Source organism: Anabrus simplex, chromosome 1 (genome assembly GCF_040414725.1).
Source record: "Anabrus simplex isolate iqAnaSimp1 chromosome 1, ASM4041472v1, whole genome shotgun sequence".
NCBI lineage: Eukaryota > Metazoa > Arthropoda > Insecta > Orthoptera > Tettigoniidae > Anabrus > Anabrus simplex.
The window spans coordinates 184894324-184966412 of record NC_090265.1 but is presented as its reverse complement, the minus strand read 5'-3'; positions in this window follow the sequence as shown (position 1 = coordinate 184966412).

Genomic DNA, 72089 nt, shown 5'->3' with positions numbered 1-72089 from the left:
AAAAATCCCTGACCTGGCCGGGAATCGAATCCGGGACCTCCGGGTAGGAGGCAGGCACGCTACCCCTACACTACGGGGCCGGCACTCATGAAACTAAACGCACCGAAATTGTGGAGCGGTACTCGTCTAAGAGTAAGAAAATGAATATCACTGACATCAATATTTTAATCGATATTAGAATGGATGGAAAATACTTCTAATCCCTAGCAATATTATTCCTTCCAATGACGTGACTTCAGTTCCCCTTTAACGTCTGCTTTATCATTATATATATTTAAAATTTGCTTTACGGCGCAAACACAGATGGGTCATATGGCGACGAACGTGAGAAGGAGAGGGAAGGAAGCGACCGTCGCCTTAATTAATGTACAGCCCCAGCATTTTCCCGGTATGAAAATGAAAAACCACGGAGACCATCTTCAAGGCTGCCAACAGCGGGATTCGAACTCGCTATGTCCAAAATTCAAAGTGACAGCTACGTGACCCAAACCGAGCAGCTCGACGGGTCCGTAAATAAATCACAAAGCTAAACACTCCCTAGAGCTTACACATTCAGAATCGTTTCTGGCATTGCCATTTGTACGTTGCTTGCTCGCGAGTCAGTCCCTTTAATTCTCTGTGTATGCATGAGCCAAAACAGTAAAGAAATGCCTGAAAGTTACTCACTAGCACCCACAACGTATTTCACACCTTCTAAATTACTCTCACTTAAAGGAACCTGTCCTTGTACAGAGAGAACGCCATATTTACCTGGGTATATGCACTCCAGTCCGCCTCTGTGGTGTAGTGGTTAGTGTGATTAGCTCCCACCCCCGGAGGCCCGGGTTCGATTCCCGGCTCTGCCACGAAATTTGAAAAGTGGTACGAGAGCTGAAACGGGGTCCACTCAGCCTCGGGAGGTCAACTGAGTAGAGGTGGGTTCGATTCCCACCTTAGCCATCCTGGAAGTGGTTTTCCGTGGTTTCCCACTTCTCCTCCAGGCAAATGCCGGGATGGTACCTGACTTAAGGCCACGGCCGCATCCTTCCCTCTTCCTTGTCTATCCCTTGCACTCTTCCCATCCCCCACCAAAGCCCCTGTTCAGCACAGCAGGTGAGGCCGCCTGGGCGATGTACTGGTCATTCTCCCCAGTTGTATCCCCCGACCCAATGTCTCACGCTCCAGGACACTGCCCTTGGGGCGATAGAGGTGGGAAACCTCGCTGAGTCCGAGGGAAAAACCAAGCTGATTAAGAAGAAGAAGATATGCACTCCAGCCGCGAATCAATCAATCAATCAATCAATCAATCAATCAATCAATCAATCAATCAATCAATCAATCAATCAATCAATCAATCAATCAATCAATCAATCAATCAATCAATCAATCAATATCGATTGATTCAGATTGCCTTTTCCATTTCCTTGAACCCTGCCGACTTGTTGCAAACAGGTATGATAGGTACCGGTAGTACAAGATAGAGATAAAGAAAACATGCAGTACTCGTTAAGCATTATATTTAAAATGAAACTAAAGCCGTAATGGTGGTTATTATCATCATCATTGTGTTCTGCTAACGGACGTATGGAAGCTTTTGAAAACGTGCTAGTGTTTCTCTGAGAACGAACATGTCATCAGTAGCTCTTAGCGTAATGGATTATAATTCTAAATAAGCTCTTCATTATACCTTGGACTCCGCATTCTGTGATAGCTATGTCAGGTGCAAATAACATAGAAAACACGCGCAGAGCTGCAGACTATGCAAATGACAGTCTATTACCCAGGCCACACCCTCTAACAACTGCCCTGCAGGCCCCATGCTACAAATAGTATTGTGTTCCACGGTACACTCTACTTATCTAGCGCTATAGGCACTTTTGCAATCGCTAAATGACATCACATTGTTTCATCCAGGCATTACAACCCGAGGTTAGACATTGAACTGGGGAAATCTCTTTAATCTTTGGACAATGAACTGCTATGGGAGAGAAGTCGAACTTCCAGAGAAATAAAGCGTACGCAATTTATCTTCAACAGATATAAAGGGCGTGTACTAAATTCCTTGAAACCTGACATTACCAGCAATTCCTGCGGTGAATATTCAGAATAAAGGGGTTTCTGTCCGAAAGCGACTTCTCTGCAGCAGTAATCACCAGTACGTAGTAAACATAAGGCCGCAATCAGCCGTGGGCGACTAGTGGCGCAACTACTTCATCCTCTGGCAACTAGTTGCGCCACTAGTTGCCAGAGGATTTAAGTACCGGGCGAACAGTAGCGCAACTTGTGAATAATTACTCGGTTCATACCGGGAAATAGTCAGTTGAGAGAATGGCATCCTCCGAAGAACTTCTTCTTTTTGCTCTTCTATTAAAAAGGAAAAACCGAAGGGTTAGGAAAATGCGAAAACATCCTAGATTTGTTTCTCGACTGACTAGAAGATTATATTATACTGTACATTGTTTGACGATCTAAATGAGGATGACAGTAAATTTTTCAATTACCTGCGCATGTCAAAGTCGTCATTTTACGAATTGCTTGACTACAGAAAAGAAGAAATAACGGGAAACGACACAGGACTAAACAAGTGTTTCCCATCTGAGCTGTAATTCACTAATATAGCCATATAATGAATCAATGGTACTTGTAAATGTAAACGATTATAGACTTGTTATGGGTAGGCCTATTACATATTTCCATAGGCCTGAGAGTAGTAAACGTTTTACAATACTCACCTAGAGTATTCTTCTCGCCTACTGGTTTTGCTTGGAATTCCGGAATAAAGTTCTTTAACCTGTTCCAAGAATTCAGTGTTTCTATTTTGTCAGCGTAAGCCTCAGTTTTGGAATCCCAAGTGACCGGTTTTCGTTCTACCTCAAAAATGGTCTTCAGTATTTAATTGACTTTCAAATAATTTTGCCATCTCTTTAATTTGATGTTGTAGTTTATTTGATGTCTCCATGTTCAATAAATAAACTACCACAATATGCAAAATATTCACTCTACCACAGCACGAGACCAAACAAGGTAATGCAGAAAGATAATAGTTAGGCGGATCGCTGACTCAATTGCGTTTCATCTTCCGCATTACGTCAAGCTGGTTGAAACTAGTCGCCCACGGCTAATAGGCTAAATTTACTGCAATCACGCATTTGAGCAACTAAAAGTCGCCAGAGCAGTTGCCGGCTCAGACGACGGCCGGCAACTAGCTGCTCAGTTGCGCCACTAGTCGCCCGCGGCTAATAGGCTCCATTTGATCCAATGGTCCGTGACTCGCCAGAGGAACTAGTTGCGCCACTAGTCGCCCACGGCTAATAGGGGCCTAGCGGAGTCCGGACATTTCGTACCACGGATATTCCGTACCACTTGATTTTTAAGGACATTTCCTACCACCTAGGTCATTATCTACCTGCTAATGGTTTTTCCGTAATCCCCAAATATTTACGCAAGGATACTCTATACCAGGGTCAGCCAACTGCGTATACGTGTGATGTCAGGTAACACGTCACACATTCTCGGGCAGCGAAACGAAGTACTTAGTACTGTAACTAACTGAAGGCTAGAGGTAGGGGAAACAACGTCATGCGTAGGGGGAGGCCCAAGGGCTGCAGGTAGTACAATGCGGTATGTGTAGTACATATTTCTCTCCACGTACTTTTTTGTAACGTAACTGTTATGAAGTAGCTTAAGAGTTATTGAATTCTTCTCCACACTGTGTGCGCGGACAAGCTGGTAGCTTTGAACTCTTCAATGATATTTGAACAAAACTCCTCACCTGCTAGGATTAAACATTCCTTTACGAATTCACCATCACTGAACGGTTTAAGTTTCTTTGCAATTAAATGTGAAATTTTATAACTCAGTCGAACTGCTGACTCACAGATCGAATGCTCGACAGGCTTATTTAATTTACCTTTTAGTTCTGTAATTACATGTACCCTTTCCTCGCCTTGATACTGATCATAATCTGTAGCGTGACACAAACTGGAGTGGCGTTGTAAATTATATCATTTTACATACTGTAGCTCTTTTCTACAAACTAAACATTTAGTTGTAGCATTCCTATCATTTTCAACAAATAAATACAGATCTTCCCATAAAGATAAAAAGATCGCAGGCGTAGATAGCTTGTCGCACTGTGATGTACCCGGTTCGTCCATATTTATGTACTGTACTGTACTGTACTACTAACACCACCACTACGTACGGCACTGCACATGTTTATTACAAAGCGAGGCTGTCTCTTCGTCTCACTCTACGCCAGCGGCTCTCCACCTACTGCGCTCTTACGTCACATGGGCTCTACGACGTCAGACGGGCTCGCTTACATCACACGCCAGCCAGTTGGCTGACCATGCTCTATACCACTTGATGTAAATTTGGAATTCCATTTCCTCGCTAGCGGGCATAATGACCCTGACAGGCACACTTTAGAAATCAGAAACAAGAATAATTTACAACATTTGCTGAAGAAAACTTCTATATTATGTTAATAATTGCCCTTTAATCTATACTTATCGCATGTGTTTACGTAAATATTATAATAAGAAAGTCGATTTTTTGAAGTATAAACCCTGAAACAGAACAATACTATAGAAATATGCATCGTGTTCGGGAGCAATGTGCCTGATGAGCATAAGCATAAGGATGGATAATATTACTATTATCGTGAATATTTATAAGCTACTGCATTATTTCATTATCAAGTAAGTAACATAAAAGATTCTGATGAACTGGCCGATATGAGCTTGGAGTTCACACGGAAACAGGAAACTACTGAAACCTGGAAGTAGCTAGGTCCTCGCGAATAACGAATACGAGATAAGAATTAACACGTGTGCCAATGAGATCAGTTGCGCCCGACGGAAGGTTAACATCAGTAGTGGTCACACCGTTCGGAGGCTTCTGCGCCGGTAGTGGACAATAGATATACAAATTAATACATTATTTAGGATATCGTTTATACTCCGCAATACTTCCCACTCTTTCAAGTAGTGCGGATTGTACTTCCTTAAACATTTTAAAGTCATTAGCTGATACTTCGCAGACAATCAGTCGGCCAAGTGGTACGAAATGTCCTAGAACCATCTATAACAACGCATATGCAAAATTAGCCGCCAAGATATGGCTGACACTTGATTGGGTCCTGCGTAAACTACGTTTCAATTCACGTTCTAAAAGTCTGGGCTTCATAGCCGAGTGGGAATGTCAACAGTTTCTCAACAAGGTTATTCTATCCCCCACTGTGGATCAGTGCGAGAGTGCCGGCTTCCTTGTTCCAATATCGCGGGTTCAAACCCGGTAGAGGTAGTCAGGTATTAGAAGGGGCGGACGAAAGTCCAATCGACGCCCCAAGGCGTACGATGTCAGTATGTAAATGATCCCTGGCGACACATTAGTGTTAACCCGACAAGACTAAAACACAGTCATATCGCTCAAGAGAGATCCTATTTACTCCCTCATCTGGTGGAAAAAATCGGAACGCCAAAATCAACGCGCAGCGAGCATAAATGGTATCGAAATAAGACACCGTCGCACGTATGTTTATTATTATTATTATTATTGTTCTATATATTATTATTTTAAAAGAATAAAGATAAATGGGAAAATAATCTACAGCATTAGATTTGCTGATGACATTTCCCTAGTAGCAGACTCCAAGAAGGAATTAAATAGAATGTTAACTGTTCTCTGTGATACATTGAAACATTGCAAACTTAAAATCAGTAGGGCCGGGCTGAGTGGCTCAGACGGTTGAAGCATTGGCCTTCTGACCCCAACTTGGCAGGTTCGATCCTGGCTCATCCGGTGGTGTTTGAAGGTGCTCAAATACGTCAGCCTCGTGTCGGTAGATTTACTGGCAAGTAAAAAAACTCCTGCAGGACTAAATTCCGGCTCCTCGGCGTCTCCGAAAACCGTAAAAGAGTAGTTAGTGGGACGAAAATCCAATAACATTATAAAATCAATACCGTAGTTAGGAAACCTAAATTTTAGTTGTGCGCAAAGATGGTAGAGAACATAAGAACAAGAAATTCCAAAATATAACAAGTGCAACATTTCTGTTTCTTTGGAAGTATTATAAGTTAAGACATCAGCTGCACCAAGGAAATCAAAAAAGGAATAGCACTTACTAAATAGGCCTTTTAAAATAAAATATACATATAAGTTTAGAAACAAGAAAGGCTTTTTTAACATCCTTTACCGAGCTCGATAGCTGCAGTCACTTAAGTGCGGCCAGCATCCAGTATTCAGGAGATAGTAGGTGCGAACCCCATTGTCGGCAGCCCTGAAGATGATTTTCCGTGGTTTCCAATTTTCACACCAGGCAAACGCTGGGGCTGTACCTTAATTAAGGCCACGGCAGCCTCCTTCCCACTCCCAGCCCTTCCCTGTCCCATCGTCGTCATAAGACCTATCTGTGTCGGTGCAACGTAAAGAAACTAGAAAAAAAATCCTTTGTTGGAGTGTACTATTATCGTGCATATTTATAAACTACTGCATTATTTCAAAATAAATGTCTTTGATTGCTTTTGGTAATCTACCTCTAATTCCGTAGTTGCCCAGTACGGCGAACTTCTTTTCCCTCGGTACCCTGTCATATGCCATCTCCAGATGCATGAAACATAACCTTAAATATTTATTTCTCTCGTAGCATTTTTTTCCTATAGTGAAAACATGATCCTGTCAGCCCATGTGTGGTCTGAAACCACACTGGTTTCCATCCAACTAACTTTCAACCACAGATCGTGCCCTCCCTCCCAAAATGTCAGTGAACACCTTGCCCGGTATACTCATACAAAAAAATAAGGTTCCTAGAAGGAAACCATAATTTAATTTTACTGACTGCAAATGTTAAAAACATTAAAGCTCTTTAAGTCTTTAGGCTTTTTCAATCGTGCAAGTACCAGCGTTTCGCCCCAGTGTAGCAGTGGGCTCATCAGTTTGAATGCTACACCTTTCCAAGAACGCTGGCGTTAGTGCGCTGTTGAGACACCTGCAAGCCTCCTATGTAGCACAATGCAATGGGCTCATCACTTTGAATGCTGCACCTTTCTAAGAACGCTGGCCTTAGTGCGCTGTTGAGACACCTGCAAACCTCCTATGTAGCACAATGCAGTGGGCTCATCCGTTGGAATGCTGCACCTTTCCAAGAACGCTGGCTCTAGTGCGCTGTTGAGACACCTGCAAACCTCCTATGTAGCACAATGCAGTGGGCTCATCCGTTGGAATGCTGCACCTTTCTAAGAACGCTGGCTCTAGTGCGCTGTTGAGACACCTGCAAGCCTCCTATGTAGCACAATGCAGTGGGCTCATCCGTTGGAATGCTGCACCTTTCCAAGACGCTGGCTCTAGTGCGCTGTTGAGACACCTGCAAACCTCCTATGTAGCACAATGCAGTGGGCTCATCCGTTGGAATGCTGCACCTTTCTAAGAACGCTGGCGCTAGTGCGCTGTTGAGACACCTCCAAGCCTCTTATGTAGCACATTGCAGTGGGCTCATCAGATGGAATGCTAGACCTTTCCAAGACGCTGGTGTTAGTGCGCTGTTGTGACACCTGCAAGCCTCCTATGTAGGACAATGCAGTGGGAGCATCAGTTAGAATGCTACACTGGGGCGAAACGCTGGTAATTTCACGATCGTGAACGCCTAAAGATTTAAAGAGCTTTAATGTTTTTAACGTTTGCAATCTATGAAATTAAATTATGATTTCCTTCTAAGAAACTTTTTCATAAAGGCCAAAGCCAGGAATGAATACAAGTGGAGGCACATGCTTCCGCTGGTGTACCGTCACTGCATTGTCCAACATAGGAGGCTTGCAGTGGTGTCTCAACGGCGCACTAGGGCCAGCGTCTTGGAAAAGTGTAGCATTCCATCTGATGAGCCCACTGCATTGTCCAACATAGGAGGCTTGCAGTGGTGTCTCAACGGCGCACTAGCGCCAGCGTCTTGGAAAAGTGTAGCATTCCATCTGATGAGCCCACTGCTATACTGGGGCAAAAGGCTGGTAATTTCACGACTGAAAAAGACTAAACACTTATAGAGCTTTAATGTCTACAGTTGTTGCAATCTTTTCTCTTCCCTTGCTTACAGCTGTTTGCAATTACTGCTTTCGTCCAATCAGAAAGTACATTACTAACATTCCACGTTAATCTTATTACTCTCTGAAGCCATTTCGTCCCTGCCATCCCACTATATTTCACAATTTCAGGTCTGTTTTCATCCATTTCTGTTGCTTTATGACAATGCAGTTTATCTACTGCCCTTACCACTTCCTCAAGCGTAATTTCACCAATATCTTTGTCCCCCTCCGCATGAGCTCGTTTGTTCGCGACGTCACCAGAAATATTTCCTTTTATTTTGATAAGATTTTCAAGATATTCCTACAATTTGTCCAGTGATTCTCTGGAATCTATTGTGAGTTAACCTGATTTACCAAAAATATCTCCTTTCTCTGATTCTTTATTTCTGTCCAGGAATGTTTCCTTGTCGCTTGACCTAGCCTTTCCAGGCTATTAAATTGCCAAAATATTCACATGACTTCTTCTTGGATTCAAAAATTATTTGTTTCGCTCTGTTTCTTTCATCTACGTACTATTCCCTATCTGCATCAGTGCTTTTTTGTGCCTTTTCTGATACGGCTTCCTTTTACACTTACTAACCGTCCTCACTTCCAGCATGAGGTTCGCTTTTTCCCATCATTAAACACTGTTGTTCCTAGGCATTCCCCTGTTGTTTCTACTACATCATCTCTGTATACCACTCATTCTCTTTATATATCCTGAACCTGTTTAATATCTATTGTTTGGAACTTAACATTAATCATACCCACGAACTTCTGTCTAACTTCCTCGTCCGCTAGATTTTCTACCCTTATTCGCCTGCAGACAGATTTCACTTTCTCCATCCCAGGCCTAGAGATACCTCGTTCACTGAAAATCAGATAGTGGTCTGCTTCTTCTTCTTCTTCTTTATCTGGTTACCCTCAGACTCAGCGAGGGATCCCACCCCTATCGCCTCAAGGGCAATGTCCTGGAACTTCAGACTCTGGGTGGGGGTATACTAATGGGAAGGATGACCAGTACCTCGCCCAGGCCGCCTCACTTGCTATGCTGAGCAGGGGCCTTGGTGAGGGATGGGAAGATTGGAAGGAATAGACAAGAAAGAGGGAAGGAAGCAGCCGCGGCCTTAAGTTGGGTACCATCCCGGCATTTGCCTGGAGGAGAACTGGGAAACCACGGAAAAACCCTTCAAAGATGGCTAATGTTGGAATCGAACCCACCTCTACTCAGTTGACCTCCCGGGGCTGAGCGGATCCCGTTCCAGCCCTCGTACCACTTTTCAAATTTCGTGGCAGAGCCGGGAATCGAACCCGGGCCTCCGGGGGTGGCAGGTAATCACACTAACCACTAAACCACAGAGGTGGACGATAGTGGTCTGCATAATCAAAAATTCCTCGGAATGCTTGCACATTCCTAGCAGATTTCCTTAATTCATTGCCGGTTATGAAGTAGTCAATGAATTTGGTGCCCCTACCCTCCCATGCGTAGCGGTGAATAGCCTTATGCTTGAAGAATGTGTTTGTGACTGCTAATCCCATACTAGCACAGAATTCTCATAAAAGGCTATTAGCTTCCATATATTCCTCGTGTTTACCCATCATCCTTCCGTATAATTCGTTTCTATTTCCAACTCTCGCATTGACATCGCCCATTATCACTATCTTACCCTTCCTGTTGACTCTGACTACGATGTCACTCAGTACTTCATCAAACTTATCAACTTCATCTCCATCTGCACCCTCACGTGGTTAAATAGACTGAGATAATTCTCGTCCTAATCCCCTGAATTTCATATCTACCCACTTCATTCGCTTATTTACGTGCCTAGCAGAAACTACGTTACGCGCAATTGTATTCCTGATGAACAGCCTATCCTACAGCGTGACCTACCCTTTTTAACATTTGTTAACTTAAGAATACTTTACAATACTTTATAATCTTCTCTCTCTTCCTTGTTATCTCCCCTTACCCGAATATCATTAACTCCAACCATAACCAGACGCATCCTCTTCGCTGACTTAACCAGTTCTACATTCATTCTTTCTTTCACAAGTCCCATTCGTAATGATAACTCCCCATCGAATTCCACTTTAGTTGGCCAGGTTATATCTAAGGAGTCCCTCGCCTGTCAAATGAAAATGGGACTCCATTATTCCCATATGCCCGAGGCTTGTTTAAAATCGTTTTCTTCTCCTTCCTCTTCAGTCTGCAACCGCTTCTCATTATTATTATTATTATTATTATTATTATTATTATTATTATTATTATTATTATTATTATTATTCGTACTTGGATTTAGATGAGTCATTCATATTTCCACAGGCGAAAAAATAAAATTTACATTTACGTCTTGGAAATAAACCCACATCTTTCAGTGTTAGAGATTGAAATAACGACTGGTAAAAGTCTCTGTGGTGTAGTGGTTAGCGTGATTAGCTGCCACCCCCGGAGGTCCGGGTTCGATTCCCGGCTCTGCCACGAAATTTGAAAAGTGGTACGAGGAACGGGGTCCACTCAGCCTCGGGAGGTCAACTGAGTAGAGGTGGGTTCGATTCCCACCTCAGCCATCCTGGAAGTGGTTTTCCGTGGTTTCCCACTTCTCCTCCAGGCAAATGCCGGGATGGTACCTAACTTAAGGCCACGGCCGCTTCCTTCCCTCTTCCTTGTCTATCCCTTCCAATCTTCCCCATCCCTCGCAAGGCTCCTGTTCAGCATAGCAGGTGAGGCCGCCTGGGCGAGGTACTGGTCATTCTCCCCAGTTGTATCCCCCGACCAAGAGTCTAAAGCTCCAGGACACTGCCCTTGAGGTGGTAGCGGTGGGATCTGTCGCTGAGTCCGAGGGAAAAACCGAACCTGGAGGGTAAACAGATGGTGATGATGATGATGAAACGTATTTCATGTGTGGCAACACTGCTGCTAGAGAAATACATAAATTTCGATTTTTTATCCTTTTGACTGTGTAGGCTACTTTTGTTCGCCGGAGGCAAGTATGCGTTACACCACTTGAGTAAAGAAATACAGAACAACGTTTTTAGAATATGAGCTAGCCGTTGCTGCTTCAAGGCAACATGAAACCCCTCGACTACCACATTATTTACCGGACTGGACAGTAACTGAGCCGTACTGATGAAATATTCGTCGCCGCTGCTTCGAAGGTCTTAGCTTGGTGGACTACATGTATCTGTTTTCCTCTACCAGTACCATGAATTGTATTATGTAGACACCGGGCAATTCCCAGCGATGAGGTGTTCAGGGCGTGTTCTTCCGACACACTAGAACGTGAAATGTTGCTCTGCGTGGGTGGGACAATGTACTGATCTAAATTAATTCTGGGCGTGCCGCATGGATTATAAGACCAGCGAAGAGTATTCTGTCGCACTGAAAAGAACGAATTGACCTTACACCGTGACTTCTGAAGTCTTCTGCATTAGAAATTTACAAGTACCAAACCAAAAATAAAGCCATGACGCTACAGTCCTGACGGACTTTAGCCTACCAAGCAACCGCTGCTCTGTCCGAATACCTGCAGATTAAGAGGTGGTCAGCGCGATGAATCCTCTCTGCCGTTATTGGTTTTCTAGACCGGGTTATAAGGTATCAGGCGTTTCTTAAACGTTTTGAAAATAACAAATAATAGAAATACGTTGTTCCGGTGCATCACTGACATATTTTATTGCTTAACGAAATCATACTATATATTGACTCATCCGTCATTAGCAATAATACCTTAGCCAGAGGATCCTCTAATGACTTGCCTGTTTTGTAGGGTAGGTATTCTTCAATGATCTTACTCCATTCTCCGGGCTTGCGACTGGACAGGTTACCTCAAGGTAATGCATGTAGACCAGTAAAATTTCGGAAATATGGACACTTTTCAGGGAGGTTAATTCTGTTAATATAAATCGTTCCGTGAGAGACTAAATGTTGAATAATAATAATAATAATAATAATAATAATAATAATAATAATAATAATAATAATAATAATAATAATAATAATAATAATAATAATAATAATAATACATTACTATTATTTTAGATCCCACTCACTACTTTTGCGGTTTCAAGGACGCTGAGGTGCCAGAAGTTTGTTCCTCAAGACTATTTGAGCATCTTCAAATATCACCGGACTGAACCGGGATTGAACCGGTCCACTTGAACTGATTTGATTTTGATTTGATTTGTTTATTTATCATCAACAGAATGATTAGTCTACTTCTCCAATTACAGATTATATAATAAGTTCAAATAATAGCAATACTTACAGCAGTTACTGGTACTAATAATCACTAAGCAATATACAATATATAGGCCTACATATTTACGAAACACACACGGAAGAAGAGAACATGAAAACAGAAAAGTGTTCGTACATTTAAAATGACAGGTAGATAAAAGTAGAAAAAATAACTTTCAGTTACCAAACACGCAGAACATGAAGCCAGGAACTCTCTGTATACGAGGCGTCCACAGGAAGTCTACGAATTTCACTAGCTGACGGTCCGTCTCCGTAGCGTAGCGATTAGCACTATTAGTTGCCGTCCTCGGGGGTCCGGGCTCGATTCCCGACACTGTGATTAAAATGGTACATGCAGCTCACCTCCAATGGGGGTGAAAAGAGCTGCGCCACCTCTGGTTGAGGACACGAGAACAAACTAGCTGACGAGTGGAATATATCCATCATCCTGCTAATTTCATTCAGGGATCTTAGGCCCTGCATAAACCAAGAGTTCCTGTGTGATTCACTTCTGCTTCTGCACCTGGATAAGTGAAAGGTGACAGCCTGTCGGGTGTTACGGGAAAGAACATGAACTTTGAAGGCCAGAGCTACTGACGCTGGCTTCTTAATGTTAGATAATCCAAATATTTAGTGTTATTCCTCTCCGACAACCATGGGTTGGACCTGTTAATTCTCCTGTGAATTGTGTCAATAGGAAATGGTTGCTTAGCTGTACTTCTCCTTAAAGTAATAAAGGGCAGGACCTCTCAAACGCCCAAAATCTCACGCGTGCAAATCGAGGCGCAAGATCTCCGTGCACTGTGCATCGGTCCCGCTCGGCTAAGCTCGGCTCTACTCGGCTCAACTCAGCTCAGATGTGGAGCGCTACGGAGCAAGTGTGGAAGAGGGGGACAGGGGGAGCGGGCGAGGCAGACGTGAGGAAAGAGAGAGTAATCGCTATTGCTCCAAATCGAGGAGTGTGGGTCTGCACTCTGGTCAACCAAGCGAAGTCGTCTTTTAACCGTGCACAGTGCATGCACCAGGCGCATGCACCCTGAGAGGCCCTGTACTAAGGTATCTAATGTAAGGGAGTCCTTCCTTGTTTCATGATTCCCTCTTATCGTATTCTTCAAGCGAGTGCTCCCTTACGATTTTTCTCACTTCTTCTAATCATCTTCACAATTTTCCTTGTCGATATGGACCGATCACCGTACGTTTTGCAGCTTAAGAAAATTAAGAAGAAATCCATCGCCATTTAACGGGATTGAACAGATATTTCCATGTTAGCAATGCACACCGCTGGTATGGACTAGGCCCTACGCAACAAAAGTCTAAACTCAAGAATTCTGCTTTCATAGTATCATAGATAAATGATCGGAAATTGCATTCACTATTCACTTTCGTTATGTAGTACTTTTCGATAGGACCAATAGCATAGGTATTTATAAAAATTAATTTTAGGCGCCTTCCGCTAAATTACCATTTCGTTCAGCGTGAATAACATTGTTTATAGCCTAGACTGCATTGTCTTATTCCCCGACTTTACATACCTGTTATTATACAATTCTTTTCGCCAATTTTCTCGTGGTTTGGCGTTGATATCGATTTAGCAACAAAAGTTGAAATTCATGAATGTCTCTGTTATCATAGCCGGCACGATAAAAATGTATAAGACATAAATGATAGTAAATTTAATTCTATACAACTTAAGTTATGTAGTATTTATTGATAGGACCACCAATAACATAGTGTGCCCTATAATGCCTTTGTCAGCGTGAAGCAAATGCTGAGATCTGACCAAGTACATTATAGTGAAAAATACGCTCATCACCAGGTGAATCTTTTTGGCACATAGCTTACCTTGTTCGACTATCCTCCTCTTCATCAGCTCCGGCAGCAACAGCTGTAATAAGGGATCACGGGTACAAATGGGTCAACGTGACAAATAAAATAAATGTAGAGGAATAAAATGAGCAGGATGTGAACTAACTCAAGCCAAAAAAAGAGACTATAACTGAGCTGCACGTTCGCTTAAAGGATCTAATTTATTACAATAATATATAAATTTCTGTTATAAACCAAAATAGTCTGTGAAATTTACATAATGGGTAATGGTGTAATATTAAAAATAATTCTTGAAGTAAAGAGGCATCTCGCCGGGATTTCATGGCTCGGTGTAGGAGATTTATAGCATCGTGGAAAACACCTGATACTGCAACAGCCAGCATAATGACTCCGTCAAAAGAATATAAATTGAATTATAAGTCTGCTAATAACCAAATCATATTTACAAAGAACATAACATATTCCTAAAGTTAATCTATGCCACAGTACTCGTGGTAAATCTAAGCTCTAAACTAAGCATGCAGTACACACCTTACCGTCTGGGAATCGAACAAGTGACTATTCCAGCTCCTACGACAACATGATTTAGAGTATGATAAGAAACACGTAATTTACACCGTGCAGACACATTACGAATATTTGCATACACCTATAAATGGCCTACGTAATCGAGTATAGGATTTTATCTTCCAAACAGCAGTATTAAAAGGTTACTGCTCTCCTTTCCCCTTGACAGAAACCGTATTGTTCCCCAACTGCAGACTTTCGTGTTGTGACGTCAGAACGACCTACTTTTTGTCCTTCAACACGTCTTGGCTTTTGTATAAACTGAGCGGCCATGTTTCTACACCATAAATCTCTCCCTCGGTTGACAACTCGTAAACAGAGCCACGTGACGACTCTTACCCTCGTTCTTGCCCATTGATCTACCCTTCTCGGGCCCTCTTATTATATAATTCCCATGTAATTACTACATGCCAATTTATTCATTAGAGTTCAAAATTCAACATTCTGTTCCAGTTATGACTCAAATACAATTGGCCCGTTTATTAACACACTGGTGCTCTTACTGGCACATTCATTCAAATACACCTTGGCGCTCTTAATGACACACAAATTATCAAATTTCCACTTAAGCCTTCATTCATCATGCTATTTATGGGTCTTATATCTATACTCTGGGCCTAACAAACATATTCCTCATTTCTTATGGGCTTCTTAGTTCATGACCCGCTCACTTTAATACGCTAGTCCGAGTGCATTAAATAAATATAGAAGATCTTATGCCTTTCTCCGACTCACAAATAAAACACTACAGTGTACCATGTTCCATGCATTTAGCTATTTCCTAAACAGCTAGTCCTGGCTATACTCATATGGGATGGCGTAAGCCTTGGATAAATGAAAGTACACGATTTTAACTTCCTTAGATTAAAACATTATGTCTATTCAATTATGACACTAACGAAATAAAATGAGAACAACAACATGCAGACATTAACTATTCAATTAAGCTTGAGTCCCGGGCATAAATTCTTTTTACATGTGCCCACAGACACCTACCTATTTACATATTGGCGGAAGGCCAACTTTATCTATGACGGACCTATCATTTTGCTAGTTGTTGCATGCTAAGAAATGGAATGATCTGACCTGTGTCTTGTGATATCGTCTGAACAGTTCTCCTATGGACATTGCTAATTTAAGCCATCATGTTAACGTTGTGGGCAGGCGACAGCAATCGTAGTTTGATGACTGGTGACATCCTGGTCTGCTGTGACGTTCAACTGCAACTCGTTCAGGTGACTCGATCGCCGCCTCCTTGATGTGGTCGGTGTGCTGACTGGACATCGTTGATGGTCCACGTTCGTACCTCGATGCCATGAAGGATGTTCTGTTGCTCTGCTCCAAATTACTGCCTCAGCGCGATGGATGAGCACCGTACAGTACACACGTGACGTAAGAGAAAAAGTCCCTAGGACAAGGTAGAATCTAACTGCGATGCACGTAGACAAATGTAATCTTCCCTTCGCTGAGTGACAGCGATACACACAGTAAATGACGCTCGCGCACTCGGCGGCCGTATATATTAACGATCGTGCACCCACGCTGCAGAGCTCGTCGTGTGGGGCCCTCACGAGCGTGCCCGCGAAGAGGAAATTCTCCCACGGTACGCAGAGTAATTATTAATTCCTTCATTGTGATTACAACTAGTGTCATGTAGCATATCAAAATTTCCAGAAAAATATGCTCATTGCAATTATTACATCCAATACACTCTATTCCTCTTGTGGATGGAGATATCACATAAATTCATTTCCCTCCAATATAAACTTCCCCGTGGATTCTCAGGGAGTTGTTCGCGTCCCACGCTGTAAGTCAAGAGGTTCGCCTGGGATAATACATTTTAATAAGCATCTTGGGAACTCGCTGGTGACATGAACTCGCTTCTGACGCTAATTTCTCTGGAAAAGCGCGCTGTTAGATACGATTGCACAATAAAATGCCATCTAACGTCCATTCTTTGTGGTCTCACATGACTGCCATAATTATCAGTATATTCTTCGACCATGAACAGAATGGTTCAATAGGTATTTGAGAATTACATTTTACGCCTTCCCCTAAACTTCCATTTCACTTAGCATAAATACAATTATTTATAGCCTAGATGAGATTATGGTGCCTCATTCCCCGACTTTAGATAGCGATTTTCATTAATCCTCCTCAGCCATTTTCTCGTGATGCGCGTACAGACAGACAGACAGACAGACAGACAGACAGACAGACAGACAGACAGACAGACAGACAGACAGACAGACAGACAGACAGACAGACAGACAGACAGACAGACAGACAGACAGACAGACAGACAGACAGACAGACAGACAGACAGACAGACAGACAGACAGACAGACAGACAGACAGGGAGGAAGGAAGGAAAATTAAAAAGTGAATTTCCTTGTTACTGCGGACACGACCGATACAGAAATACCATTCTTTTTAAATACCGAGCAATGTACAGACGGATAGAGAGATTGGAACTACATTATTTCCATATTTCATTTTTTTAAATGCTATTTGTTCGGGGAGTCGACCTAGAAAGATCTTTTGCCCCTACTTGCACCATATGTTAGGAACCTGCGTGTATTTGGGAATTGCTGAAGTGTCAAGTGTTGAATGACTGTGAGGAAAGGAAAGTTAAGGACGGCATAAACACCCAGCCCCAGGCCACATAAATTAATCATTTACAATTAAAAACCCCTGACTCGGCTAGGAATCGAACTCGGGGCCGCCGGGTGACAGGCGGACGCGTTGCCCCCTACACCGCGAGGCCGGACATGTAATAAGTTACACATGAGTCTCTGAAAATGCACTGAAACTTAATGAAAACTTTAAATTTTAACTTCGAGAGTATGAAAAACTCGTTTCTCTAGTAACAATCGTATTCAATAAGCACGTTTTATGTTGTCAATACAGGAATGTTTCTAAGTTGTTATGCAACATAATTATCAATGAACATATTTGAAATATCACGAGTTGGCCGTGCGGTTAGGGCCGTGCAGCTGTGAGCTTGCATCCGGGAGATAGTGGGTTCGAACCCCCACTGCCGGTAGCCCTGAAGATGGTTTTCTGTGCTTTCCCATTTTCACACCAGGCAAGTGCTGGGTCTGTACCTTAATTAAGAACACGGCCGCTTCCTCGTCACTCCTAGCCCTTTCCTATCCCATCGTCGCCATAACACCTATCTGTGTCGGTGGGACGTGTAAAAAATAGCCATATCTACAGAGACTTTGAAAGTGAAAGAAAAACCGGTTACATTGAATATAAGGTGTCGCTCTAGTACTGTACATTCTAAATTCTACTCATAGGCAACATAAGATTTTATCTCTTTCTTTCTTTCTTTCTTTCTTTCTTTCTTTCTTTCTTTCTTTCTTTCTTAATCTGTTTACCCTCCAGGGTCGGTTTTCCCCTCGGACTCTGCCAGGGATCCCACCTTTATCACCTCAAGGGCAGTATCCTGGAGCACGAGACTTTTGCGTCGGGGATAAAACAGGGGAGGAGGATCAGTACCTCGCCCAGGTGGCCTCACCTGCTATGCTGAACAGAGGCCTTGTGACGGGATGGGAAGACTGGAAGGGAATAGACAAGGAAGAGGGAAGGAAGCGGCTGTGGCCTTAGGTTAGGTACCGTCCCGATATTCACCTGGAAGAGAAGTGGGAAATCGCGGAAAACACTTCGAGGATGGCTGAGGAGGGAATGGAACACCCCTCTACTCAGTTGACCCCCGAGGCTGAGTGGATCCCGTTCCAGCCCTCGCACCACTTTTCAAATTTCGTGGCAGAGCCAGGAATCACACCCGTGCCTGTGGGAATGGCACCCTATACCACACAGGCGGACTCAGATTTTATCTCAAGCAGGCAATGGTTATGTTCAGTTTTTCTTTTTTTATTTCACCAACAACCCAGAGTCACGGAACAATAACAGTAAGACCTGTTCCTCGTCGCGTTTTGCTGTGAAATAATGATGAACTTTTAACAACGGAAACTATTGTCTTGCAACATTAACAACGATAGTAATTATTTTACTAATCAAACGCAACGAGTGTAGGCGGGCGAGTGACATGACATAATGGGGGTCCCTGCAGCTCCACAAACATTGATACACAATAAGTATTATTGAAGAGGTCACAGCAGGATGCCATTAGCGGCAAACAATGCGGAGATGTTATCAGAGAGCAACAATAGCCTTCTGATAACATCTTCCTAACAAGCGTGTTCATTTCAGGAGACTTTGAGACTAAACTGACTTTGTTTTGTTCCAAATCGGCTCTCCAACATAAATAATCTGCTTACATAAGTAAGAACAGGGTACAACTTCTTATCAGAGTTGTTCAGAATCTCGCCTCCCCTATTTCCTCCTCGAACTACGATGAAGATTTCAACGTAGTACCAAACAGCGAAAACAATAAAACAATTATAAGATATAGAAATCGTTCGTAAGAAGTTACTACAGAAGACAGAACAGGTTATCAACTCAAAAAATAGATTACTTTATATTTTTCAAATGATTTGACATGTTCATATTTCTGTAAAAAATGAAAACATTTCGTAGTATCTTCCTTGATATTATATTTCTTTCTTTCTTTCTTTCTTTCTTTCTTTCTTTCTTTCTTTCTTTCTTTCTTTCTTTCTTTCTTCTTAATCTGTTTACCATCCAGGGTTGGCTCATCCCTCGGACTCAACGTGGGATCCCACCCCTACTGCCTCAAGGCAGTGCCCTGTGCTTGAGACTTTGGGTCTCGGGATACAACTGGGAGGAGGACCAATACTTCGCCCAGGACGCCTCACCTGCTATGCTGAACAGGGGCCTTGTGGGGGATGTGACGATTGGAAAGAATAGACAAGGAAGAGTGAAGGAAGGTACCATCCCGGCATTTTCCTGGAGGAGAAGTGGGAAACAACGGAAAAACACTTCGAAAATTGCTGAGGTGGGAATTGGACCTCCCTGTATTCAGTTGACCTCCACAGAGGTGGACCTTGATAAAAATTATTGTATTAAATTTGGAGAAATATTTCCCTTAGCCACAAAAATGTAATCAGATAGTGAGTAGACTACGTTTAGGCACGTTTCGGGGGCAATTATTGAGTCCAAAGGGAAGTACACTCAGGTAACCATCCCTTTTTATCTACAGTTTAGAAGTGGATAAGAAAAAGATTCGATTATTTGAAAATGATAGAAAAAATAAGGAGTATGGCCGCGAAAGGCCTTAGGGTCTGAAGAAAACAAGAGTTGACCTAGAGAGGTTTGACAGGCAGGGCGGAAATGAGGAGCACAGCGCAAGTAAGCGGAAACGATGTCTGATTTGATCGTCACCGACCCATGCTCCACGTTGAGAGCCTCAGAAGTCATTCCCGGTTTGGTTTTTCCCTCGGATTCAGCGAGGGATCCCACCTCTTCTGGTTGCAGGATATTTGCGGTCACCGGTCATTCGCGGTCAGTTAGATAAACTTGTGCCCACTCACAGAAATTGTCCAGCAGTCACAGGAGATATGCGGTCACTGCAGCCTTCAGAAAATTAAATTACGCCATCTTTTTCCTAGTTTCATTTTACGTTAGTTTTTGAATTTGTAATGAATTTATTATTTTTATCGCAGGTGGAACGCAAGAAGTGCCCGTTTTAAAGCGTATTTCAACCGTGCGTCCATCTTAAGACATCGTTACTAAAAAATCCGCTATCTGATCTAATCCAGCTTTCAGCACAATACACATTGAGATGTTTTATACTTTGTGTATAAATTGCAGAATTGCATGTTTCCAAAACATGACATGACATGTTCTTCTCCTTCAGACACACCCAAGTGACGATTCCATATTGACTTTCCCAATACTTTCTGCACACATGTCACTGTAATGTGCACAACGGTTTGCCTTATTAGTAACTGTCAATTCCATTACAGCACACAACAGTAAATACTTACACCAGGAAGTTTCGATATAGAATGGCACAGCCTCTAAACAATGCGCGCGAGAAAAGAATATTGATCTAGAACGAGTAAACAGGAGTCCAGGCAGGTTAGTGTGGATATCCTGAGATTAAACTAATGAGGTCCACCCACTGATGCATTAACCGTGAATCTCCTCTGACTGCTGGGGAATTTCTGTGAGTGGGCACAAGTATATCTCAGTGACACCCCTCTACCACCTCAAGGGCAGTGTCCTAGAACGTGAGACTTTGAGTCGCGGGCATACAACTGGGGAACCCAGTACTTCGTCCAGCGGCCTCACTTGCTATGCTGAATAGGGGTTGTGGGGGAAGAGAAGTTTGGAATGGATAGACAAGGAAGAGGGAAAGAAGCGGCCGTAGCCTTAAGTTAGGCACCATCCCGGCATTCGCCTGGACGAGAAGTGGGAAATCACAGAAAACCACTTCGAGCATGGCCGAATTGAGAATCGAAACCCCCTCTACTCAGCTGACCTCCCGAGGCTGAGTGGACCCCATTCCAGCCCGCGTATTACTATTCAAATTTGTGACGGAGCCTGGAATCGAACCCGGGCCTAGGTGGGTGGCAACTAATTATACTAACCACTACACTACAGAGGCGGACCCTTTGATAGATAGATAAACAAGGTAGTAAGTGTACCTTGATTGTTAACGATGTTAAACCTTAATTACGAATGCTTTTACGAGTGTAATATAAAAATAAAATTGAACAGACCGAAACTGAATCCCTGGCAAAGATCGCATGTTAGCTGCGATTACTACCGTGTAGCTACTCGAGGCGACAAAGAGTTGGCCTCGTAATTCTGTACTTACGGAATGATCTCGGCTATCGCTTCAAAACTGATCTTTTATTTTATAAGTTCTGAACTCGAATGTGCTAACAGGTTTACCTTGCTGCAAACACCACAGTGTGCTGAAGAATCAGATTTCTCCTAAGCCCAGATAGTTGCAACCATTCCCTATACGTGGAGTATGTATGTATGTATGTATGTATGTATGAGTTCAAAATAAATGTTGCGGGTCGTATTCAGAAAGCGTCTGTCCGTAGTCGGTGCTTATGTGGCGATATATATATATTTTTGTTATTTGCTTTACGTCGCACCGACACAGATAGGTCTTACGGCGACGATGGGAGAGGAAAGGCATAGGAATGGGAAGGAAGCGGCCGTGGCCTTAATTGAGGTACAGCCCCAGCATTTGCCTGGTGTGAAAATGGGAAACCATGGAAAACCATCTTCAGGGCTGCCGACAGTGAGGTTCGAACCCACTACGAGTGTCTGCCGGATGCGAGCTCACAGCTGCACGCTCCTAACCGTAGTGGTGATATTTAAGGTATTGCGTCTATTTATTATAACTTCCTTATAACAATATCTGACAATTCAGAAAAGTCAATTCTTCATAAAGGATGCCTATCCGAGTATGAAATAAAAATTAAAAAGGCAAAAGTAGAAAGGTTTGAACCCTCAGTGTTCCCTGTGTATCTGCTTTCTTTCTTTTCTTAATCCGTTCATCCTCCAGGGTTGGTTGTTCCTCTCGGACTCAGCGAGGGATCCTACCTCTACCGCCTCAAGTGCAGTGTCCTGGAGCGTGAGACTTTGGATCGGGGGATACAACTGGGCAAGAGGACCAAGTAGCCTCACTTGCTATGCTGAACAGGCGCCCTGTAGGGGGTGAGAATATTGGAAGGGATAGACAAAGAAGAGGGAAATGAAGCGGCAGTGGCTTTAAGTAAGGTACCATCCTGGCATTTGCCTGGAGGAGAAGTGGGAAACCACGGAAAACAACTTCGAGGATGGCTGAGGTGGGATTCCATCTCCCCCGCCCCTACGTCCCCTACTCAGTTGACCTACCGAGGCTGAGTGTACCCCTTTCCAGCCCTCGAGCCACTTTTCAAACTTCGTGGCAGAGCCGAAAATCGAGGCCTCCGGGGGTGGCCGCTAATCACGCTAACCACTACACCACAGAGGTGGACGAAAAGCATTTCAAGTTTTTAGAAAGTTATAAGAACACCGTTAGAGAATCAATCAATCAATCAATCAATCATACTGATCTGCATTTAGGGCAGTCGCCCAGGTGGCAGATTTCCTATCTGTTGCACCCTAGCCTTTTCCTAAATGATTTTAAAGAAACTGGAAATTTATTGAACATCTCCCTTGGTAAGTTATTCCAATCCCTAACTCCCCTTCCTATAAATGAATATTTGCCCCAATTTGTCCTCTTGAATTCCAACTTTATCTTCATATTGTGATCTTTCCTACTTTTATAGACGCCATTCAAACCTATTCGTCTACTAATGTCATTCCACGCCATCTCTCCGCTGACAGCTCGGAACATACCACTTAGTCGAGCAGCTCTTCTTCTTTCTCTCAATTCTTCCCAACCCAAACATTGCAACATTTTTGTAACGCTACTCGGAAATCACCCAGAACAAATCGAGCTGCTTTTCTTTGGATTTTTTCCAGTTCTTGAATCAGGTAATCCTGGTGAAGGTCCCATACACTGGAACCATACTCTAGTTGGGGTCTTACCAGAGACTTATATGCACTCTCCTTTACATCCTTACTACAACCCCTAAACACCCTCATAGCCATGTGCAGAGATCTGTACCCTTTATTTACAATCCCATTTATGTGATTACCCCAGTGAAGATCTTTCCTTATATTAACACCTAGATACTTACAATGATCCCCAAAAGGAACTTTCACCCCATCAATGCAGTAATTAAAACTGAGAGGACTTTTCCTATTTGTGAAACTCACAACCTGACGTTTAACCCCGTTTATCAACATACCATTGCCTGCTGTCCATCTCACAACATTTTCGAGGTCACGTTGCAGTTGCTCACAATCTTGTAACTTATTTATCACTCTATAGAGAATAACATCATCCGCAAAAAGCCTTACCTCCGATTCCACTCCTTTACTCATATCATTTATATATATTATGGAAACGGTTCGCAAGTAACTGTTCAATGTCTTCGACTAAGAATAGGGGATCGTTAAGGGTGTTATTTCGTTCTCGTTAATAAGATGGTATGTACAGATGTGATCAAAGTATAAGAATGAATTACTCCTCTAAAGTACCCTTCATTATTGAACCTACTGTACCTGGCACCAACTTCTAATCTACCGGGCGAGTTGACCGTGCGGTTAGGGTCGCACAGCTGTGTACTTGCATCCGGGAGTTAGTGGATTCGAACCCACTGTCGGCAGCCCTGAATATGGTTTTCCGTGTTTTCCCATTTTTACACCAGGCAATTTTAGAGCTTTGCCTCAGCTAAGGCCACGACCGCTTTCTTCGCACTCGTAGCCCTTTCCTATCCCATTGTCGCTATAAGACCTTTCTGTATCAGTGCGAGGTAAAGCAAATTGTAACTAAAATCTGCTTACTGTTGCCTGAATGGCAGAGGCGCTTATTCCCTTTTCAGACGATGGAGATTTGAGTTCCCGTGGATCCTGCTGTGGAATTTTCAGTGAAGGATAATATACGTCAGTCAGGGCATCTATCCAAATCGAAAATGAGCCAATAAGGCTTCAGTGACCACAGATGATGAACTCACTGGCGGGTAGAGCGATTGTCTGCCGAGTGCATCAATGTTTCTATAGGTTCTAACACAGACGGAACAGTAAGCTCTGCCACAATACAGGGACAGCAAATCTGTCTAAGCTCCTTGTAGTCATGGCTTTGATTTTCGTGATCTTTTCTACGATTTATTCGATCTGATTAGTGCCTTCAAAGTTATGTTAGCCTTCATGGAGAATAAATTGCCAAATAAACGGGTCAGACCATACATCCGCCCTGTTACCGCAGTCTGTTAGGTATTTGTATCGTTTTTGCTTCCCCATTAAATGACTGAATATCAAAAATCAAACTTATGTCTGCATCTGTTTTAATATTTACAACTATATTTTGCAATACACGATCATCTTGTCCACATCCGTAGTGTAATGGTTTCCTCTATTAGCTGCCGTCCTCGGAGGCCTGGACTCGATTCCTTCTTCTTATACCGCTTTTCCCACATCTGTGGGTCGCGGGTGCGAGCTGTGTGGCAGATGTGGATTTGGCCCCGGATGTCCTTCCTGACGCCAACCCTATATGGGGGGATGTATTCACTATTACGTCTTTCTGTGTTGTTTTGTAGTGTGATGTGTTGTTTGAATGTGAATATGAATGAAAGTGTTGGGACAAACACAGACACATTGCCAGAAATTTAAGATTGGCAGGAGGGCTGGTATGTGGAGGTTGGCAGGAGGGCTGGTATGTGGAGGTTAAAATTGTTATAAAGGAAAAGAGCTGTATCACATCGGGAACCACGAGGTTGCGGGAACATGACGAAGACATTTAAAGACAACCGTGCATTCTCTCAGTCCGCCTCTGTGGTGTAGTGGTTAGCGTGATTAGCTGCCACCCCCGGAGGCCCGGGTTCGATTCCCGGCTCTGCCACGAAATTTGAAAAGTGGTACGAGGGCTGGAACGGGGTCCACTCAGCCTCGGGGGGTCAACTGAGTAGAGGTGGGTTCGATTCCCACCTCAGCCATCCTGGAAGTGGTTTTCTGTGGTTTCCCACTTCTCCTCCAGGCGAATGCCGGGATGGTACCCACTTAAGGCCACGCTTCCCGCTTCCTTGCCTATCCCTTTCAATCTTCCCATCCCTCCACAAGGCCCCTGTTCAGCATAGCAGGTGAGGCCGCCTGGGCGAGGTACTGGTCATACTCCCCAGTTGTATCCCCCGACCAAGAGTCTGAAGCTCCAGGACACTGCCCTTGAGGCGGTAGAGGTGGGATCCCTCGCAAAGTCCGAGGGAAAAACCGAACCTGGAGGGTAAACAGATGATGATGATGATGATGATGACATTCTCTCAACTCTGGAGTGAGTATACATTATTTTATACTTATCCAGAAAGCTGTTTAATTTTTAAATCACATTACTTAGTTCTAATTAAAAGCCATGAAATTTAATAATAAAAGAGCTGCCTGTGTAGATGAACGGTACAATATCTGAGCTATGATCGCAATTTCATGGGTTCGATTCTGGCTGAGGTACTAGATGTTTGAAGGACCACTCCAGGTCACTAGTTCTAATAAGGTAAAGACTTCTGGTGGCACACTCTCCGGTCTCCTGATAAATTTTACATGTCTTTATAGGCCGTATACTCCTTCCAATTCATTTCCATCCGATGTCCTAACGAAAACAAAAAATCTTGTAGTGTGGAGGATAATCGTCCTCACGAAAAGATTGGATCCAAATTAGAAAGGTAGTACAGTCTCGTGCTTCCGACTGGCCGACTTGGGGAGACATCCCCTCCACAATCCTTCCTAGATCGGGGAATGTAGAGTGTAGTCGAGCAGACAGTTCCAGTTTCACCAGTTACGTCAATACCATTTCTCCCATGGTCTAACCTGTGTTTTACCTGTTTGGTGCAAATGTCGTGGCAAAAGATGGGCGTAGGGGAATTTTATTGAACTCTTCAAGTGCTACAAAAACTCTTTTCATCCGTTTAAAAATTCGAAAATGAAATGGCGTATGGATTCTGCCGGATGTGTCGGAGGACAAGTTCGGCTCGCCAGATGCAGGTCTTTTCATTTGATTCCTGTAGGCGACTTGCGCGTCGTGATGAGGATGAAATAATGATGAAGACGACACATACACCGAGCCCCGGTGCCAGTGAAATTAACCAATTATGATTAAAACTCCCGACCCTGCCGGGAATCGAACCCGAGACTCCTGTGACGAAAAGCCAGCACGCTAACCATTTAGCCATGGAGCAGGACCAAAAAATCGGAAATTGTTCAGTTCAGTTCTTTCAATAATAATGCATCTGTAATTTGTCTTTCTCCACTTTTCGAACACACTTTTATTTTTACATACATATGTCATAGCTGGTGGTCATCCGAAAATCTGTGTAACGAAATAGTGTTATGTAACAAAATGTGTGACGGGATGTTACATAGCAACAGTACCTTGAGAGCTGCACAGGCCATAGATCGGTATAAATAAGTCATCCGTCAGTACTTCATATTACAACCTGCGCGGTTGCTAGGTAACATTGCATCAAAAATTTTGTTGAATTACATTATTGTGATCATTTCATTTTTCCAAAAAGAAATTTCTCTCAGTGGTTGTTGGGGAACTTTTGGATAACAACGACACTGTAAGAGCAATTACGATGTTATTATTTTTCTGTAAAAGGAGAAATGTGTCGTAGGTACATCATAATTGGTGTAAAACCTTCAATTAGTATGTTTAATATATTTTAATTATTGCTAAATTATTTTTATTAAGTGTTAAACATGACTAGTACATGGGCCCTGCAAATATGTAGTATAAATTTGTATAACCTCAAATACGTATTGTATATAAGTTTAACCTCAAAATCTATACAGTCGAAAGCGCTAGAAAATTCCATAATGTTCGTATGTTAGACTTATGGTACTATAATTTGGTATATATGAAGGGTTCTGGAAACTTACTGTAAGGTTTTATTATCCAGATACATGCAAATACATTACGAATGTTGTAGATATATCCATAGGTGTTTATAAATAGTAGACGAATGTTCGAGTACCCATTCCACTAGCTCAGGGCTATCCAACGTTCGTTTCTACGCGAGCACATTCACATGATAACTAAGGGTATGCGGGCGCCAGGTACGATTCCACTAATTCGACTACTGTTATCGGTACTACAACGACTATATAATAATAATAATAATAATAATAATAATAATAATAATAATAATAATAATAATAATAATAATAATAATAATAATAATAGTAATAATAATAATAATAAATCTAGAATTAAAAATTATATGAAAATATATTTACTTGCATAATATTAATGTGAAATCTGGCACTGCATGCTCGCTGCAAGTTGAGGAAAGTCTGGTGTGTAACTGGAACAGGCTGCTCTTAACGCGTCATCCAGGTGTGAGTCTGTCAGGCAGGATCGGTATTTGTTTTTTATTATGTTCATAGTCGAAAACGCGACTTCACAAAGATGGGTTGAACCAAAACAAGATTGCATCTTCAGAGCAACACTGCGGGTAATGGGATATTTTTTACCGTCCACCAGAGTCCAGAAATTGCCACATCTTGCGTAGGAGGATTTCAAAGAAAGGTCTGACTGAAGGCTTAAAATTTCCATTTCTAATTCTTCAGGATTATAATTTTCGAATATTTCACACACCCTCCCTCCAAGCTCACAAACGTCAACAGAAGCGAAGGGATTTTTGACAAACATGATCACTGGTTCAAGCATTGAAAACTGGCTAAATCTGCTACCAAATTTAGACCCAAGAGTTTCAAGATGTTTAGCAAGAGATGAAAAATCACGCTTGCCGCCATTTACTGTATCTGCCATAGATTTCAAATTTGGAAAATATGGATGGGAATTTCTATTTAAATGGACAATTCATACCTTAAGTTTCTTTTCAAATGCATTGACAATAATTATCATACCCGAAATATTATGATCTTTTCCTTGCAATTCGAGATTTAACTCATTTAATTTTGAGGTGATGTCTGCCAAGAATGCTAATTCGATTAGCCAAGATATATCATCAAGTTCGTGGTAATATTTCTCAGGAGATGATTGCATAAAGTCTCGTATCTCATCCAACAGGCAGCAAAACCGTTCGAGTGTTTTCCCCCTACTAAGCCACCTTACGTCTGCATGAAGGATGACGTCACCATACTCCGAATCTGACATACTTAACATATTTTTGAACAATCGATGACGAGTAGAAGACGATCTTATATAATTCACGACATGAGTTAACATTTTCATGACATGATCGAACTTTAAAACCTTTGCGCATAAAGCTTCTTGGTGAAAAATACAATGATAAGAAAGAAATTTTGGAAATGATTCATCCTTAGCGCAAAGAGAAAGAAATCCATTATTTCTACCAGTCATAGACGGTGCCCCATCTGTTGTTATAGGGACAAGCTTTGACAGTGGTAAGTTACTATCTTTGGTGAATTTAACGAAAGCATTAAATATGTCTTCTCCCCTAGTACGTCCATGAAGTGGCAATAGCTTGACAAATTCGTCCTTTACTGTAAAATCATTAAAACCATTCTAGCAAATACACACAACTCAGCAGTGTCAGACATATCAGCACTTTCATCAAACTGGAGTGAAAAATGTTCACACGATTTCAAATCCTGATGTAATTGAGATTCCATATTATTAGAAATCTGTTTGGTGAGACAAATGAAGTCCTTTGATTAAAGAATTCAGATTTATCTTTGTGAGAATCGAACAGAGATTCAGCGGCATTTAGCATAGCTTCTTTCACTACTTCCCCACCACTGAAAACTTTTTCTCCTTTTAGCTAGGACGTAACAAACTTTGCAAGAAGCTATTGTCACGTTACGCGTTTGCTGAACTGGCTTCTTAAACGCACATTGTTGCAATGCTAATTTAGATTTTAGGTCTTTCACTTCCCATTCACTGTTAAAGTTATAATTTCTTTGTCTTTTAGCAATGTTAAGAAGAGTTATGTTTAATGAAATGTAACTTATTATGAACTGAATAATTTAAAGTTTAAATAGTAATGAAAAAAAGCACACGAAACATGTTGAATGTACAACTTATCACAACACAAGGCACTCAAAACGTATTCTATAAGCACTGCATAAGCTCACAAGTAATACTGAATGTTCGCCTGAAAGCTAGGAACTGGGAACATTCCAATTGCAAGATTTTCATAAATCGTTTGTTCATTGTTTACGGGAAAGTTTGTTGGGATTAAAGTTATTTTGTGGGCAAATTGGGTGTCCCATTGTCGTCCTGGTGAAATTCTGTCATGGTAGGTAGTTTATGGCATTGCAATCAAGTGAATCATAAGGAAGCGGTTCTGTTTGGCAGAATAAATATGCAGCTATATTTGGCTCCGTGAGTAGAGAGGGCCTTATACCTGGCGCTAGCCCCCACAGTGATAGTTTTGTGGAGGATTTCCCTTTGTCGCAACTACTTACATGTCGAAAAGCTCTCTTTCTGAACCTTTCTTCTATCTCTTCACTAATTGCGGACACGAGTCAGTTAGGCCTAGATCACATTTATGGCTTACTCAAAGTTCTTTGTGAATTTGGAGGTACGGATATAACAAATTTCCCGACTTTGAGGACGGTATTTTTAAGAGAAAAGTAAGAATATTTATTGAAAGCAAAAGTATTGTTTTCACATATTAAGTAAAATTAATTGCGAAGGGCGCCATAAAAGGGCATCTCGGGCGCCGCGTTGGACAGGGCTGCACTAGCTGATCGATCGATGTTTCGAGTGTGTTCCATTAGAGTGTTGTAAGAACTCTTCCAGAAGTCAATTATTCTAGATGGTTGATCGAATAGTACATATATCGAGCTGTCAGTCAGTGAAGTTAGTTCTTACGACTCAGGCAAGTGATGGACTGGGAGTGACTGTTGGGCTCCGAGGTGGAGTCAGAGTACGGGACTCGAGTGAGTGAGGCGGTGAATTCAAGAGAGCACATGTTATAGTGCGCGATTCAGTGTTGTTGATATTTGTACTTGTCAGAATCGACTTCAGGGTACTCCGCTATTGAGTGTTTTATACAGCGTCATTTGCTACTGTGTGTAATTGCGTGTTGTGACGTGCAGTGTAAATAAAGTAATTTATACAAGGAAGTAAACGTGTTCTCGTGTGTTATTTATTTACGTCAAATAAAATCGCCACGCGGGACGATAAATGGAGCCGTAAAGGGATGATTACAGGGTAGTAACGCCAATGGTACGGACGAAGTGATAAAATGTTGAAAAGAAATCGAACAGTGTGAAGAGCAATTTCCCTTTCCTACATGGGAGATCAGATCAAATAGGATTGGAAGGTGTATAGGATCCTTTAGAAATCGAAAAGAAAGGAAGCTGTCATAAGGATTACTTATTCGGGCTTTCGCTGACACTATTCACAAGGATTTAAAATACTCTTATAACTAGAGCCCCGAAGTTCAGGCATTCATTATTGCTAAAATAGGCAGGCAAATAAGCACTTAACATAGACAGTAAAATAATGAGCATAGGCATTTATAATGACAAAAAATGGCCTTTAAAATAATAAAGATACACTAATGTAAGCTACGTAACACACATGTGCATCACATATTAGTACCTAATCTTACATCCCCCTGTGGGTGGGGATGACGGTATCACCCGTCTGTCGTAAGAGGCGACTATAAGTGGGACCAGGGCCTCTCAACTTGGGAGTGTGGGTTGGTGACCACGGTTCCCCTAGCTGAGTCTGGCGTTGCTTCCACTTACATGTGACAGGGTCCTCGCTCTTACCTTTCCTGGCTGACCTCCCTTGGTGAATTCTCGTTCTTTTCCGACCCCGACGGTAGTAGACTTGTGAGGCCTAGAGAGTCTTTTCACGCTCTTCGTCGGCCTTCCCTTTCTTTTTCCTCCTCCATTTTCCTTCTGATTAGTGTTAGTAGAGGATGGTTACGAAGTTGTCCTTCCTCTTAAAACAATAATCACCACCAGCACTACATTTTACGTAGCAAGGACGGGAGCTGGCAAAACCTTCTCGGCCATTTGGCTTGTGGAGTTTTCAGTAGAGATATGTGTAATATGAAAATATCGTTTGTGTAAATGTTATTTTTTTATCTATTAAGTTAAAATGATTTTTCTTTATTATTAATACAGTACGTGTCCGCCTCTGTGGTGTAGTGGTTAGAGTGATTAGCTGCCACCCCCGGAGGCCCGGGTTCGATTCCCGGCTCTGCCACGAAATTTGAAAAGTGGTACGAGGACTGGAACGGGGTCCACTCAGCCTCGGGAGGTCAACTGAGTAGAGGTGGGTTCGATTCCCTCCTCAGCCATCCTCGAAGTGGTTTTCCGTGGTTTCCCACTTATCCTCCAGGCAAATGCCGGGATGGCACCTAACGTAAGGCCACGGCCGCTTCCTTCCCTCTCCCTTCCCTCTCTTCACTAATTGCTAATGATATTTTCAATCATCCCATCCCCCACCAAGGCCCCTGTTCAGCATATCAGGTGAGGCCGCCTGGGAGAGGTACTGGTCATTCTCCCCAGTTGTATTCCCCAATCAAGAGTCTGAAGCTGCAGGACATTGCCCTTGAGGCGGTAGAGGTGGGATCCCTCGCTGAGTCCGAGGGAAAAGCCGAACCTGGAGGGTAAACAGATGATGATGATGATGATGATGATTAATACACTACGTTGGAATTATTAACTTTCTTTTCATTGATTCATTTTAATACATAAATAACAGCAGAAAATATCCACAACAACTTAAAACGGCAAAACGGCATTAAACAATAAAATAGGCTACGGAAGCTAAAACACACACACACACACACACACACACACACACACACACACACACACACACACACACACACACACACACACACACACAAAGCTAAATAATAACTGGTTCTACCGTTCCCAAACATACGGAAACATGTTTGTTTCTATGTGACATTTCGATATATCCACTCAGACAAAAAGGGCATTTCGCCTAACTTCCGAGCTCTACATATAACATATAGACAGGAAGAAATACAAGAAAATGCGTTGCGATCTTAAACAGCGCTGTCGTGAGGTAAAATTAAGGTACATTAAGAGCAGGACCAACAACTCGAGCATAGAGGCACCGAGGAGAACGGATAATTACAATGGTAGCTTATTACTTTCCACGCTTTAAGTGTTATAATTGAGAGGATTTTTACCAACTTAGTGGGAATCTTGAAACACGGAGTGTCCCTACTATGTGCAAAATACGAAGACATGATTCAAAATTAGTGCTGGAATATGGTTCCTTTTTCTACACATTTTTTTGTTAAGAAGGAAGCCATACTTTGCAGTGTTGACTCAGTTTAAATGTAAACTTAAAATATTTTCAGTCTGCCGATCACACAGTTTTCAATATAAATATTACACTATAACATACCTGTAAAACATCCACAGTTCTATCCCTTCAGACGAGCAACTCAATGTTGAAAACATCCTAGGGATATGAGCTACGAATTTTAGGTAAATAAAATATAATGAAGTATGAGAATATATAGGGGCTGCCTGGTCTAGGCGGTAAAGGCGTGCTCGGTTCACCCGGAAGGACGTGGGTTCGAATCCCCGTCAGGAAGTCGTAAAATTCAAGAAACGAGATTTCCATTTCCGGAGGTGCATATGGCCCTAAGGTTCACTCAGTCTTCACCAAAACTGAGTACCAGGTTAATTCCTGGGGACAAAGGTGGCCGGGCGTAGAGCTAACTACTCTACCCCATCACGTGCCGAGGTTAACAATGGTGGAAGCCTTTACCTTCCACTCCTTCATGGCCTGTATGGAGGTGACTTTGCTTTTTATGAGAATGTATTCTTCATTTATTCCTAAAATTGCAATCCTTTTCTTAATCATCGTTGTCCGGTCGATTAGATTAGCAGTTTGCCTTTTTCTACCATTACGAGCGCTAATGCGAGTCAATGCAATTTAACTTAAACACTTCGGTGTGGACATTCATAAAAAAAAAAAAACAAAAAAAAAACCAAGCGATTTTAGGCAGTTCTTCCGAAACTGCATTTAGGCCGGAATTTGTTTTAGTAACTTGATAGAGCCATTCAAGACTCACAATTGGAAGCATTTCCGGGCCCTTTTAGCCCTTCAAAATTTGGCACAATGAAGGAAATTGTTTGATTTTACGTTTTTCGTGGTATAGGGACCACTAATTTGTCTGCTGAGAAATGTCTTCAACATTAAAACACATTATTAAACAAAGAATACCATGTTTCGTTCTTAAAAGAACATCATCAGATTCTAACAAGTCACATTCATATTTGGAAATATTTATGTTTATTTCTGTCCAAACATCTATACATACTGGCAGTGCATGCTGGAATGGTCACAACGGTAAGTTCCAAATTTCAAATTGGTAGATGTTTGTTGTGTACAGTCTTTTGATAGACCTAATGTTAACAAAAATATTTGAGAGTAATCTAACATACTAACAGCATGTGATTACCATGACATCATATGCACCTGATAATACACTCCTCAGTGAGAAAATCCAAATACGTAGTTTCGTTGAAATAAGTTCAGCAGTTTTCCCACTTTTAGGAGTATAATAGATAACCAGACAGACAGACAGACAGACAGACAGACAGACAGACAGACAGACAGACAGACAGACAGACAGACAGACAGACAGACAGACAGACAGACAGACAGACAGACAGACAGACAGACAGACAGACAGACAGACAGACAGACAGACAGACAGACAGACAGACACCGAAGGGAACAGTTCTACCTCATGTTACCCTCGGTGTTCAGATACATTAGGTGGGGGGTAATTTTAAAATCGAGAGAAATAAATGATGCATCCTCTGATTTTCTCCAATTATGGATCCTTCAAATAACTGTACGTCTGCGAGGGTGTCCTTCATTGGCTGCAGAGCATGAAGCCAGTATAAAATAATAATTTTCTCCGTCATTTGAAAAATAAGCGAAATTATGGACAACAGTTATTTAAAATGAAGGGGCGTTACATATACAGTAGTCTACAGATTTTACATTTAATCAATAGCGTAAGAGAAAATAGAAAAACAAAACTCTTCTGGTCTTCCTGTAAATCACTGGTCTATGCAGTGATTTTTAAATGAAATGTTTATTGTAACATGATCCTCGATGTGTAGACTCTAAATATGAAATTTGATGGAGATATAATCAATAGTGTAAGAGAAAATGAAAAAAAAAAAAACTCTTCTGGTCTTCGTATAAACCCCCAGTCTGTTCAGTTATTTTTAAATGCTATGCTTATCGAAACCTATGCTTGGATGAGTTGATCCTAAATATGAAGTTTGATGTAGATATATTCAATAATCTAAGACAAAATTGAAAAGAAAACTCTTCTAGTCTTCTTATAAACCCCCAGTCTATTCAGCCATTTTTAAATGATATCCACATAGAAACCTGCTCCAGAATTAGTATACTCTAAATATGAAATTTGGTCGAGATATATTCAATAGTGTGAGAGAAAATTGAAAAAAAAAAAAAAAAAAAAAAAAAGAAGACCCTTCTGGTCTTGCTATAAACCCTCAGTCTTTTCAGAGATTTTTACATGATATGCATATCGAAACCTGCTCCAGAACGAGTAGACTCTAAATATCAAGTTTGGTCGAGATCTCTTCAACCGTTTACCCGTGATGGTGGAATAATCAAACAGACAGACACGAAAGCTAAAATCTACTGATATGATCTCGAATTGACCTGAAACGGATGAATATTTCAAAATTTGGCGAAATAAATGACATTACAGGCAATGAACCCACTAGAATTTCACTTACAAGATTTAGGATGTGTGTTCTTCCATGAAGCTGTATCAAGGTGGAACAAAGCAAATGTAGTTAACTCACAGCTGAGTTAATTTCTCCTTTAGTCATTCATGAAATGGATCTCCTTCTTTTGGCCAGCTCGAATTTCACTATGAAACCTAACTTACAGACCACTACTGTTTCCTTCAGTTAAGTTCAAATACTACATTAGTACAGTTACTACGGTAATACATAATTTGCACATTTACTCTGTGCATATAGCATATGGTATTTATTACGCATAAGCAACACGGTAATTAATAATAATAATAATAATAATAATAATAATAATAATAATAATAATAATAATAATAATAATAATAATAATAATACCGAGCTCGATAGCTGTAGTCGCTTAAGTGCGGCCAGTATCCAGTAATCGGGAGATAGTGGGTTCGAGCCCCATTATCGGCAGACCTGAAGATGATTTTCCATGGTTTCCCATTTTCACACCAAGCAAATGCCGGGGCTGTACCTTAATTAAGGCCACGGCCCCTTCCTTCCAATTCCGAGGTCTTTCCTGTCCCATCGTCGCCATAAGACATATCTGTGTCGGTGCGACGTAAAGCAAATAATAATAATAATAATAATAATAATAATAATAATAATAATAATAATAATAATAATAATAATAATAATAATAATAATAATAACTACAAATGTTGCAAATATATACCGTTATTAATTGAAAAGTGTGTCGCTTTAAAAAGAAAAGAAAATAACGACATTTTCAAGAAATTAACAGAATATTTTTAAAGATAAACACAATATGCTCCTATTTTTCACGGGAAATCTATATATATAAAATAAGAGTTTTGTCTGTACATTGCTCAGAATTTGAAAATAATGGTATTTCTGTATCGGTCATGTCCATAGTAACAAGGAAATGCAATTTTTACTTTTCCGTAATTTCTGTCTGTCTGTCTGTATGTATGTATGTACACGCATCACGAGAAAACGGCCGAAGAGAATTTAATGAAAATCGGTATGTGAAGTCGGGGGATGAGCCTCTACAATCTAGGCTATAAATAATTTTATTCACGCCGAGTAAAATGGTAGTTCAGGGGAAGGCCTAAAATTTTATTCTCAAATATTTATATTATTAGTAGTCCTATCGATAAATACTGCATAACGAAAGTTATATAGAATTACATTTCTGATCATTTATGTCATACATCGTTACCGTACCGGTTTTGATAACACAGATATTCATGAATTTGTATTTTTGTTGCTAAGTCCATATCAACGCCGAGCCACGAGAAAATGCGTTAACAGAATTTAATGAAAGTCGGTATATAGAGTCGGAGAATAAGAAAATACAGTCTAAGTTGTAAACAATTTTATTCACCCTGGATGAAATTGTAGTTTAGGGGAAGGCGGCTAAAATTTAATTTTAAAATACCTATGTTATTGGTCCTATCGAAAAGTACTACGTAACAAATGTTATAGAGAATACAATTTTCTACCATTTATGTTTTATTCAGTTCTACCGTAGCGACGATGATAAGAGTGGTATTTCAGAGTCGGAAGAAAACTAAATGTACAGGCCTGCAATATTGAAAGCGCATAACATTGTTATCAACAATAACATTACATTGACCATTGTTTGTTGTGTTGTTCTTTGTCTCTTATGCTGCAGCTCAATTCAGATAGGATTACTGCTGCGTACCGAGTATAACAGCCTGACTGAATATTGGCGGGAAATAGCTGGGGAGTTGCAAAACTTTCTTCTTTAGCATGCCATTCCTCTGGTTCATACATTTTCTGATACTGCCGGTACGTAACAAACTGCTTCATCATAGTGTAGTGAACTGAGATTTTCCGACTCATCGGGTACTCCTAGGACACATATTGGAAAAAGGGTGTAGTTTTTGCCATGGGAGTCTCCACTATTCGACACCCCCACCCGGCCGAAATAAGACAAAGTGTGTTCACTGATCACGGCTGTCTGGGCTGGTCAGTCCAGCTCTGGAACTTTGGACTGTTAGATCGGCAGCGTAGTACTGTTCGTTAAAAGTGAGAAAATGTGTGGTTTTTCAATTGATCGAGTATTTCATATGAAAGCATTGCTTTTAATCGCTATTCGATCCCTACCCTGACGCGCTGGTTTGAATGAGCAGTGTGCATACATAAGGCAGCGGCTCACTTACTATTAGAAGTAGTAATGACCTGGTCTAGAATAACAATTTAGGCCTATTCCAAATTGTAGCACCACAATTCACTAAGTAATTCAAAATTCAACCCTGAAAAGAGCCGTTTCTTAAGAAAAACTTCTTCCTCTTCCCTTTAATTAAATTCAAAACATTGCAAATAAAATTGGCCTCAAAATATCATTTGAAAAAACAGAAATTATGCCCCAAAAACCAACACAGCTAAAAGAAGTCACCATAAATGGTAATAAAATCAAAATAGTAACTCAGTTTAAATATCTTGGAGAAGTAATAACACATAACTTAAATGAAAAAATCTCAATCCAAGTAAGAACAAATAGATTAGCTAAAGCACAAAAATTAACATGGGATATCTACAAAAAGAAATGTCTATCAATAAATACAAAAATAAAACACTACAACACAGTTATAAAACCGGAAGCTACATATGCAGCAGAAACACTCTTTTACCTGAATAAACAATCAAAGACTGACAGACTTCAGAAAATTGAAAGGAGGATTGGAAGAACCTGTATCAACAAAAAATATCAGAAAGATGGACAGTGGCGCTTAATACCTAACAAAGTCGTGTACAAAGAGCTAGAACCCATTACAGATACTATGCGTAAGAGGAGACTGGGATTCTTTGGACATATCATGAGGATGCAGGACTCGAGACTTCTGAAACAACTAGTACAACACAATCTCGTCTCAAAAAATACCACAACAGGATGTAAATGGATCAGAGAAGTAAGAGAGGATCTGAAGGAAATAGGCCTTACAACAGAAGACACCAAAAATAAGATAAAATTGAATACAAAACTCAAGAATACAAACCTCCGCTTCACCCTTACACAAAACAAACCAACAACACGCACATTTTCAACTGAGGAAAGGGCACGAAGATCGGAGCGTCTGAAGAAGTACTGGGAGGACCGCAAAGCCCGAACAATCCCTTCAAAGAGACCTGAACGACGGACTGACTAAAGTGATCCTATGTGGTCATAAAAGAAGAAGAAGAAGAAGAAGAAGAAGAAGAAGAAGAAGAAGAAGAAGAAGAGGGGATTTCTCCTCTGGCTTGGAGGAAAAATTTACCTCCAAGTCTGATAGATTTTTCCACCGCCCCTGTAGTGAACTGAGATTTCACGACTCATCGGGTACTCCTAGGAAACAGATTAGTAAAAGTTTTTGCCCTGGGAGTCTCCACTATTCGACACCCCCACCCGGCCGAAATAAGACGAAGTGTGTTCACTGATCACGGCTGTCTGGGCTGGTCATTCCAGCTCTGGAACTTTGGACTGTTAGATCGGCAGCGTAGTGCGGTTCATTAAAAGTGAGAACATGTGTGGTTTTTCAATTGATCGCGTATTTCATATGAAAGCATTGCTTTTAATCGCGCCATTCCTACTGACGTCATTGTAATGACCTATGTTCATTTCAATTGGCAAACTATTAAGACGGTCTTTCTGAGGATGTAAAGAGGCAGGTGGAGAGTGAATGTCTGCCGTTATAATGAAAACTCCCCAACCTGATTGTGACTGATGGTAGGCAAGAGGGCCTACCATTACAATGAAAATTCCATAACCTAGTTTTCATATGAGAATAGATGTTTGGTGACTGACCCGTCGCGTTTCTAAGGTAATGTTAAGTGCTATGTAATTTAATACAATCTTGCTCACAACATGTACATTACCTAACGTAGAATTCTGTATTCAATATAGAATTCCGTAGCGAAGCACGGGTACATCAGCTAGTTTGAAATAAAAGTTCACTAAAGTACTGTAAGCCACGCTGGTTATGGGAATGAAGGGTAAAATCCTGTGTCATAGACTACCAGTAACATGCGTGTAAAGTGTCATTTACACTCGTAGTGCTTGTGAGATCTCATATCCTGAGGGCTTAGGACAGGCGAAATGTGCGTGAGAATGTCTCGTTCGTGTGAACCACATTCGTTACCCAGGACCTATTGCTGTAAGTGTTCCCATAGCCACCACTCGGACCTTCTTCCTGGTAGCAAGCTAGTGTCTGATAGGTCACGGATGCGGTTCCCGCCTCGATCACGAATTTAAGTTTATGTAGTCCCATGGCCAGTTGAAATGGAAATATTGTTAAACGTCCGTGTTATGGGTGGCAACGATATCTCGGATTTTATGAAATACAAGGTTTATCGATATGTTGATATACCGGTATCGCAATTTTGATTCAATATACCGAATTTAATTTATAATAATAATAATAATAATAATAATAATAATAATAATAATAATAATCATCATCATCATAATAATAATATTTGTATCGGAGGTACAGCTTCTCCATGCATTTGAACTGAGCGCGTTTTAGAAGGCCATCTGTGATGTAAACCCTGAACTGTATATAGGAAGAAGTTTGGAATTTTAATCTTCAGATGCCTCTACTGTCGACTTATGTGCCCCGTCTGGTGGGAGGACGGTCAATTAATTTTCAAAGGAATTTTATGTTTTCAGTGTTGGTAAAACTGAAGTGTTTGTAGATTAGTTTTTGTGTGCTAAGTTTACTAGCACTTCTATCACTTCCTTCTTCCTGAAATTTTTAGCCAATTAGAAATTTTGGCAGATATATTTTGGTAACCAATGAAAATTGGGGGTGTGTACAGGACATCGGCCTAGAGAGTTCTGGAACTTTCTCTCCTGCTATAAAAGATGGGATCTTTTGAGCCATGTTGTCTTCTTCTTGGCTCCAGTCTAGAGTGCATACGTTAGTGGGGGCAGGGAAAACTTTGCCCGTCATCGGAAGGCCCACCAACTCAAGGTAATCCTTCAAATATATGATAGCTCCAGAAAGCTGACTTGAGGGGAAGGTTTCAGACTTCATTCTTTATGTAAATTTCTAAAATTTCACATCATCGTTTAAATGTAATTTTCAAGCAAGTCTAAGGACTCTATTCAAATCCCTGCTAGGAAAGATGTTACTTAGGGAATAAAGAGTATGCACCCTCTTTTAATCCCCATTCAACTTAGTATGGGGGTGACTATGATTCTCTAAACTCTAAATTTCTTCGAAGTATTTTTTGGAATTAATAGTTTTTGCCATTTAGTCACCCTTTGTAATTTAGGGCTATAAGCCCATAGAGGATGTTAAGTGTTTCACCTCCTAGCATTTTGTTTACGGCCGATGTCTTGAACCTTTTCTTTTGATCACTAAGGCCATTTAGAATGGGCACTTATTGCCTCTGTTTAAAGTGTCATTAATTATGGATGAGTGTGTAATAGGATGTCGAGCTGAAATGACAGTGAACTCTGCTTTTTCAGGGTTTATCTAATGTATGGATAAGAAAATTGAAATTTTGGAGAGGCTAAATTGTAGTAAGTTTTGGAGCTCGATCTCCTAGAATGCAAATTTAGTAGAGCAAAGGTGCACTTTGAAAATAAAGTAACTTAGGAGATACAAGCTCATTTTGTAAATTAGTAACTACATTTTCACTTCGAGTCAATGTTGTCATCAGAGCTGACGAGCTCACCATTTGTCTATTCAACTGTTATTTGATGTGGCTCATCAAAGTTTCGAGCCAGAAAAAAAAAAAAAAAATAAATTTCAAATTTAAGTGTTTTAAATTCAGTTCTCATCTTTTCTCTGTCGACCCATTCAAGCCCCACATTCTTACACCTCTACAACTTACCAAAACGATAATAATAATAATAATAATAATAATAATAATAATAATAATAATAATAATAATAAATGTCGGCCTCTGTGGTGTAGTGGTTAGCGTGATTAGCTGCCACCCCCGGAGGTCCGGGTTCGATTCCCGGCTCTGCCACGAAATTTGAAAAGTGGTATTAGGGCTGGAACGGGGTCCACTCAGCCTCGGGAGGTCAACTGAGTAGAGGTGGGTTCGATTCCCCCCTCAGCCATCCTGGAAGTGGTTTTCCGTGGTTTCCCACTTCTCCTCCAGGCAAATGCCGGGATGGTACCTAACTTAAGGCCACGGCCGCTTCCTTCCCTCTTCCTTGTTTATCCCTTCCAATCTTCCCCATCTCCCGCAAGGCCCCTGTTCAGCATAGCAGGTGAGGCCGCCTGGGCGAGGTACTGGTCATTCTCCCCAGTTGTATCCCCGACCAAGAGTCTGAAGCTCCAGGACACTGCCCTTGAGGCGGTAGAGGTGGTATCCCTCGCTGAGTCCGAGGGAAAAACCGAACCTGGAGGGTAAACAGATGATGATGATGATGATGATAATAATAATAATAATAATAATAATAATAATAATAATAATAATTCATTATAAATAGCTTAGATATCTCGTCTTGATAAGCCTGTCGTAGTGATATTGTTTTGCCTGCCCTTTCCAATGGTTTTATGAACATTTCATAAGAAGCCCGTTATGGCACGCCGCAGTTCGCAGTCAGAATTCCATTCTGATGTCATCATGTCGTCTGTTTGGTAAAAGTCTATCCATATAGTCGCTGTTTTATCCTGCAGTTCTTTATGTAAAGCTTGGTAATGTGTCATAGAAGGTAATGGTATTTTTAATCGCAGTTTTTCTATATAGAACGGTTGTCTTGTGAACTCATAGGTTAGTCTCGAAGTGCGTTTTTTGCCAAGCAGAGAACTTTTTTTAAGATACATGGCCTTCACTCTTTCTAGTGCAGCTAGGTTATCCTTCGATAGGTGTTCCCAGATAATATCTAAGGCGTATGCCAAAGTGGGGTCTGTTTTTACGTAGACTTTTTTCTGTTGGCAGCATGTAAGTTATTAGGAACGCTTTGCCATCTCTTGAATATATTTGGAAGCTGGGAAAATTAGAGAATCAAAGAGTATCCAGTATAGGGGATAGTATTCTTCCGTGGTCAGAGGAAGTGTATATTTTCTGACTTGACAGGTAGTAATCAAACATGGCTACATGCAATGACATTACTAAGGATGAAAATAACATATATCAGAATATTAATAAAAGTGCTGATCGCATAGCAGTCTGCGAAGTACAGAATGTGTTGTGGGGTAGGCTAAACCTTCGCCTGCAATTATTGGAGTGATCATTTAATGATTTGATTTTATGATTACTCAAAGTTGGCTGAAATTGGAGACCTATCAATGTCTCATAATTCACCGCCAGGTAATCCCGGAGAGAAGATAACAAAAAATGAAGTAAATCGGTCCAATAGAGCGTTTTTAGTAAACTCTTTTAATATATAGATAATAATAATAATACCGAGCTCGATAGCTGCAGTCGCTTAAGTGCGGCCAGTGTCCAGTATTCGGGAGATAGTAGGTTCGAATCCCACTGTCGGCAGCCCTGAAAATGGTTTTCCGTGGTTTCCCATTTTCACACCAGGCAAATGCTGGGGCTGTACCTTAATTAAGGCCACGGCCGCTTCCTTCCCACTACTAGCCCTTCCCTGTCCCGTCGTCGCCATAAGACCTATCTGTGTCGGTGCGACGTAAAGCAACTAGCAAAAAAAAAGATAATAATAATAATAATAATAATAATTCCATCAAATCGTGTTAGTTTTACTCAATTCCTGAAACACTGTACTATTTCCTGCCGGGCTGAGCATTTCACTAGCTTTGAGTCCAAAGTGGCTGGTTCGATCTCTGCGCGATCTGAAGGTGTTCAGGTTCGTCGGCACGTAATACTATAGAACTGTTGTAGCACAACTCTTGACATCTCGGTGTGCCCCGAAGACCGTAGAAGAAGTAGTAAGCGGAACGTATTGATGTGTCGTTTTTCAATGAGCACGTTTTCAAATTACTAATTCCATTTCCCTAGAAAGTAAAATACAGTGCATTCCTTTGAATGATCTGAACAGAGTTCGTTTCTTCTTGCCTTGAATTTACATTCTGGACATATGTACATGGTTTCTGATCTAATATTACCGGGCGAGTTGGCCGTGCGGTTAGGGACACGCAGCTGTGAGCTCGAATCCGGGAGATAGTGGATTCGAACCCCACTGTCGGCAGCCCTGAATATGGTTTTCCGTGGTTTCCCATTTTCACACCAGGCAAATGCTGGGGCTGTGCCTTAATTAAGGCCACGGCCGCTTCTTTCCCATTCCTAGGCCTTTCCTGTACCATCGTCGCCATAAGACCTGTCTGTATTGGTGCGACGTAAAGCAACTAGCAAAAAAAAAAAAAAAAAAAAAAAAAAAAGAAAAGTGATCTAATATTTCTAGGATATTTCCACGATTTTGTTATGGGCACAATAATAATAATTATTGGCTAGATTTCCGTGGAGTACTTTCGTTTATTTTAAATACAAACCGGACTGTATAGCGAACGAAACTTATATTTATCATATCGAACCGCATACAGTAGTGAATGAAATTAATATTGTTCATAACGGACCTCATAGGTAACAATACTTACAGGCCTATTTCTCTTAACAGCTATTCATAATTTATCTTCCTTTTCAAGTCTAAACAAATGTACGGAGGTCAGTTTTAACTGATAGCCGTTATGTCAACAAGCTAAATAAAGGTTACTGAACGCTTTTGCTTCATGCCGTCCGTATTCATCTCCTTATATTACGTGTGTGGAAAATATAAGGATGTTTCTGAAGAAGAAACAAATCTGTTCAGTCACATGAATACCAATTGACTAATTTTCTAAACTCGAGAACTGGGACGAGAAACTTACAGATTAACTTGTACATAGCTAAAATATCAACATAGCTAAAAGGAATTATCCGAAGTCATAACTAGAGCCCTGGACGGATTTACAAAATATTATCCGCATCCGCATCTGCATCCGCAAATGGATATCCGCTGATATTGTAAATATTTAACTATATTACACCCAAGACATTGAAAGGGATAGATCTGTTAACATAGTGAAACAGGCCTGATATCTGGCACCAGACCCCCTACAATCACAGGTTTATGAGAAATTTCCTCTTGCGACAACTACCGACGTATTGAGCGGTTCCCTTTCGGAATCTTTGTTCCTTCCTTCCACTAATTGTAGGCAAGAGCCAGTTAGCCGTAGGTCAGATTTACGGCTTTATGTTCTCAAGACTCCTTATACACCACCATTCGTCTATACCAATATCAAAGGTCACCTAACCACGAGCAAAAATCTGAGTGAAAATCAATAAACTTAGTTATTTAGAAATTATCAGCAAAATTATCCGCAGTGCCATACAGTTTGCATCCGCCGAGACGCATCCGTGCAGGTCTCTATCTATAACACAAAATGTAAGAACAAGAACAATTTTAAAGTCGGTGAAAAGTAAGCGATTTGAGAAAGAAAAGAGAACTACCGCACTAAAGCCCGTATTTTGGATTTTTATCCGATAATAGTGTTTGAACTTTAAAATAGGTGGTAGGCGGCACGTCGGCTCTGCAGTGAAATTTGTATAAACATTGTCAGGCTCCATGGCTAAATGGTTAGCGTGCTGGCCTTTGGCCACAGGAGTCCGGGGTTCGATTCCCAGCAGGGTCGGGAATTTTAACCTTAATTGGTTAATTTCGCTGGCGCGGGGGCTGGGTGTATAGGTCGTCTTCATCATCATTTTATCCTCATCACGACGAGCAGGTCGCCTACGGGAGTCAAATCAAGAGACCTGCATCTGGCGAGCCGAACTTGTCCTCGGACACTCCCGGCACTAAAAGCCATACGCCATTTCATGTTTGTATAAACATTAAGGATACGACATATTAGAACCCTTACAATTTGTTGAACTCCCCCGATATTACCGTGACATTCTATTCAATAACCGCATTGAAATTGGTCTAGTTATTAAAGACGAACAATGAGTCCGCGCTTGTACCCGATGTTAATGACAAGAAGACATCCCGATTTACAAACTGCAGTCGCTACTTTCTGTTCTTGACATTCACGTTGAATGATACAGAACTACTAAATTACGCCACAGTTCTCACAATATAAACACACTGGCACGATATGATGTTTAAAGAGATTTCATCACATGCTTTCCTCTCGCAGGAATATTTCTCTGCTTGTAACCAAAACTCCAAGAGTCTATCAGACATTGGGAGAATGTGATAGAAAGCAGTACATCGCTGTAAATAAGGCTAAAGAGCTGAACAGTAGTATTAGAATCTTGTGTACAAGGTATATGATTAATAGGCTCGTAACTCCCTTGTACGGTAAAACCTGTTGTTCCACATAATGGATTAAATGTATGTCTGAAGGGTGTAGAGGTCAGTAAAACATCAATATCAGACGTGCAGTTCTTTAGTCTAACGTTCTTATAACATGGGCTGATGCTGGTCGACTTCTTATATATTTTTTAAATTATGCTACTTATCCTCACGCACTTAGGTATTTAAGAAGAAAGTCAACCAAATGCAATAAATTCTATTCAGAAAGATTGTGGACAGTTTTCTCAAAATATAACAACCCTCGCAGCTCAACTCTGGATGTGTTTTTCAATATCTACAACTGATTACTTTTGGAGGAAAAGTGATTTGCTAAAATGTGTATAATAACTTATGACGGTAAATCAAATTTATAACTCAGATGATAATCAGTTATGCCTACTTTATGAAGGCGAACAGATTCCTATGCTGATCCAATCAGCTTTTACCACTTATCTCCATAAAAACGGCAGTATCCCTGTTTAGGCTATACCCTCTGTTACATGGATATACTGTGACAGTACAAACATATAAAAACAAAGTGGGGCGCCAGGAAGAAAATTTTAGAATAAACGCAAAATAACATTAAATACAGCACAATAATTGAAGTTAATAGATCTAGGGTCATGTCCGATTATTCGGGAATACGATTCGGATGGTAGGCCGTACAATGAGAACGTGATTGAGGATAGTTAAACTTGTTATTGAGCAATGCAAAAACAATCGAAATAAATAAACTACAGCTTATATAAAGACGTTAAATAAACATGCACTGTTCATTGAGTTAAAAGACTAATTTGCTATTAAGATAACTCACTGTAATATAATAACATTTTAAAATATTGACAGTGAATGAAGTGTATTAGTTGTATAGTATCGCCCTAATAGGACATCTCTGTTTGAATTATTCAAGATAGTGTTCCAATAGTATAGCAGTTTGACTTATAATTTGGTTGTTTTCGTCTATTATAAGAAAATGATACGTTCAACACTGTAATTGTTGAGCACGTACCACTTGTAACTTAGCAAACTTGTGCCTTTAAATACTAGCACCCTTTAAATAATTTCACACACTTCAAGTAACCACAGAAACAGTCATTGTCGCTATAGAATATCTGCTTGATCCACTTATTTAGGTTTTCCAGATGACGGAATTACAGTCAAGTAACCGTGACAAATTTGAACATGCTCTTGTGAGAAGATAATGGCAGCCAGATTCGGGACGAGCTTACTCAAGATAAAGCATGGGTCATGTATTATCACCCTTACTATAAGTAATAACAGAGTCGACACTACGAAAGAACGGCTTACTACTTATAAAATCTACTATAAGTCACGTTTTGAGGCGACATTACACACGTTCCAAACACAGTTCCATGCAGTCCCGATGTACAATGTTTACGCATATATCTCGAACGGAGTAACAGTCAGAATGCGAGATATATGCGGGGAATTCGGAAATCGAACAGTTTTAAAACATATACTCCTTAAAGTTAATAAAAAATCATACTTTCATATAACGTATTTCTGTTATATTTACAAAAGTACAAACGTAGGTAGGGTTCCATTACAGCCGAATACGCTACTAGACTTCAAACTATATGTGAGCACGCATGTCACAAAGCGTATTTTTTTCGCATTTGTATTGATATCTGATTATCGATCTATGCGTGATATATGCAGGTATTATTTTTCTCCCTTAAGTTCAATACAAAATCTATGGTGCATGATATTAATGAGATGGCGAGATATACTATAGTAAATACGACAGTCCTTTTGCTCAGAAGACAGGCCGTTGGTTTAATGCAACTACCTTTCACTTGTTAACACTGCCAGGCTATTAACCAAAGGTGCTACTCGTACTCAAAAAATCTTTGGTCTAGTCCTTTGCTATATGTCAGGCTTCTTCTTCTTCTTCTTCTTCTTCTTCTTCTTCTTCTTCTTCTTCTTCTTCCTGTAAACCCCCCCCCCCAGTATTTGAGGTCGGCACTATATGTAAACTGAAATTATACAATATTACAAAACGTAAACATTACAAGTAAATTAATGATTACAATGAATTAATACAAGTCTAAGTATTATGTACATGTCATTGCTATCTAAGGAATATTTTATTTATTTATTTATTTATTTATTTATTTATTTATTTATTTATTTATTTACTAGCTGTAGTACCCGGCGTTGCCCGGATAGTTTCTGAATATTTACCTTTAAGATTTGCAGTACCAGTTAGTTATGTGTGATGTGAATTTTTAAAGAATTCCTTTTTGACTTGCAGATTAATATGTTATGATCTATTATGTAGTTTTAAAATTATTTAGATGCGTTTGATTTCAAGTTTTAGATTATTTAATTTTCGAGTAAAACTTCGTCCTTATGGAAGCTCGAATCGACTGGGAAGTATTTGATCCTGTCAAAAAATAATAAGTGATAACTATATGTATTTAGCCGTCGCATTATAGATACGATGTACAGGATTTCAACTGTCAATGAGACTGTCCCCCTCCCGCCCTCCACCACTAAGAGATATAAAATCTGGATTGTCACCATTCATCTCAGTGACCCAGAAAACTGTAGATTCGACACGGTTTTCGATTATTTTTATATCTCACTCCCCCTCACCCACACCCCAAATGGGGCTGAACATGAATTTTAAAAAATTCGGAGTGTCACTAATTATTTCAGCTATCACGAAAACTATGGATTCGATAATATTCTAGATTATTTTTATACCACCCCCCTCGCCCCCTGCCCATAAGGGTGCTAGGGGTGTCTTACTCTCACGCGGTTTGTCTCCTGATACTAATTGATAAGTGTACCAAGTTTGGTGAAATTGCTCCAGTGGTTTAGGAGGAGGTGTGTCATTTACACACCCACACCCACACACCCACTCACACATATACATCAATTTTTATATATAGTAAGAAGAAGAAGATAATATTTTATATGTAGTTTTTCGATTAATTTTATATCTCACCCCCTTCGTTCCCCACTTGGACTTGCAAAAATCCGGAGTAATACTATTCATCTCAGAGACCCTGCTCTCTATGGATTCGAAACTGTTTTTAATTATTTCTATATCTCACACCCCCTTTGCTCCACACCTAAAAGGGGGCTGGACTTCTAGAGTATTACTTTTCAACTCAGGGACCCCGAAAACTATGAATTCGACCAATATCTCCGTAACGGTTGGTTTTAGGGCCTCAAAACATGGTTTTCGGACCCGTAGGGCTTACCGAGTTTTGTTCTTTGCGTCAAGAGGATTAAATTGAGCTTTGTCTCGTCCTTATACGACAAATTTGATATTTTGCCTATAATAGTATAAGAGAAAACGGTTTTCCTATAAAACCCCCGTCATTTCAAAGATTTTAAAATGATATGCATATCGAAGCCTTCCCCGGGGTGATTATACTCTAAATATGAAGTTTTACCGGGCGAGTTGGCCGTGCGCGTAGAGGCGCGCAGCTGTGAGCTTGCATCCGGGAGATAGTAGGTTCGAATCCCACTATCGGCAGCCCTGAAAATGGTTTTCCGTGGTTTCCCATTTTCACACCAGGCAAATGCTGGGGCTGTACCTTAATCAAGGCCACGGCCGCTTCCTTCCAACTCCTAAGCCTTTCCTATCCCATCGTCGCCATAAGACCTATCTGTGTCGGTGCGACGTAAAGCCCCTAGCAAAAAAAAAAAAAAAATAAAATAAAATATGAAGTTTGGTTGAGATCTATCCAGCCGTTTCGACGTGATGGTGGAACAAACAAACAAACAGACAAACAGACACGAACAACTTTATTTATAAGATTTAATTTATTTCCTAAATAGTGGCGAAGTTAGGTCTCGCGGGCCTCTCATTTATCGGATCACTACAATTGAATCAATCAATATGTGCCAATTTTGTCGACATTGAATTAGCAATACTTCATACTTGTACGTATATAGGCGCACATTTATCTAGTTTCTGCAGTGACTGATGGTTCTTCTGTAACAGCCGACACACCAGCGTTTTTCATCAGCACTTTAACTCTCAATTTCAAGCGTTACTACTTTCGAAAGTATTATTCATAATTCAAAATAATTCAAAATTCAAAATCAAAAGCTTTACTGCTCCAGAACTGCACTCAACCTGTGTTTACCATGTAGGGATAATATCCATCATGAAGAAGTAGTAGGATGATTCTGCATAGCTGTCTTAATTTCTCACTGGCTTAGTTATACATTGCATTGCGATACTGGTCAAGTAAGGGGACACATGCCGGAAAAAACTCCAGAAATGGAAACAGCGGTGATTACAATGATGATGAACGCCTGTTGATGATTTCCCCCACATTTTCTAATGTCATATTCCGCAATAATTGTACTTAATTTAAGATATTGTGGTGTGTGATTGTTTAAAACAGTCCACAACAAAGCATGTATCCTATTGTTCTGTTAGAAAAGTAAATCTTTATTTATTACGTTGTAAATTTGCAACTACTTTATTACTTGCCAGTAATAATAATTTTAAAAGGGAACATTATTACATTTTACTTCGTTGTAAAACATGCCTGCATGTTATCCGGAGGCTCCGAGTTCGATTCCCGGCCTAGCCAAGGGTTCTTATCTGGATGTGAGAACTGATCCGAAGTCCACTCAGTGTTCGTGATTTCAATTGAAGAGCCTTCTGACAGTGGGGTAGCAGTTTCAGTCAAAAAGCCAAAAATAACAGCCAATAGGATTCGTCCCACTGACCACGCCGATACCACGAAACCTGCAGGCCTTCGGGCTGAGCAGCGGGTATTTTGTAGGCCAATGTCTATCAGCCAGCGCTGTAGCACCATGGGGTTTGTTTGTTTGTTTGGTCACATACATCATCATTATAGACAGTTATGCCTTTCAGCGTTCAATCTTCAAGCCTCTGTGAATGCACTAAACGCCTCCACAGACCTATATATGTAAGTAACTCTGTGACCTAATTTAGTTTTATACATATTATCGTACTATCACTAGAAAAAGAATCTAACCACCGTCATCTTGGCCTCCTTCTACTTCTCTTGCCCTCCATGACCGAGTCCATTATTTTCCTAAGTTTATCTCACATGACCCAATCACCCAAGCTGGTTACTGCGTACCGCTTTATCAATCGAGTTCATTCCTAACTTAGCCTTTATCTCCTCATTACGAATACCCTCCTGCCATTGTCACCACCTGCTTGTACGAGGGATGATTATCGCTAATTTCATGTCTGTTAATTTTAGCTTATGAATAAGATATCCTGAATCCGCCCAGCTTTCACTTCAATAAAGCAAAGTTGGTCTGAAAGCAGACGGGTGTAAATATATTTTCGTCCGGGAACTGACTTCCTCCTTACAGAATACTGTTGATGGCAACTGCGAGCTCACTGCATTAGCTTTACTGGACCTTAATTCAATCCAACTTACTATATTATTTTCACTGGAGAATGCACATCCTAAATACTTGAAATTATCTATCTGTTCCAGCTTAGTATTCCCAACCTGACATTCTCTTAGGTTTCTTCCCTAATGACATTAATTTAATCTTGGAAAGGTAAATTACCGAGCTCGATAGCTGCAGTCGCTTAAGTGCGGCCAGTATCCAGTAATCGGGAGATAGTGGGTTCGAGCCCTACTGTCGGCAGCCCTGAAGATGGTTTTCCGTGGTTTCCCATTTTCACACCAGGCAAATGCCGGGGCTGTACCTTAATTAAGACCACGGCCGCTTTCTTCCAATTCCTAGGCCTTCCCTACCCCATCGTCGCCATAAGACATATCTGTGTCGGTGCGACGTAAAGCAAATTTTCACATAATACTCACTGCATCTACTGTATTTTCAACTTCCAAGATATTAGACTGCAGGTTTTTAGCACAATCTGCCTTTAGGAGCAAGTCGTCAGCATAGGACAAACTGCTTACTAGATTTCCACCTAACTGAATCTCCCCCTGCCACTTTATACCCTTCAGTGTAGATGATCCATGTTAACTATGAGCAACTAAAGTGAAATAATTACAGCCTTGTCTAACCCCTGTATCTTGACATAAGAACTCATACTACCATCATTTCTCAGTGCAGTCCAATTATTATCAACATAAATGCCTTTGACTGCTTTTAATAATCTACCCTTAACTCCATAGTCCCCTAGTGCGACTAACCTGTTTTCTCTCGGTACTCTGTCATATGCCTTCTCTGGATCTTTCTTTCTTAATCTGCTTACCCTCCAGGGTTGGCTTTTCCCTCGGACTCAGCGAGGGATCCCACCTCTACCGCCTCAAGGGCAGTGTCCTGGAGCGTGAGACATTGGGTCAGGGATACAACTGGGGAGGATGACCAGTACCTCGCCCAGGCTGTCTCACCTGCTAAGCTGAACAGGGGCTTTGGTGGGGGATGGGAAGAGTGAAAGGGATAGACAAGGAAGAGGGAAGGATGCGGCCGTGGCCTTACGTCAGGCACCATCCCGGCATTTGCCTGGAGGAAAAGTGGGAAACCACGGAAAACCACTTCCAGGATGGCTGAGGTGGGAATAGAACCCACCTCTACTCAGTTGACCTCCCGAGGCTGAGTGGAGCCCGTTCCAGCACTCGTACCACTTTTCAAATTTCGTGGCAGAGCCGGGAATCGAACCCGGGCCTCCAGAGGTGGCAGCTAATCACACTAACCACTACACCACAGAGGTGGACGTTCTCTGGATCTACGAAACAAAAAATTATTGTCTATTCCTCTCGTATTTCCTATTTCCTTGCTTATAAACCGGTGCAATTATTGATTTCTTCCAGTCAGAAGGTATCTTAACAGCATTCCACGTTTGGTTGTGTTTAATATAAAAAAAAAAACAGGTATGTCCAAAAATTAAGTTAGTTCCAGTTCCAGTAAACAATAGTGTCAATTAGAGAGAGCGTATGTTACATCAATCTAATTTCAACTATAGTTTGTCAAGATCACCTATAATCATTTCATACCTCTTAAACATATTTTTTTGTTAATTACTTGAAACCTTGGTCTCGTAACATTTAGTTTTTACAATGACCCACCCAGCTGCCTATTTTCTATCATCCCCATTAATTCCTTCTACCTCGTAAACATGGAATATGAGTGAAGAAACAGTTAACTGAAATATTGCGTGATCTTCATGGTCGTTATGATATCATTAGTCACCTTAGGTTTATTGTATTACTGGACCTGGCCCCCTGTAATCTGAAGGCCAGTCACCCATGTGAAGTGACCTTGGCCCCTGCACGTAGTACGACAACGTGCCGAAGGAACTCTACTCTCGCGTTCAAAGCGCTGAGCTGCCCTGTAGTGAAGAAGACCTGTAATCGTTAAACGAGATTGTTTGGGAGTAAATATTCAGTGGTTCGATTCTTGGCCAAGGCAACTTTGTAATGACTATCCTCAGAATATAAAAGCTATTATTTATTCTATTAATATTGAAAGATACTTTTAAGCGGGGACCAACACTTTTGACCGACCAAAAATGTCATTTTCAATTTATTGGCTTTCATTTAAAATTTAACTTTTCTCATTATATCAGTGAAAATTCTTAATATCTCCAGTAGTTTCGGAGTTAGAACCAAAAACGTGAACCCTTGTCACCCAATCGACCCCTTTGCTGGTAAGTTTGTTGCTCGTTTCAGGTAACTTTTGTTTCTCAGAACTGCTTCCCTGATAACTCTGAAAGTTTTAAAGATATTAAGATGAAATTTTTCATGCATGTATATTTCATAGAGAAGATATACCAGAATTTGAGCTAACTTCATTGGTACTGAGCTCGATAGCTGCAGTCGCTTCAGTGCGGCCAGTATACAGTAATCGGGAGACAGTAGGTTCGAGCCCTACTGTCGGCAGCCCTGAAGATGGTTTTCCGTGGTTGCCCATTATCACACCAGGCAACTGCCGGGGCTGTACCTTAATTAAGGCCACGGCCGCTTCCTTCCAATTCCTAGGCCTTTCCTATCCCATCGTCGCCATAAGACATATCTGTGTCGGTGCGACGTACAGCAAACAGCAAAAAAAAAACTTCATTGGTAAAGTTAAAAAAAAATTCAAAACGAAATTAATGAAAAAATGACTACTTGAAAATAACTTCATGAAAAAATATGCATACTTGATGGACTTCATTGATTATAGTACATGTTGCAGCTATAACATTACTAATCATAATAAAAATAATCATATAAAATTATTAATTTGTTTGAAAATTATCAGTGAAACGGCAAAATAGTGGCCATGATACACCACTATTTTGATTAATTAATTATATATAATGGCATGGGTTTATATGATTTGAAAATATGTAGGCATATTATTAACACATAATGTGTTTATCATACTAAGTTTCCTTTAGGCATCATTTCCATTGCTGTGAAAAAAAGAAAATTTAACACACCCCATTTTTCTATGTTCGAAGGTGTAGATCCCCCATTTCGGACTTGTCTATCAAACATAGTTCCACGAAATGTTTTCAGATTGTGATTGGTGATCATTGTTTTAAAGGTAAATAACACTACATAATCTTCTCTCTTAGCGCTAATCAAAGTAGGGCCTCTGTCAGCACCACGGTCGCGGGTATCTTAATATTATAATACGTCACCTAGGTGTTGCGAAATAAGTGAATGCCCAAAACTTAGGTTAGAGACCTTTTTCGACACGGCTTTCCTCTTGCAAATATTTTGAAATCACATTGTTTCGAATCTTCACTATATTCTAACTGGTAAGACCTCAATTAGAGTATGGTTCCAGTATATGGTATTCGCACCAGATTACTTGATATGAGAACTGGAAAAGATCCAAAGGATAGGATTCCTTCTGGGTGATTTACAACAAAAGTGTGTGCATTTATGTGTGTATGTATGTCTACCCCTTATACCCGTTTCCTGAAACACAGTCGGGGATGAGGTGATATGAAATTTTACGGCATGCTTTTGCGGCCGGATGCCCTTCCTGACTCCAACATCAGCTGAGGAACTAATGAGAATGATGGTGTATATAATTGGATAAGGAGATATAAGAAATTGGCTGTGGCCTATGAATTGGAACTGTCCCAGCATTTGCCTGCAAATTAAAATGGGAAATAACAGAAAATCATTCTCAGGACAGCCGACGGTGGGATTCGAACCCACTCGTCTCCATAGCCTTAGCGCGTTAACTCCGCTCGGTATTTCCAACAAAGGAGTAACTTTACGAAAATGTTGCAAATGTTGGTCTGGGAAGATTGGGACTTAGGAGAAGAGCTGATCAATTAAGCGGTATGTTCCGAACTGCCAGCGGAGAGATGGAGTGGAATGACATTAGTAGACGAATGAGCTGTAGGAGACCTTTTCAAGGTAGGAAAGGTATTCAAGATGACAAATTGTGGCAAATATTCATTTGTTGGAAAAGGAATTTATCAATGGAAATGTTCAATGAATTTCCAACTTCTTTGAAATCATCTAAGTAAAGCTACCTGGGTGACAGCCCTAAATGCATGGCAATAGTGATTAATAGGATTGATTGAAGCGATTACATTTTCTTGGCTGTGTTCAGGGATATCTGTCTCCATACGTTAGCAGGGAACAATAGACTTCCTCGGTTGTGGCTCGTGGCGTTCGGCCGCCTTGACTTTCTTGCGTCGTACACAGGCTATCTTATGCCCAGTTTTGAAAACATTTTGGGCTTGTTCAATTCTTCTTGACTCTATCTCTTCTTTTCATCGTTTGCGATAGGCTTGGACCTTCTTTAAATTTAGATAATGAGACATTTCAGAAATTTAACGAAATTCTCAAGTACATATATCACAATTTTCAAACATTTACCAAGTTTTCTCACAAATATTACTACAGGTATCTGTAGTGACAGCTCTCGGTAATTGCTGTCACGACGCAGTACCAACTTATATTAATTTTACCACACGTGTCGAGCTCCGACTTCGCCACAAAATGACGGATGCGCCAACCGCTCACTATTGTGCCATCAGGCCGTAAAAGCTATTTGGGTAGACTCTTTGGAGTCCCCCCCCCCCCTTATCCCTGTGTCCAAGCAAAAGAGTTAATCTCATCGCTTGAATTCGCTATTTCACTATCTGTTGGCTATTCTGTATGTGTTCAATAATACTGAACCCACAATTCTACGATGAAGAAAAAATGTTTTCTTCCCAATATTTATTTCAGCTAGAAACTACTTTTTGAGAGTAGCCATGTTTTTATTTCAAGAGTCTGACTCTCTCGTGGGAACAGACCTCTCCGTGACAAGCAAGCCGCGAGCTCGTGAAACGCCGGGACTCTTCGGTGGATCTCGAGTATTGGACAATTTGTCAAATTCAAGAAATACTTCATAACGAGAGATTATGACGACATGGTAAATCGAGGAATAAAGGGTCTAAATTATTCATAAACAGTAGGTGAAGATAGAACCCCCAGGGTAAATATAAATGTAGTTAAGCTTGGAGAAAAGTTTGCCTCCTGATCGTGGATGGGAGACATGAGGCAAGGTCATTTCCTGAAGAAAGCCCGCGAAACGCCAGGGCAGAAATAATTCATTTCGTCCGTTGCAAGTATGGGAAAAATATGAAATTAACACCGTAATGAATCGTAAGTCTGTCCGATGTTATGGAACAAATTTCAAGAAAATTGGCCCATTGGATGTGGAATTAGCAGATTGTGCAATCAAGCCTCTTAGAGAGGGTGGCGTCCCTCCCAGAGGGTATAAAAGAAATCTCCCTCCGTCTATTTAACACACTCTGTCTGGTTGTCTGAACGGCGAAGCTCACGTCACTCGTCTGGAAGAAAGTGCGTGGTTTTGTTCTCCAAGTAACTTGTTACATGTTCGTGTCAACGGTTCAAGTAAAATATGAAAGTAAAAGGTGATAGACATTTTCCTGAACTGCCGCAGATGATAATTAAGGTTTAGGTAGTTGGCTAAAATACGTAGCTGAGTTTCTCCCTGTGTTACAATCAGGTGCGTTTAATATTTGTTAAAAGTGAAGTCTGGAGGCTGGCAGCGAGGTCTGATTGTCTTATCTGTTTGGAACACCTGGCCAGAAGTAGTGTAAACGACAGCAGGGTCCTGAGAAAACTGTGTCAGTCGCCATTTGAGGAGCGGGCTCGTCGCAGGGCAAACGCCAAGAAAGTGCGGTTTGCGGTGTTGATCTACACCGAATGTAAATTTTTGTGTAGTTTAAGTTATATATATAAGAAGATGTGGTCAAATGTAGCCATGAAAGGCTAGGCACAAGGCCTGCTGTCTAGAATGCAGCCAGAAATCCAGGATGACGGCTAAGATCACAGGTCTGTAAATATATTTTATCAATGTTGTAGTTAGAATATTGTTTGTCCCAACCCATTTCCAATGCGTGTGTCGGATTGATATTTAATAATGACCAGGCGAATGTCTTACATTTCTGATCGTCGTGTGAAACTCTTCAGGGCTGTAAAATTCACGTCAAGAAACTATAAAATGCGAAGTTTAAATAATGTGTTAATATTCTTTGAGATATTGTTCAAATTGAGTAAAATTAGGAAGTTGACAACGATAATGTAGTCGCGATGAATGTCTTAATTTCGAATAACGTATGAGTTCTAATTTTTTTTGTCGAAGAAATAATAATAATAATAATAATAATAATAATAATAATAATAATAATAATAATAATAATATTTACAGCGGGATAAAATTTTTCTATGTTAAAAGTGTATTTAACAATTATGTTCAATAGATTTGCGTTCATCTCGAAATCCAGTGAAGTCTGATAAAGTTATGTTTTTTATGGGAAGATAATTTTGTGACATCGTGTATGTCTGTGACATGGGAAATCACGGTGTGTTGTTGTATTCCTGAGGTCCGAAAGTTGTAGTAAAAATAAGTGAAAAAAGATTTTATGAAAGTTGTTTGTCACGAGAGGATTGAGGTTTGAAAAGTCTTGAAACACACAAAAAAAAAAATGGATTGTTCCGAAATGATGCGTTGAGAGTTGTATAGATGTTGAAGGCAGAGGAAGCCTGTATTTGATGTAATGCCGCCGTGGGAGGCGATGAGAATGAATTTTGAGACAGGCTATATTTGTTGATGGCGAAGAATTTTTGAGACAGGCTGTATGTGGCAGGCTGTAGTATATTCCGCTAACAATCCGGAACAGCTAACCAAAGGTTGGTTCGAGATGAGTATTGTGGGATGCACAGTAAGATTTCAAGTTAAAATCCCCTGTGAAAAACAATTTCTGTTGAAGATTGTAGCTCGTGGTAGTTAAATCCAAGTGACTAGTTTACGTAAAGTCAGCATAATGACTATTATATTATACGACCTCAAGGGTAGAAGAGTATTCTGAATACACGGTTGGTGTTATTTGAATGTAATGACAAATTTCCAATCAGTAAACTTCATAAATTACGAGACGATAATTTATCATTAAATCGGAAACATTGTGGAATGAGCTGTTGGACGTTGTTAAAGCGATAGTTTGACTGTGTAGATTCATTGGATTTCGCTTCACTGGATAGTTACTGGATATGGAGATTTGGAATAACGAGATGGTAGGCGATTTGAGGGCCTCATCCTAGAATTACAGTGTGAATTTTTGCGGTGGTGATGGTCACTGTTTTTGGCGATATTCACGTAATGTTAGACGTGTGTTGAAAGTCATTATTATTTTCCAAACTTCATTGTGTATGTCGAGATCGTATTTGAGTTGTGGATTGCTTGCCACGCGTTATTTATTTTCAATTTCACGTTTTATTAACAAGATAGGGACTTAGTTGCATTTCCCGACTTGTGTTCATTCTGTGGCAAGATATGTTTCATTGTGTGGTATTAGTTTCGACAAGGTTTACAGCTAAAATATCTAAGAGTGTGTTCGAAGTTACGTTTTCACCTGACATTCTAGAGGAAGCGCTACGACCCAATTTCCGCTCGACAATAGATTTAGGACGTCACATGTTATCCTATGAGTATACTGATGACGAGACGTCCTAGTTCACGCTCAACGATAGGTTTAGGAAGGTGTGTGTATGTACATAGAGGTTAGTGTTAGGGTGTGCTGACATTAGGTAGGCCCGACGATAGGTTTTTTTTTTGCAAGTTGCTTTACGTCGCACCGACACAGATAGGTCTTATGGCGACAGACGATAGGTTTAGGATGTCGGCTGTATATACTCAAATCTTAGATTAGATGCTTTTGCGAAGTGACTTGAGCGATGGTAGTGTCTGCAGTAGTGTATGCAATGCGGAGAGTGGTTGCTAAGTAATATTGATGCCATGTTTGCGCACAACCCTTACCAGCTGGAAGGTGTTTACCTAAGATTATGGAACCACTTGTGGCCTGAACGTGAGGGTTGTCCAATTTTGGGTACTGAGCTAACGGTGATTGTATTTACTGCGGTCTGCCATGCGTGTTTCAGTTCATTGAACTTCAGTATTTTATTTATTGACTTAATTGTCTTGTCGTTCTGACGTCCGATTGCTTTGCTAGTGTGCGTGTTGACACTTAACTTATTTATGTGAGGCTTGAGTTACGAATGCGGGTTCGATTCGTCAGCCGATAATATACATTATTTTCAATTTTACATTCTTTCATTTTTATAATACGTAGTTGAGTGTGGTCGATTAATGACTTTGTAGGTAGTGTGTTGAGACAAACAATAAGTAGATGGATCTGTGATAGTGGTCGTTGTTGTAAAGGAAAGAATTCCTAGGGTTTCATTTTATTGTACCACGTGGACTTGTAATTTTATTAAGCGTAACGTAACCATTTATAACCTGAAAGTTGGTTTTATAATAATATTTTTCAAGTGATTTACCACTTTTTATTTAACTTCAGTGTTTGGCATTTCTTCTAAATGCGTGATGAATAAGTGTTTCCTGCATTTCGCAGTTTTTGTTTCTTCAGAACGACGTAACGTAAGATCCTCTCGGATCGTGTTGTTGTTAGTTCCTTCTGAACAGCTGTTTGGGGGATGCACGTTTCAGCATCGGGATTATTCTATAACTTAAGGGTGTCACGAGATGACAATACATGGTGGAATTTTATTTTCAATTGTGAATGCTGCTGTTAACTGGTAGTGAACACCATGCTTTCCAGTATTATTTCGCAACCTATCCAAAGCAACTGATAGTCAATTTGGTTCGATTAAGGGTCCATTCGGCGGGTGTTTCCATATCCGACAGGGTGTTTGACTGGAGGATAACCTTAATTAAGAGTAAATTTGAAACTCTATTTGTTGAAGGTCAGATTTTCCACGGTGTGGATTAATTCTCAGTTATCGTTTGGATCAATAGGTGCCCGATTTTCAGGTTTTCTTTTCACTTTTTCAGTTTCGCTGCCCACTAATCTGTGATATTTCTATTTTCTCCGAAGAAAATTCTTCAATACTGTAATCAATAAAACTAACGCCATGCAACGTGACTGCGTTTGAAACATTAAATAATTAAATATTTTCTTGATCAAGGATTTTATATAGATGAAATTCTTTGTGCAGTTAATTGAGTCAATGAAAGTTAGTAAGCACATTTTTGCTCCTCATTTCAAGTAATTAGGCTCTCTTATGAACCCTACCGTTTGGTTACGATCGTGGCCGAATTATTCCCGCTGCGACCCCAAGATTTAAGAGTTCGATATTGCTCTACTGCAGCAGCTGTGGCCGACATGGTAAGTCAAGGGTTCAATACCACGGTTCCTTTTAAAAGCAATAATAATAATAATAATAATAATAATAATAATAATAATAATAATAATAATAATAATAATAATAATAATAATGTTATTTGTTTTACGTCCCACTAACTACTTTTACAGTTTTCGGAGACGCCGTGGTGCTGGGATTTTATCCCACAGGTGCTCTTTTACATGCCGGTAAATCTACCGACAAGAGGCTGATGTATTTGCGCACCTTCAAATACCACCGGACTGAGCTAGGATGGAACCTGCCAAGTTGGGGTCAGAAGGCCAGCGCCTCAACCGTCTGAGCCACTCAGCCCGGTGGAGGATAGTGTTATATGTGGTGTGTGAGTTGCAAGAATGCTGGGGACAGCACAAACACCCAGCTCCCGAGCGATTGGAATTAACCAAAAGAAGAGAGAATTATCACTAACGACGTTAAAATGAGACTCGTGATACCCTACCCTTCAACTTGAATGAGAAACAAAAGTCGATCAAGGGAGGTCGAAATTGAAAGACGACAATCATGATCCTGGGACACTTAAATGCAAAACAATGCCAGACTCACCCTTGATTCTCGTAGTTACCACCTTACGCTCCCAAGCTGAGAGAGTTCAGAGTTGGCAACTTTTAGTGACCTCAGTGGACAGGAAGAGGATACCGTGGATTTATTCAGTTTTCCACCCTCAAAGGTACACACTCCAAATGGAGTATATCATTTCCAATTTCGGGACTTAGTTTCCAAACTTAGTCGCAATAATAATAATAATAATAATAATAATAATAATAATAATAATAATAATAATAATAATAATAATAATAATCATCATCATCATCATCATCATCATAAGAATAGGAATACGAGGCTCTTACTGTATTGTGAAAGTATGCACGATCGGTCCCTACAGAAAGCAAATATGGGTGATCTAATTTAAACCCACCATTGCTGCCAACTTGGCTAGTTACAAATGAAAAGAACAATTTAATGTGTACTAATGTTAGGTTAACCATGGAAGACAAGTTTCGTCTGATTCAGAACTATATGCCAGGACGTATCACGGAAACAAGATCAAATTGTTGCCATCACTTTTTAGCGAATCTTGTTCTGATTGCTTCCTCCTTATCTTTATTTTTTCAGTTCCTTGTATATGTTAACGATAGCGTCTTGAATTGAGTTTTGTCGAGCATTCCTTCTTGGAGTAGTTCTCGCAGATCTTGTTTTTGCTTCTCAGACATCTTAGTGAACATTTAAGTGCGATGTCTACGAAATAAGCAGGCCTATGAACACTGTTATGAAACTTCTTCTTACGGGTCATTGGTAGTGATATAATTCTACGTGAACTAGATTATTAAATACATTGTTCTTACATGCTAGTATTCTATTTTTTAATGGCGTGTGGCCTCCGAAGGGGCCTGGTGCAGGTCTTTGGAGTTGACGCCGTACAAGGCGACCTGCAGATCTGTGAAAATAGGACCCAACCTATGATGAATTCTAATGATGCAGACGGCACACACACACTCCCAGTCTCCGGGCCATCGGAATTAACCAATGGAAGTTAAAATCTCCGACCCAGCCTGGAATCGAACGGGTGACCCGCTGGACCGAAGGCAAGCAAGCTAACCATTTAGCCACGGAACCGGACACTACTCTGTTTAATTATCCTAATAGCCTTGGAAACCTAAGAACAAATAAAATATTAATCAATTACACTCCAAGTTTAAAGATAACTGCATGGATGGAAACACGTAATGCAAATCAATGGTTAACATAAGCTTTAGTGGTAATGGGGAGAAATAGTAGAAATAGTAAGAAACGTTAGATGATATCGACTAAAAGGTTATTCTCTATCACCGATCGCACCGTATTTTCCATAATGTGTCTAATTTCTCTTCGTTTTTGTTTTGCTGCCTGCTTAAAACTGCACTAATATCTTAACTTTCGGTGGCGGTGGGTTGATAGATCAAGGACTGAGAAAGTAACCTGAGTTGTGGTACAACTTGGTGTAACCACGCATGACAATTTTGGGGACTCGAATTCATCGTCTCCTGAATGCAAGCTTATAGCCACACGACTCTAGCCGCATAGTTAACTATCTTTTAAGTATTGGGCACTTAAAAATCGCAGTCACTGTGGTGGAGGATAGTAATAATAATAATTTCGTGTGGCTATTTCTAGCCAAGTGCAGCCCTTGTCAGGCAGACCCTCCGATGAGGGTGGGCAGCATCTGCCATGTGTAGGTAACTGCGTGTTATTGTAGTGGAGGATAGTGTTATGTGTGGTGTGTGAGTTGCAGGGATGTTGGGGACAGCACAAACACCCAGCCCCCGAGCCAATGGAATTAACCGATTAAGGTTAAAATCCCCGACCCGGCCGGGAATTGAACCCGGGACCCTCTGAACCGAAGGCCAGTACGCTGACCATTCAGTCAAGGAGTCGGACGTGGAGAATAGTGCTGAGTGTAGTTTACGAGTTGCAAGAATGTTTTGGATAGCGCAAACACCCAATAATTGCTTTGGGATTGAAATTTCATGACCCAGGCGAGAATCGAATGCCTGGCCCCGAGACTGGAAGACAAAGTCACCGACCACTCAGCCATGTGGCCAGACATTTATAGCTGAAGCAGTATGAATGCTGCTGACATATGTGTGGTTCTGAGTAACAGCATTTTGAGCACGACGTATGTGTCGTCTGGCTGCTGTGAAAGGTGACACTCATGGGTGAGTCGTGCTGCAATAATAGTTACTGACTGACTTGGAGAAGAAAGCAATGACAAATTTTTCCTCGCCTCTTTATAGCACCACCATTGTTTTTTTCTTATGACCGGTGGAGCTATTTGAGGATTCAACGAGCCTTCGGTCCTGATGACTTAAAATACATAATGCATTTATTAAGACATTCTTCGCTCTCCATTTCTTCATCTTCCGCTGATACGTTTATTTCGAACTTAACAGTCAACCGTTTAAAACTAATATTGAAGGCTAAACTAGGAAATATTTCAACGTGTTGCCATCTTTCCGCCCGCAGATAACATGCACGAACGTGACTTGTTTAAATAATTGCTGTTTTCAGAAAGCAAGAGTTGTAGGGTGTAAACTACCAGACAGAACCAGAGATAAAGATTTAAAATGATTCATGTTAACCCGAAGAAAAGAATAGAGTCCGAAAGATGTTCTGCATAATATTAAGTTATTCCCGCGAAGTTCAGAAGAGAAAAGAAGGCCTTTTTCCTCAAGCTGTGTTAATAATATAGTGTGAAGTGCTGTTGAAAGAGTATATAGTGGTGATCCTTGAATGCATATCATAGAGTTATGATGGGCTCTAAAACCTCAGAGAGTAGAGGCTATAAAGTCATAGTTAATGTTCCATCATGACAGATGCCGCTCTCGTGATATCACAACTAATGTTTACACTTTTCTCTCCGTTTTACGATTTCAGTAAATAACATTTGGGTGTGCACCAGCCAAGCTCCAGCTGTCTCTGAGTAACTTATCATTGGGTGTATCACACCAACTTTGACATGTAGGGTTCACGTCCAGATTATTTCACCTTTACTAGTAAGTGGAATTCGACATGGTTAATGATGAACTTCCAGGTATCCTTGGCATGCACTTCTCCAATCTATCTCCATCTCCATTTCCATCCCCCTGCGGGTGGGGGCAGTACAGTAACACCCACGGTAAACCCTGCCTGTTGTGTGAGGCAACTAAAGGGGGCCCCAGGGGCTCGTAAATTGGGAGCGTGGGTTGGCGACCATGGGAACCTCAGCTGAGTCCTGGCATTGCCTCCACTTACTTGTGTCAGGCTCCTCACTTTCGTCTATCCTGTCCGACCTCCCTTGGTCAAATCTTGTTCTTTTCCGACACCGACGGTATTAGAGCACTTGAAGCCTAGGAAGGGTTTCATTTTCAAACCCTTCGTGGCCCTTGTCTTTCTTCGGCCGATATCTTCGTTTTTCGAAGTGTCGGACCGTTTCACTTTTTCTTTCTGATTAGTGTTATATAGAGGATGGGTGCCTAGTTATACTTTCTCTTAAACAATAATCACCACCACCATCTCCCATCTCCATCCCCCCACATTGTTCCAGTTAATAGTGTCAACATTCGCCTCCTCTCGCGTAGTCCCCAGTTGGATTTCCAAATGGGGGACTAATTTACCCTCCAGAATGTTTTACTCAAGAGGAGGCCATCACTACCAAATTCAACCTTTATTCACATCCTCGGAAAATCCGTAAAGATAGTGATATCCCGTTGTCTTCTGCATTTTATTCCATTGAACAGCCGATGCTTCGTCAGTCTAAAGCAGGATGCACCGCATGTAGTTGACAGTATAAGTACGCGAGCGTAACAATTTATTTCACCCAGTGGAAATTATTTCTTCCAGAACGATGCCCTACAATTTCCGAGGCATTACAGTTTTTAAGTCAAAATTCAATTTTAACATCAAGGACCTAGAATGTATAGAGGAAAATTTTCGAATATTTAGGGGTGTGAATGATGGGTATTCATCCAGAAGGCTGGTTTGATCTTCATCAGCTTTCATAGATGGCGTGGGCATCACTGAAGAGGCTTTCCAGGGAAATGAGGAGTAAGGTTGTTTCCCTCACCGAGCCAGAAGTTGTTATTACACGCCAATTAGACAAGCCCACTGAAATGCACGCATCAACCGACCGTATGAGCGACATTTTCACACCATTCATAACAGGGACTGGCTTCATAAGGAATAGCATTACTAGCATCGCTTATACTTGAGTATCTTTCATATTGTCAAACCAAAGGATTAGACTGAGACAGGTCAATGAAAGTAACAAATATTATATAGCCAATATCAGAAGACACAGTGCACTGTAAACACTAGTTCTCGCCAGCAAAGGCACATTTAGTGGGTAAGGAAACATAACCTATCAATAAAGAAAGTCCACATGACAAAAAATGTGTAATAAAAAATCCTTATCCTGGAACACAAAATTGAGACACTACTAAACAGTAGTCAGACCTGAAAATGTATGTGTGGCAGAAACACTTAAGCTATCAAGAACTGGAGATCTCGAAAAACTAGAGAAGGTTTAAAGAAGAATTGTGAGAAAAATACTGGGAGCTAAACGAAATAATAATGCAGAATACAGGTTAAGACCAAACAGAGAGCTGTATTTGAAAATTAAAAAAACCTAACGTAATGAGAAAAAGAAGACTACAATTTTTTGGACACGTTTACAGAATGGATGACAACAGACTAACCAAGCGTATCATCAACCTTCTGAATAGTTACAAATCTAAACCCACATGGTTCATTGAAATTGAGATAGACATGGAAAATGCTGGAATTAAAACAGATACAATAAAAAACAGAATACTTTTTAGAGAAGCAGTTCAAAAGACAGCGTTTCAGGAGCGGAAGAAACCAACAACTAGAAGAAAGTGGACTCAAGAAGTGAAGGAACTACACTGTCGAAGGATGAAGGAAATATGGAAGCAAAAGAAATCGAACAAAATGAAAAGTAACCAAAGTTGATTGTTATTCGAAAGAAAAAGAAGAAACAAACTCCATTGAAGTGATCCCGTTGGTTGGCAGTAGGCGATGGACCTGCTACAAATACAGTATCATATCATTAATCTGGATTACAGTCGTTACTGTCCGGATCAATGAATGTCAACATTAATTAAAATAACCTGGCTATGGTCTGTGACAATGTGGTATGAGAAATACTGACTCGCAGGACACATATCATTCAGAGAGAGAATTCTTTGACACTACTCGCACAGTCCAAACCAAACACCATGACACTAAAGTCCTGACGGGCCTCGGCCTTCAAAGCGACCGCTGATCAGCAAAAGTTCTGCAGATTACGAGGAGACGCATGGTCAGTGTGACGAACCCTCTTGGCCGTTATTCTTGGTTTTCTAGACCGGACTACTCGCACAATATTAAACTGTAAATGACAGAACCATACCGACCAAAGTGGTTTTCTTTGCTAGTTGCTTTACGTCGCACCGACACAGATAGGTCTTATGGCGACGATGGGACAGGGAAGGGCTAGGAGTTGGAAGGAAGCGGCCGTGGCCTTAATTAAGGTACAGCCCCAGCATTTGCCTGGTGTGAAAATGGGAAACCACGGAAAACCATCTTCAGGGCTGCCGACAGTAGGGGTCGAACCTACTATCACCCGAATACTAGATACTGGCCGCACTTAAGCGACTGCAGCTATCGAGCTCGGTGACCAATATGTTTATAATATGTTACCGAATATACCGAATATATATTTTATAAAGTTTGGTTCCCTGGCTGAGTGGTCGGTACCTTTTCCTTCGGTGTTCGGGGTCCCGGGTTCGATTTCCGGCTGCGTAGAGCGATTTTAATCTTAAATAGTTAATTTCCTCGACTTTGGAACTCGGTGTTTACTCTCCCCAACTTCCTTGCAACTCATACACCACATACACACGCACACAATAACAGCCTTTACCACAAACACACGCAGTTTCCTAAACACGACAGGTGCCACCCACTAACGTTACAAGGGCTGCACTAGGCTAGCACGAATAATAAAAAAATAATAATAAAATAATAAAACTAATAATAATAATAATAATAATAATAATAATAATAATAATGAAAAAATGAAATGAAATGTCGTATGGCTTTTAGTGCCGGGATATTCAAGGAAGGGTTCGGCTCGCCAGGTGCAGGTCTTTCTATTTGACACCCTTAGGCGACCTGCGCGTCGTGATGAAGATGAAATGATGATGAAGGCATCAAATACACCCAGCCCACGTGCCGTTGGAATTAACCAATTAAGGTTAAATCACTGACCCGGCCGGGAATCGAACCCGGGACCCTCTGAACCGAAGGCCAGTACGCTGACCGTTCAGCCAACGAGTCGGACAATAATAATAATAATAATAATAATAATAATAATAATAATAATAATAATAATACAGCCAGCCCCGTGGTGTAGGGGTAGCGTGCCTGCCTCTCACTCGGAGGCCCCGGGTTCGTTTCCCGGCCAGGTCAGGGATTTTTACCTGGACCTGAGGGCTGCTTCGAGGTCCACTTAGCCTACGTGATTAGAATTGAGAAGCTATCTGACGGTGAGATAGCGGCCCTGGTCTAGAAAAACCAAGAATAATGGCCGAGAGGATTCGTCGTGTTGACCACACGACACCTCGTAATCTGCAGGCCTTCGGGCTGAGCAGCGGTCGCTTGGTAGGCCACGGCCCTTCAAGGGCTGTAGTGCCATGGGGTTTGGTTTGGTTTGGTAATAATAGTACACGCAGTTTCCAATCACCTTCACTTTTTCTATCCTACCACATCCTTCAGACTAATAGAAAGTCACCCTTCACCTTTCTGACAGTGTTAACATCCTCTCGCGTAGTCCCCAATTGGAGACGCAAATGAGGGACTGATTTACCTCCAGAATATTTTAATCAAGAGGAGGTTATCACCATCAAATTCAATCTTCGTTCGGAGAGAGCTACGAGTCCTCGGGAAATCCATAAATTAAAGTTGTTATTATTATTATTATTATTATTATTATTATTATTATTATTATGATGATGATGATGATGTGCGTATGGACCCAATGGATCACGTAAAGCTCTAACGATTCTGTTTTCTGAGTTGCCAAACAGCTCTCATCCTTTCTCCGTGGATCCTTTTTCGTTCTTCTGTCCACTTTGCTCCAGTCTTCTTTTTCACTTCGTTCTCTGCTTGCACTTTCCATCCATTAATTTTTGTCCTGTAGAGGTTTCTGTCCGCGGTGTCATTTGAGTTCATCTGGGCTTTTTCCAGATCCTTCTTCACTTCCAGTACCCATGGAATATTTTTTAGATGTTCTATGTAGGTGAGAATCTTGTGTGTCAGTCTACTTGCCGGCAGTCTGCGGACGTGCCCATAAAATTTCAGACGTCTTTTGCGGATGTCTGCTGCAATGTTGGAAAGCTCTTCTGTCACTTTGCGTGACCTCAGTCTATATCCATCTTCTGTTTTTTCGGGGGCCGAGAATTTTCTTCAGGATTCTTCTTTCTTCTTTTAAAATGTTTTCTAGGTCACCTTTCCCATTTAGCGTAAGGGTCTCGCCGGCATTTGAGACTTCGGGCTTGATTACTGTATTATAGTGTCTGATCTTTGCATGGCGGGACAAGCAATTTTTATTGTATATGTTGTAAAACCTACCGTAGGCTTCCCGGAATTTTTGTAAGCGAATTTTCTGGGCAGCCTTCTCGCCTCCCGTTGGTTCAAGTATTTCTCCCAAGTACTTGAAGTGTGGTACTCGGTTGATTTGCCCATATGTCGTGTTCAAATTTTGGATGTCATGTTTTGAGCAGAAGAACCGTCTTTTCAAAGGAAATTTGTAGGCCAACCTTTCCAGCACATTCACTATGGGTTTTAATTTGTTTAACAGCTGTGACTACATCATCTGTCAGGCAAAGTCATCTGCAAAAGCGAGGCATGATATCTCAATACCGTCTTTGGGTCGTCCTAGTCGTATGGGGCGCCAGTATCCCATGTCTTTCAATGCCTTCTCCCACTCGCGGATGACTTTGTCAAGAACGAGACTGAAAAGAAGCGGAGATAAGCCGTCACCTTGTCGGACGCCAGTTTTAATCAGGAATGGTTCAGAGATCTCCCCCTTGAATTTAACTTTGGAGATAGTGTCAGTGAGTGTTGACTTGATGAGGTTGAGGGTCTTGGAATCAAGCCGCAGTTCCTCAAGAATAACGAAGAGAGACTGTCGATCAACCGAGTCGTACGCTTTCCTGAAGTAAAAAAAAAAAAAAAAAAAAAAAAAAAAAAAAAAAAAAAAATACAGATGGCCGGTTTGTTCCTCAATGCTTTGTATTTAAGTGTTGCCTTCAAGTTGAATATTTGTTCTGCACACGAGCGACGAGGGCGGAAGCCTGCTTGATATTCGCCAATACTTTGTTCAAGTTGTTCTTGCGTTCTCTTCAGAAGGCAAGCTGAAAGAATTTTGTATGCCACTTGGAGAAGAGAAATGCCCCTGTAATTGTTCACGTCAGTCTTATCTCCCTTTTTGTGTAATGGGTGGATGAGAGCGCACTTCCAGGTCTGAGGTAATTCTTCCGACCTGTAATGATTTGAGTGAGTTCCTTTGAGGGAGTTAGGTCCAAGATTTTTCAGAAGTTCCGCAATGATGCCATCTTCTCCGGAGGTTCTATTGTTTTTAAGTTTGAGGATGTGGCCACGGATTTCTTCCTCTGTCGGTGGTGGAGATTTGGGGAAAGTGTGCCTTGGGGGGTTCTTGAGGGAATCTTGTGAGGGTCTCTGGACAGTTGAGGAGATTATTATTATTATTATTATTATTATTATTATTATTATTATTATTATTATTATTGGTAATGCTCATATCGTTGCACATTATTCTTAAACTTCAATGCGATTAGTTCGTGCAGCGAAAAGCACGCGCACCGCCAATTGATAATGAATTAGGATATACATGACTGATTATTAGTAAGGAGCGAATCTTAAATGCTTTAATATATTGTTTTTCAGAAAAATATTCCTATGCCATGAGACCGTCGGACCTGTTAGCTTTTCGCTGGATATTCTTGTTACCAAGAGACGTTGCTTATATTATTTTGTATGTTACTTTTTTCATTATGGCATTTTCTGTTTTTTTTTTTACTTTTATGCTTCGGATTTCTTTTTATTTTACTTTTTGGTTTGCTTTCTTTGTTCATTGTATCTTCTCCAAATCTGTAATTTAGCTCAGTTTTCTTTGATTTTATAATAGATGAGTACGCTACATTTCTTTTATATTTATGTATTATATTGTATTTTACGTGGTTGAGTGCAAGGGAGGGCCACGAGCCTTAACTCTTCCACCGCTAAAGTTAAATAAAAACGTAAAAAATTAAACATCTAGCTTTTATAACATCTTCTCGTTCATCAGCGCTTGTCCATTTTGCGACCCCACTGTCTATTTCTTTCGGTCGTGGGCCATGTCGGAGTTTAAATTTACTCTCTTCATGCCGTTTACTGTCACCGAGTGGAATGGCCACGAGTGCTATGGAGCCAACCACTGCATTCGGGAGATGAGTGGGTTCGAATCTTACCGTCGGCTGTCCTGAAAATCGTTTTCTGTGATTTATCATTTTCACCTCCAGGCAAATGCCGGGACAGTTCCAGTGAATAGACTACAACTGATTCTTCTACCTCCTTACCCAGCTTCATTACCACCATTCATATCATCTTCATTAGCTCCTCAACTGATGTTGGCAAACCGGTCGGAAAACACGGCACATAATTTCATCTCACCTCGTCCCTGACCCCAGACCAGGAAACCGGACTAAGGGATAGACATATCTACCTACCATTTACTACCGTATCAGCTCATTGTTGCTTAGGCTGTTGAACTATTTCCAGCGACTTCCAGTGTGTTGCTCATTTTAGTTATTGTAGCGGTGTTTCTTTGCAGCTTTTGAGGATTTTCTGCTGGATGGTTGCAGTGCCATATAGTTTTGTTAGAAACACGACGCAACCTAGCGACGTCAGCTGACCATATGATCATTTTTGTCTCCATGACGTTTAGCCGATTCTCTGCCTTTGCTGTAGGTCGATCCGCAGAGACAGAGCTACAAGGCTGAGTCTACTATTGCTTATATTTTCTTGTTTCAGGTTCCTCGCTTCCATTTTACTTGCCCGATCTTCCTCTGTCAAATTCTGATCATTTCTCACCACGACGGTGAAAGTTTATCAGATTCTTTCTTTTTCACGTCCTTCGTGGCACTTCCTCTGTTTTTGTTGATAACTTTGTCCTTCGAAAAATTGGACCCATTTTTCCCTCTGGTTAAATTTAAAGAGTTTGGTTGTCTTGTAAAGGCAACTGGACACATTATCCTGAATACAAGAATGGATCCAGAGCACTACCTTCACCAAAGATAAACGCGATACTATTGAAGAATGTTTTCAAGAATCTCAGCGGTTGTAACGTGAATATTCTCCTCCCACTCCATCAAATATCAGGTTAAATCTCTTATCTGAGTAGTTCAGATGGTAGAGCACTGGTCTTCTGAGCCAAAGAGGGCGGGTTCAAACCCGGCTCAGTCCAATGGTATTTGAAGGTACTCAAATATGTCAGCCTCGTATTGGGTAGATTCACTGACACGTAAATAAACTCCTGCGGGACTAAATTCCGGCACATCGGTGTCCCCGAAAATCGTAAAAGTGATTAGTGGACTTAAAACCAATAACATTATTGTTATTGATTACCAGTTTCCCGCGGCTTCTCTCGCGTGGATTTCGTAATTTGATAAAACTAATCGTTCCTCGGTACTGAACTGAGACGTTATCTGAAAATTCATAAAGTATAAAACCTCACTGAAAACTGAGTTTCATTTACCCTAGAAACTCTTTTTAGCCGGGCTGAGTGGCTCAGACGGTTGAGGCGCTGGCCTTCTGACCCCAACGTGGCAGGTTCGATCCTGGCTCAGTCCGGTGGTATTTGAAGGTGCTCAAATACGTCAGCCTCGTGTCGGTAGATTTACTGGCACGTAAAAGAACTCCTGCGGGACAAAATTCCGGCACCTCGGCGTCTCCGAAAACCGTAAAAGAGTAGTTAGTGGGACGTAAAGCAAATAGCATCATCATCATCATCAAGCTCTTTTTAAACCACGTTTGTGGTCTTGCCTTTTGGGGCTCAGGTGGCCGTGCGACATAGAACTGTACACGTGAGAACGTCTTCCCTCAAGTAACTTTTTTTTTGTATTTTTAAAGGAGATTCCAAGTACCTATCTCCACATCTGTAACATATTCAGATTTTGGAATATAAGTATCCCCGTAAAAAGAATTCAACCCCTTTATCAGCCCTTCCTCTATCCCCACGTAAGTGGATTTCCCAAAAACAAAAAAGATGTTTTATTTTATTTTTAAAGGACTTTCCAAGTACCAAGTATCATGTCTGTAACATGTTAAGTTTTTGATATACATTGTAGATATTCCGGTACTCATTATAAAAATGCACATTCTTTTCCAATTCTTTTCAGCCCCTTAAGTGGATATCCGAAAACAAAAAATGCATGTTCCTTTATTTTTAAAGGCGATTCCAAATACCAGTTTTCACGTCTGTAACATCTTCAGATTTTGAGATATATCTTCATAAAAAGTTCAATTTCTTTGTCACTTATTTCCACCCCCTCCCCCGTTAAGTGTTTTTCCGAAAACAAAAGATACGTGTTTATTTATAAATACCAATTATCACGACTGTGACATCTTCAGTTTTTGAGATATTATTAACCGCATGAAAAGAATTCAACTCCTATTTTCACATCTCCCCCCTCCGCCCCAGCGAATTTGAT